Genomic DNA, 54839 nt, shown 5'->3' on the forward strand with positions numbered 1-54839 from the left:
ATAGTTTTGGAAAATTCTAAATTCTCCATCTTCCAGACTGGGGGCTTCCATACTTTGTGCCCCCTCAGATGTTTGGGTGCACGACGCCCCTGATGTGTAGTCTGCTATTGATATCTGTATTATTATTTTTTATTTTCATTTAACCTTTATTTAACTAGGCAAGTCAATGATGGCCTACCATACGGCCAAAGGCCTCCTGCGGAGACAGGGGCTGGGTTACATATATATATATATATATATATATTTTTTTTTTTAAATAACATAGGACAAAATACACATCACGACAAGAGAGACAACGCTACATAAATAGATACCTAAGACAACAACATAACAAGGCAGCAACACAGCATGGTAGCAACACAACATGGCAATGCACAAGACATGGAACAACACAACATGGCAATGCACAAGACATGGAACAAACATTATTGGACACAGACAACAGCACAAAGGGCAAGAAGGTAGAGATAACAATACATCACGCAAAGCAGCCACAACTGTTAGTAAGAGTGTCCATGATTGAGTCTTTGAATGAAGAGATTGAGATAAAACTGTCCAGTTTTACTGTTTGTTGCAGCTCGTTCCAGTCGCTAGCTGTAGCGAACTGAAAAGACGAGCGACCCAGGGGTGTGTGTGCTTAAGGGTTGACAGAATGTGACTGGCAGAACGGGTGTTGTATGGGGAGGATGAGGGCTGCAGTAGACATCTCAGATAGGAGGGAGTGAGGCCTAATAGGGTTTTTATAAATAATCAACAACCAGTGTGTCTTGCGACGGGTATACAGAGATGACCGGTTTACAGAGGAGTATAGAGTGCAGTGAAGCCTACTTTATTGTATTCTTAAAAAATTATAAACTTAGATGATATGAAATTATATCCGTCACTTTTCCAGACACTCTGCGGAGGCTGAGCTCGGTCAAATCATGATGTCAGTGATATTCAGATCGGAAAGAAAGAGGTCCGAGTTCCGGAGTTGGATGACTGTTTTGAACGCACTGAAGTCGGAGATTTCCGTGTTCCCAGTTGTTTTGAACGCGGCATTACTGGTTGTTGATGTCATGCTGGCAGTGACGAAAACGTCATGAGCGTCTTACTACCCAACATGGCGGATTTTGATACCATCTATGAGTTAGACGAGGAAGATGAACGTGTAGTGAGTGAAGAACATCTTGTTAAATATTGCCCAGAACCTGTGATTATGCGAGGGGCCGGGCACATCACCGTGTAAGCAATCCAAAGCGCAGTCATTATGATTCGTTATGTTGTTCTACCTCATCAGCTTGCTAGCTAGCTAGCCTGCCAACAACAATGCTATGAAATATAACTTACCACTAGGCCGTGGCAATAACAGTCAGTTGTCTGGTCTTATATTAGGACAAAACTGTTACATTTGACTTCATTGATGAGGCAAGGGTGATATATTGTGTAACGTTACCTGCTATTCCTGCTTTATAGTTGACTAGCTAACTTAGTTCGCGTAACTATAGTTGTGCGAACTAGGTAGCTAACGTTAGCTATCTACACTGGTTGCCTGCAAACTAGCCTAACATAGCATCTACTGTAACAAAAAATGACAAGCCAACATGACATCTACGGTAACTAGTGAATATTTTGACAGGGCTGGCTTATTCAAATTGTGGTGATGAACCAAGACTATTTCCAGCAAGCTTGCTAGCTACCATCCATAGATTTAACATTCTGTGTTAAGCTAACGTTACTCCCTGCAAAACTAGAATCCATTTTGGACTTGGCTATACATTTATGATATTAAGTTAGCTATGCCCATTGATTTTTGAAAAATATAACTTAAATACCTCATGAGTTTAGTTCAACTGTCCTATGCCATCAGAACGCAAAATAAGCATTGTTTTACTCCAATGTTTGTAAACAATGTAGATAAATGTTAAACACTGTATAACTGCAATACATGGTTAAAACTGTAATTTTGATATCATGGATGGTCAGTCCTTGCATCCATAGCTCTGTCTATGCGTTTGCGAGTGCTTACATTTCCCCAGGCCCATTCTTTAGCTTTTTATCAAAATAGGCAAGTATACTTCCTCTAGTCTCCACAACTGCGTTATGCATATGGTGTATCCTTGTCATCATATTGAATTGTATCAACAGGGGAAGCTATTCACATAATGAAACAAATTACAGGTTATTCAGGAAATGCATTTTTGTTTTGTTTTGCTGTCTGTACATTGTAAAGTGTTAGGTACATTTGTATAGGTATTTATTTGTAGAGAGTACAGTGTCTGTTATTCCATCTCCATAAAAAACCATGCCAGGTTCCCCTTGTGACAGCCCACAGTCACAGTATAGTACTTTATACATGTCCAATGGAAAGTTTGTTTAATCTCTACCATTTTTGTATGTTTCTTTTTGACAGGTTTGGCTTGAGCAACAAATTTGACACAGAGTTTCCCTCCGTACTCACGGGAAAGGTACAGTAACCCAATTCATTAGTATCGTCTCATGCATTTCCCCAAAGCAATGTTTTGTGCTTGCCAAATGATTTGGACTGGGATGCGAATTAAGCAATTTAAGCTATTATGGTGGCGCCATTGTTCTATTTGCCCTTTGACAAATCAGACCATCCCTGAATTACCTCTGTCACGTTTCTTAAGTGCTTTTGATATGATGGAGCAACACACCACGGTGCATCCAAAGCTGAAGTGAAGCTCTGTCAATGAGTAAGCCGTCTTTGGAGCCCAGTTGGTCGGGGACACAGCTCCAGGTGATAAAAGAAGGAAATAAAGACTGTGCCATGCACAAGAAAGGGCAGCTTCCTGGGTCAGACACTCAAACACAAAAAGGCTAAAGGGATAAGAGCAGGCAGAGGGAAGTGCAGGGCAATAAAAAGTCTCTCCAGTATTGTGACCAATGGTGACATGATGGAAGAGGTCACAATTATGATGATTGAAGGGTGCAGATCAGCAGGCCCTTATTCCTATTCTGTTTGCAAAGAGACCTTTGCATCCTGTCATAAAAGATTACGACCCCAGTTTTATGGCGTACAGACCCAGAGAGGAATTAGCATCCATTCATGTTGTTTGGATGGCCGCTGCCACAGGCACTGAGCTTATCTCTCCCTTTAGTCCCTCTCTGCCGTGAATAGACAAGAGATTGGTTAGCAAGTTACAGGCGTACTAGTAAGAGATTTGATCTCTGGATAGCATCTCCAAATATCTAGGCCACCCATTTGTTTTCTAAGGCTCTTTGATCCTGTAGACTACAGTACAGGTTTTATTATAAAAATAAACATAAACATTTAAAGGAGTTTTTCATGGAAGTGGTTGCCTTTCTCCTACTTTCCCTTTCAGGTGCTTGTTTTTTATTCATATTGCTGAGCGATTAGTGCCTTTTGAGATAGTTTTGATTATTAAAAAATTATCACTGTTTTTGATTTCGGCTTTAAACATTAAATGCATTATGTGGGTTGAATGCTGTAACAACACAGAATAAAACAATTATGAAGACCCATGATGGTAGTGACTGGCCATTACTGCTTATCACTTATTAGCCATCATTTATTCACTTTAATAAAATATTTCAGTTGTATATATTACATTTTATTTTATTACATTCCAAGTCAACTCATCTCTAAAGAGCTGCTGCCTATGCTGGTGACAAAATCAAATACAAAAATTACATTTTGTACTTCTTCAAAGTATACTGAACAAAAATATAAATGCAACATGTAAAGTGTTGGTACCATGAGCTGAAATAAAAGAACACAAATGTTCCATACTCACAAAAAGCTTATTTTTCAAAAATGTTGTGCACAAATTTGTTTACATCCCTGTTAGTGAGTATTTTTCTTTTCCCAAGACAATCCATCCACCTGACAGGTGTGGCATATCAAGAAGCTGATTAAACAGCATGGCAGGTGCACCTTGTGCTGGGGACAATAAAAAGCCACTCTAAAATGTGCAGTTTTGTCACACAACACAATGCCACAGATGTCTCACGTTTTGAGGAAGCATGCAATTGGCATGTTGACTGCAGGAATGTCTACCAGAGCTGTTGCCAGAGAATTGAATGTTAATTTCTCTACCATAAGTTGTCACCAAAGTCATTTTAGAGATATGGCAGTACGTCCAACCAGCCTCACAACCGCAGACCACATGTAACCACGCCAGGCCAGGACCTCCACATCCGGCTTCTTCACCTGCGGGATCGTCTGAAACCAGCCTCCCAGACAGCTGATGAAACTTTGGGTTTGCATAACCAAAGAATTTCTGCACAAACTGTCAGAAACAGTCTCAATGAAGCTCATCTGTGTGCTCGTCGTCCTCACCAGGGTCGTGACAGTGGGCAAAATGCCCCATGGTGGTGGTGGGGTTATGGTATGTGCAGGCATAAGCTACGGACAATGAACACAATTGCATTTTATTGATGGTAATTAGAATGCACAGAGATACTATGACAGATCCCGAGGCCCATTGTCGTGCCATTCATTCGCCGCCATCATGTTTCAGCATGATAATACACGGCTCCATGTCGCATTGATTTGTACACAATTCCTGGAAGATGAAAATGTCCCAGTTCTTCCATGGCCTGCATACTCGGACACGTCACCCATTGAGCATGTTTTAGGATGTTCTGGATCGAAGTGTACGACAGCGTGTTCCAGTTCTCGCCAATATCCAGCAACTTCACACAGCCATTAAAGAGGAGAGGGACAACATTCCACAGGCTACAATCAACAGCCTGATCAACTCTATGCGAAGGAGATGTGTCGCGCTGCATGAAGCAAATAGTGGTCACACCAGATACTGACAGGTTTTCTGATCCCTGCCCCTACTTAAATTTAAAAAATAAATACATCTCTGACCAAATGATGCACATCTGTATTCGGAGTCATGTGAAATCCATAGATTAGGGCCTAATGAATTTATTACAATTGACTGATTTCCTTATATGAACTGTAACTCAGTAAAATCTTTGAAATTGCTGCATGCAGCGTTTTTATATTTTTCAGTGTAAATAAGGCATTATCAGTCATGTCTTTTCAGGTAGAGACCTCGCTAAGCAACTGCTCTCTATCCCTCTCAATTGCACAATCTTCTATCTCTTCTCTCCCCCTCCATGTCTGCCCCTCACTAACCTAATGTACAGTAGCCGGTGTAAAAGAAACACACAGACCAGGCACGCAATGGATTATGGTCATTGTCGTTAATTACCGCGGAACTATGAAGAATATTGGCCTGTTGGAAACTACAACTCCCTATTTCATTCCACAGTTCGGGCTTGGTCTGATTTAGCTCTGGAGAAACTGCGCATCGAGCTCACAGAAAAAACCTGAACCAAATAGAATTTAAAAAATGTAACCAATATCAGTCAATTAGTTGTTTAATAACTGACATTTTGGTAAATTGCTCAGCACTATTGCTTCAGATGAAAAACTATTTTAAGTTCAAATGATTGAAAACAATTATGAGCTGATTTGTCTCAAAGAGAGAATTACCAATAAGATAAAAACTATACCAATTACAACCACATTTCCTCTGTCTGACATTTCCTATCCACTTCTTCCTCCCTTCTCCTGCTTCTTCTCCAGGTGGCTCCAGAGGAGTTTAAAACCAGCATCAGCAGAGTGAACGCTTGCTTGAAGAAGAACTTGCCTGTCAATGTGAAGTGGCTTCTTTGCGGCTGCCTGTGCTGTTGCTGTACAGTGGGCTTCAGTCTGTGGCCCGTTATATGCCTCAACAAGAGAGTAAGTCTCAATCAGCCCTCGTGTGATGTCTGCTGCACAGTCCCACTCTACATAAGTCAGCAGGCCCACTCATTACTCATGGGCTAGTTTACAAATCCAGCCGTATTGGTCTTAAGCAGGCAATAACAACTTGTGTGTAAAAATGATACATTGCACCATTGAAGGCCTGTCCAGCTGAAGGGTACGCCACTGAAAGGTGGTGCCTCGACCCAGTGTTATTGTGAAGTGGAAATTACAAGCTGGTAAAAGGAGTTCAGTCCATAAATGTCTCTTTGTCATATAATACTGTGGTTGCTGTTGTCATTTGTAAAAGAGTGTGAAGTCAAGGTAATTACTCGAAAACATTTCAATGTTGTATGTGCTCCTTTACAAACAGGCGAGAAGATCTATTCAGAAGTTGTTAGAATGGGAAAACAACCGGTTATATCACAAGGTAAGAACAAATGGAATATTGTCTGTCTGTCTGTCTGAAAGACCATAACAGTTCCGTCAGTTGTGAAGCAATCGTTAATGGGGAAACAGCGATGTCCATTTGCGATAGAAGAGCACAATATGTACTACACACCTTTTGTTTTTTTTACCATGCTGGACGACGCTCCCTCAGCTTGGAAACAAAAACAACAACAGTGGGGTGGGGTGGCCAGTAGCGCTGTTTCCCCCTACTGCGCATTCCATCTTTAAGCGATGTTAAAGTAGCAGGTTTCTGATGGATAATGGTCGTTAACTCATGTAAACTTTAACCCTTAAAACAAATTTCCCTCTAAGCTATACATTTTCATACTTTTTTGTACTGGTCCCCCTGTGGGAATCGAACTCACAACCCTGGCGTTGCAAGCGCCATGATCTACCGACTGAGCCACCTGGGACCATTATATTATTTTATACAAATACAATTGCTCAAAGAAAGAGATTTTGTTTAGCAAGTAATTAAACATTGTTATCAATACTCCAGCACCCTCCCCTTGTGAGGATAACGACAGTCTTTTTCTAAAATGTTTTATGATATCTTGAGTATACATTGGGAGGGGTCTTAGACCATTCCTCCATACAGAATCTTTACAGATCCTTGAGATCCTTCGTCTGTGCTTATGGACTGCTCTCTTCAATTCAAACCACAGATTTTCTTTAATGTGGTGCAAGTTTGGAGACAGATGGCCATTGAAAAATGTTGATTTTGTGGTCAATGAACCATCAAAATCCACAAAGAAATGGTTCATTGACCACAAAATCAACATTTTTCAATGGCCATCTGTCTCCAAACTTGTACCCCATTGAAAATCGGTGGTTTGAATTGAAGAGGGCAGTTCATAAGCACTGATGAAGGATCTCAAGGCTCTGTAAAGATTCTGTATGGAGGAATGGTCTAAGACCCCTCCCATTGTGCTCTCCAATCTCATAAAATTTTTAGAAAAAGGCTCCGGGTCATTATCCTCGCAAGGGTATGGTGCTGAAGTACTGAAAACGTATGCCTATATTCTGACCCTTATCTTTTTTAGAATATGTGTATTACTTCTTAAACAAATCTATTTAATTGAGCATATTAGTATAAAATAATTGAATCTTCAAATGTTTTCAGCGTACAATTTTTTTAAACCTTTATTTAACTAGGCAAGTCAGTTAAGCACAAATTCTTATTTTCAATGACGGCCTAGGAACAGTGGGTTTGTTCAGGGGCAGAACGACAGATTTTTTACCTTGTCAGCTCGGGATTTGATCTTGCAAACTTTCGGTTACTAGTCCAATGCTCTAACCACTAGGCTACCTGCTAAGTATTTGTATTATTTATTTTATAAAGTATATTTTGCTAATCTTTGTCAAGGTTGCCAATATTTATGACCCACACTGTAGTTTTAAAGCCTTTCCTAAATTCCCCTCACACTAGGGGAGATCTCAGACAGATTAGCTACCCAGACAGTATGTGGGTGTCTGTGCGTGTGCGCTGTTATGTCTGTCCTTACTTTCACCTCTTCTCTTTAGCTGGGCCTGCACTGGAAACTCAGCAAAAGGAAATGTGAAAGCAGCAATATGATGGAATATGTAAGTATAACCCATTCATGTTCCCCTAAAACAGAATAGGATTTTTGCCAACATATGGAGTATTACAAGTCTCAGATCATAAGATGCAAAATATATGGTAATTTATGCAATGTACAGTAGAGCAGGGCCTACTGGAAAGATTCAATTCTGAAAGAAAAGTGTGAAATGAATAAATGTTTTCCTTCCACAGGTAATTCTTATAGAATTCTTACCCAAATATCCTATATTCCGACCGGACTGAGCTGAGGAGGCTGTTGGGAGACCTGCAGTGTGACCCTTGACTCCTATCCGTAGTGCCTTGTATATATGTTGAAATGAGGGTCTGCACCGGTGTAGAGATGTCCCTTACCATCTCCCAGTACCTTGTACAATAGAAATTGCAACACTGTCACTTTGCTTTAGAGCAGATTTTGTAGGGCAGATTTTGCACAGTTCCTTTCGAAGTAGAAAAATGCCCCCTTTTTGTTGTGTGTAATACAACTAGTGATTGAACAAAAATATACTGTTGAAAAGTGCATTTAGCCCAAAGAGCCATCATTAATCGAGGCCATGTATCGTATCGTATCAGTATTGGACACCTAGAGCATCATCGCCTTATGTAAAACAATAAAGGATGTTATATATATATATAAGACAGGAGGAGACCAGCATTTTGTAGCCCACCAAGTTCAAATTCTGGTTATTGGGTTTCATTTCCTCAAATCAATTCTTCTTTGAAACAAAAAGTAGATGTGATGCTTGAATTTGCCTAACATACTATTTAACAGCATTATGTTTTTTCTTTACTTTGGAAATGACCCCTCTGTACAGGAGAATTGAAACGAACCTGTAAATATGTTAGGATAAACTGTACAGTGGTACGCTGTTGTTTACGTTGTGATTTAGATCTTTGATTTGTTTTGTCAAGAAAGTGCTGTACCATAGTTTTGTTTATGAAAGATGTCTCTTACCAGTTTATATGGGCCTGTTTACCTAGTAAGCCATATAATTTACAATGTATGTGATGCCAGAGTTAGGACAGAAAATTGCACTTAAGCTCGTCAAAATGTCATGATTTCAGAGGATGGTCAAACTGAGGTTCTGAGTAATTTTACAATGACACTAGTGATGCATGTTATTTGTGTGGTTTTGCCAACTAAAGAAAAAAAGGTTAAAAAGTGTCATCCAGTTTAACGTGAGATGGCTACTTATCTTTATGATGTACTGCTGGAAACAAAGACTCCAACTTGGCACTTCCATGTCAAAATGTTTTTTTTGTCAATCTTTTTGTTGCAGCTTTGTCTTTGTTCATTTTATAGTTTTGTATTTTCCTATAATGTGTTTTGTCCTTGTTGTTTAAAAACACAAATACAGCCTAGAGAACATGACATATTGAAATAAATGTTTCCTTAGTTATTCATTTTGTCCAGCGTTAGTGCACTATTCAATCCGCATCGCTGAAGTTCAGCTTTACAGCGTGATTGACATTTCAAGGCAATGTTCCCGCTTTATTGAGGACAGCGTTCACGGTAAACGCTGTATATGTCAGCTCAATCGGATATGAGCTTTCTATCGCTGAATCTGTAAGACCTTAGTGTTGTGTCCTTCACTTGTAGCTGAGAGTTTTGCTGTGTTACAGTGCCACTGGAATGTTAGGTGAACCACAGTCAGGGAACTGGGTGTACTTGTTAAGGTTGACATGCTCACTTGTATTGGCCCTGTTACAGAGTACTTGTAAATGTTTGTCATGACAACTCAATCCCAATGGAAAGCTGAAATAAATAGTTGATTTAGAATTTTCTCCCAGAGTCTTGAACTTGGTCCAACTGAAAACCACATTGCTAACTGTTGACATGCTTCAGTATCATTTAAGTTATACAGATCATCTTATTTGTGGTAATGTACTTTACCCACAGCCTGCTACTGAAACCTGACAATTTGTCATGTTTAACAAGGTGCGGAATCATTAACTTAACAAGATGGCCTGTAATGACTTGACACATTTGGAATACTATTACCATAAATAGCTAGCACTTTCAGGGAATGGAACTGCGGCCCCTGAGTTTGTAGCCAAAATCTAATAGGTTACTATATCACTACCCCCATACATACACTGGAGTGGTGGGTTGTTTTATAGACCCTCTTTGTTCTTGGATTTATTGTTCACATTGTCCTGTTGAAGTTGGGATAAAGAAATCGGGTCTAGAGTGCTCAACTCTGGACCTCAAAGCCAGAACCACTGCATTTCTTTCATTGTTCCTCTCTAATCAGGGACTGATTTAGACCTGGGAAACCAGGTGAGTGCAATTAATTATCATGTAGAACAGAACCAGCAGGATCCGGACCTCACAGGGTAAGAGTTTAATACCCCTGGTCTACAGGATCATGGGAGGTTGTCTTTACTTTTCTATCACTACTGTATTAAGTACCCCTCCAATCTAATGGAGTACCACTTTGGGTTGTGTAAATTGTATTATCCTTTGCGAAAGCCTCATATTAATGTCAAAGATCATACACAATCAATTGAGGGGAGTTTAGACAGTAAGTAACCATGCGGAGAGGTGGATATGGGTGAATGGGCCTTTCTTTCCATGTCCTCCAGAGGGCAGACTGACACACCATGAGAGATGAGCTATGAGTGTGTAGTAGTGTACAGCGGATCTAACCATTTTGGATTCATGTAATTCTTGGTTCAATCTCTGTCACGTCTCAGCTAAATTGTCTCTTTGAATAAAACCAGACCCTTATATATTTCCAATTTTCCTTATCCCAGTATGAGACGAAGAAGTGTGGTCCAATATTCATCCACAAACACGAAAGTGCTTTTAAAGTATCACGCATTGAGTGTTGAAGTTAATTTCTTGTACTTTCAATCACATTATGTAACAAATGTATCACATTACTTGTGGGGAAAGAGATGGATTGATTTTGCTATGGTCCTGCAGCATCATCTAACCAAGAATGTTGGTCTCAGTTAAACTGAAATGCTTGCATTTTAGGTATTCAATGATTGAAAGCTAAGGGACTAACTATTTTTGCTGGTGTCCAAGTATGCCTACATAACAGCTGTTACTCAACATCCTCTGCAGGTGCCAGCAACCACCCATAACTCCTGCTTATGTTTTCATTAGGTTGCAGTAATGATAAGAAACAAGGGTATGTATAAGCTTTTTATTGATCAATATAGATACTAACATAACTGTTTCTAACCAACAATTTCATCCCTTATATCTTTCACTGAGCTGAAATTGAGGCCTTGACCCTTGCTGGAAAACCAGGGATGATTTGAAGCCGTCCTCTGCCGTCCTGATTTACATTCCTCCTAAAGCTCTCGTGGCGACACGCCTGGCCCACTTCCCCCTCCAGATGACTGATACCCCCCCAGCCACAGGACAGCCAGAGGCCAGGGTACCAAGAAAAAAGCAAGGCCCATCGAGAGGCACTAGGCCCCAGAGCCTGTGGACAAACAGCCATGGAGGAATATACTTGTTTTTTTAAGTGCTGGACTTTAAAAGCCATTCAATACAATCTGAGAAGCTTTAAGTGCTTTGTAAATATTATGTATAAAATACAAAAGACAGGTTTTAGAACATTATGAACCCCAGGGATGAGCCATTACACAGGATAAAATGCCTAGATTTCTCAAATATTAAACTATACTGAGGGCTTCCATCACATTCACAGGGTTTAATGAAAGGCCTGTAGTGTTTTATGACACCTTGAAAAGAACAGTGGAAGTCAATCTAAAGCTCCAACTAAGGCCAGCCGCTCTGATCTCCTCCTGGCTCTTCCTGTGAACATTTGAACTAAATAACAATGAACAGATCATCCCTTCACTTAGTCATTGGTAAGAAAATGAGGTGGGAGCTTTAAGAAAAAAACAATGATATTTGGTTGTGGCAATTAAGGCAAGTGTTTGAACTTCTGTCCTTCAACATGTACAAGGCACCCACATTAATCAAATACATTTTTGTGCATTGCCTCATACCGAATGTAAGAGATTTTTACAGTGCAGTTGTATAGGAAATAAATCATTCATAAATATCAGAAGCCACTATAACATCCTTATATATATATATATATATAAATGGATAAAACACAGTATCTGTTAAAATCTAAATGTACAAAAATAAAAAGGCAGGTGTTGGAGAGGATGGGTACATGTGACTTAGTCAACTGTCACCCTTTCCTAATTGATTAGGTATATTAAATACATCTTAATTAACTGTGGAATTATGAGGATATGTTTCATAGCCTAAAATATGCCATCCCCCCATGGAATTTGAAATCTACAAGTGTATCCCAGCATTGAATAATTCAAATCACCATTAACATATGGGGGGGGGGGGGTAAATGGGTATTGTGAACAGGTAAGCAAAACCTGCTAAAAACCAATGTTTAAAGTGTTCAAGACAGAGTAAAAACAATAATTCCAAAACAGTAAAGATCCTTCCAGTATACATTTAAAGATGGAATCCGCAGTAGGGGGAGACAGCGCCACTGGCCACCCTACCACCGCTGTTATTGTTGCCAAACTGAGGCACGTCGCACAGCATGTAAAAAAATATTGCAGTCCATACATATTGTGCGATTCTATCAAGCGTGTAATGATGTACCAGGGGGGGGGAAAAAAAAGTGTTCGTTGTTTTCAGAAACTTCTTAGTTGTAATATCGCAGATAAACCGACCTCTGTGTGTATATTAGGTACACCCATCTAGTACCAGGTCGGATCCCCCTTTGCCTCCAGAACAGCCTGAATTCTTTGGGTATTCTACAAGGTGTTGGAAAAATTCCACAGGGATGTTGGTACATGCTGACGCGATGGCATCATGCAGTTGCTGCAGATTGGACGGCGGTACATGCATGCTGCGAACAGGCCGTTCCATCTAATCCCAAAGATGATCTATTGGGTTGAGGTCTGGGGACTGTGCAGGCCACTCAAGTAAACTGAACTCGCTGTCATGTTGGAGTCTGTGGATAGACGAGTTGTGCATGCCGAGATGCTGTTCTGCGCCATTATTTTTGTCTGTTTGTGGCCCGCCTGTTAGCTTGCACGATTCTTGCCATTATCCTTCGACCTCTCATCAACGAGCTGTTTTCTCCCGCAGGACTGCCGCTGATTGGATGTTTTTTTGTTTGTCGCAACATTCTTGGTAAACCCTAGACATTGTCGTGCGTGAAAAGCCCAGGAGGGGGGCCTTTTCTGAGATACTGGATCTGGCGTGCCTGACACCAACGATCATACCACGCTCAAATGTCACTATTTTTGCCCATTCTAACGTTCATTCGAACAGTAACTGAATGCCTCAAAACCTGTTTGCCTGCTTTATATAGCACACCACAGCTACATGACTCACTGTCTGTAGGAGGGATCAATTTGTGAACGGGGTGTACCTAATAAACTGGCCGGTGAATGTGATATATATAAACAGATGTGGCTGTTTCCACCATTAAGGATTCCAATTTTTGATTGTCAATTCATCCTTCACCCTGATAAGCCCGATTTGTTCAGCCAGAGAATCAACTGCCCTTTTGAGTAACAACAAAAACAACCAAAGCAGTGAAACAACTAAAATATGAAATTCAGTCACACTAGTCAGCTAGGGCAATGTGCAAATTAAACTAGATTACAATCCACATCAGAAGAGATTACCTAGTGAAATTAATAAATCGGAAAAGTAACCATCTTTCCAAGAATGTCACCAATGAGATTCTAGGGTGGTATGTGCAGAGACAAGAGGCTCAGTGGAGACAGGAGCTGAGGAAGGCAGGGTGTGCGTCTGTATCTTCGTGTGCATACACATGCGTGTCTACACCAGGCTCCCCGGCCAGGACACCACAGTCAGTGTGACTTTATTCTTCTGCAGCTTGAGCATGGGGATGAGGGACGAGTTGTTCATGCCCACCGTGGTGGCTCCGTTCACAGCTACAATCTCATCACCACACCTAGAGACAACACAGAGGGACAGTCAGTAAACATGGGGCACATGAAATGCAACACAATGACCTACCCGCCACAATAATCAGTCTCCTAACAGCTGTGCATTAATTTCTAAATATGATGGACTTCTACAGGAGAATCACATCTAAATGAGCACTGGATACCAGGCTGGCTCCATCTCTGCTCTCAGTTGAATTAAAATGGTGAAACCAGGTATTTCTGTTCAATCCTGTCCTTGGGGAGGCAAGCCTGCACAAAAGGGAGTACATGCCTTATCAAAGTACAGGGCAGGCTTACCAAAACATAACTCCCTTCTCATTGCTCCTAAACTCCGTCACGCATCCAGATAGTAACATGTTTTTCCTCACTGAAGTTTATTAGAAGAAACTAGCACTGGCCGTGTGAAGCAACTCACTTGAGGCGTCCATCGAGGTAGGCGGGTGTACCAGGCACGATGGTCTTGATGAAGAACGGCTGCTGTCCGTGACTCTCCTCGAAGCCGCCCACAATGCTGAAGCCCCAGCTCTCCTGATTGGTCTTCAGCAACACAATGTCATGGCACCAGTGCATGTGACTAAGGAGAAGAGGAAGTGACGCTCAAAAAAAAAAGTGTCCGTGGGATTTCATAAGCGCAGAATTAAGACCTTCGTGTTTTAAATGGCCACCTGAAACAAGTGATAGGGTACTTTTCCGACGCAACAGACTGTCCAAGCATTATCACACTGTTCAGACTAATATTGCTTGCTAGTATTGTCCAACTACTGAAGTGTTGAGTACAAGCTGTACTCATGACACAGATTGGATTTGAAGAAATGCAAAGTTGAGGTCATGCAAACTTGAGGTAAGTTATTTTCCAACCAATGGTTAGTGTGTGTGCTTACCTGGGAAGCCCCAGCCAGCGGGTCCACAACGGGGCCCAGTTGACGTCATCCTCCCTTGGATTTTCCACAGACTCCATGGCCTCCTTGGCGGCCTCCCCCTCATCCTCTGGGTCTTCTGAGATGGTCTGGATGACCCTGAGGACCACCTGTGCCTGAGCTGTCTGGGCCTTCAGCACCGCCACCGCCTCATTGTAAGTGAGCTGGGTCAGATCCACGCCGTTGATGCTCAGCAAGACATCCCCTGGGCAACAGAAATCAGAAACATGTCAAGAAAATGTAGCCTCTGCATGCAAAGCTGGCCTTGACATTTAACGGGAAGACCTTTTGATGTAAGAGGTATGCATATTGTCTACCCCTTCACTAACAGAATATAAATCTGAACATTAGCCATGCTACGTGGGGTCAATGTATGGAATGAAAACTGTCATGTCCTATCAAACCATGACTGATAATGGTCACTGGTTTGGTAGTTATATGAAAGCATACGGTGCATTGAGAGAGTATTCAGACCCCTTGACCTTTTCCACATTTTTACATTACAGCCTTAGTTTAAAATTTATTAAATTGTATTTTTTTCCCTCAAACTATACACAAAACCCCATAATGACAAATGAAATTTGGCGCAAATGTATAAAAAGTTAAAAATAAACTGAAAATATCACATTTATTCAGTACTTTGGCAGCGATTACAGCCTAGAGTTGTCTTGGGTATGATGCTACAAGCTTGGCACACCTTTATTTGGAGAGTTTCTCCCATTCTTTTCTGCAGATTCTCTCAAGCTCTGTCAGGATGGATGGGGAGTGTCACTGCACAACCATTTTCAGGTCTCTCCAGAGATGTTCAAGTCAAGTCCGGACTCTAGCTGGGCCACTCAACGACTTGTCCCGAAGCCATTCCTGTGTTGTCTTGGCTGTGTGCTTAGGGTCGTTGTCCTGTTGCAAGGTGAACCTTCGCCCCAGTCTGATGTCCTGAGCACTCTGGAGCACGTTTTTATTAAGGATCTCTGTGTACTTTGCTCTGTTTATCTTTCCCTCGATCCTGACTAGTCTCCCAGTCCTGCCGCTGAAAATCATCCCCACAGCATGATGCTGCCACCACCATGCTTCATCTTAGGAATGATGCCAGGTTTCCTCCAAAGAGTTCAATCTTGGTTTCATCAGACTAGAGAATCTTGCTTCTCATGGTCTGAGAGTCCTTTAGGTTTCTATTGGCAAACTCCAAGAGGGCTGTCATGTGCCTTTTAAATGAGGAGTGGCTTCCGTTTGGCCACTCTACCATAAAAGGTCTGATTGTTGGAGTGCTGCAGAGATGGTTATCTTTCTGGAAGGTTCTCCCATCTCCACAGAGGAACTCTGGAGCTCTGTCAGAGTGACCATTGGGTTCTTGGTCACTTCCGGGCAGCCAGCTCTAGGACTCTTGGTGGTTCCAAACTTCTTCAATTTAAGAATGATGGTGGCCACTGTGTTCTTGGGGACCTTAAATGCTGCAGAAATGTTTTGGTACACTTCCCTAGATCTGTGCCGACACAATCCTGTCTCTGAGCTCCACAGACAATTCCTTCGACCTCATGGCTTGGTGTTTGGTCTGACATGCACTGTCAACTGTGGGACCTTAAATAGACAGATGTGTGCCTTTCCAAATCATGTCCAATCAATTGAATTTACCACAGGTGGACTCCAATCAAGTTGTAGAAACATCAAGGATGATCAATGGAAACAGGAAAGGGAAATACCTAGTCAGTTGTCCAACTGAATGTATTCACCTGAAATGTGTCTGCTGCATTTAACCCAACCCCTCTGAATCAGAGAGGTGCCAGGGGCTACCTTAAAATCAACATCCACATTTTCGGCGCCCGGGGAATTGGGTTAACTGCCTTGGTCAGGGGCAGAACGACAGATTTTTACCTTGTCAGCTTGGGGATTCGATCCAGCAACCTGGGTTACTGGCTCAAAACTCTAACCACTAGGCTACCTGCCACCAATGCACCTGAGCTCAATTTCAAGTCTCATAGTGAAGAGTCATAATGCTTTTGTAAATTAGGTACTTCTGTTTTTTATTTTGAATACATTTACAAACATCTCTAAAAACCTGTTTTCGCTTTGTCATTATTGGGTATTGTGTGTAGATTGATGAGAAACAAGTTAAGGGGTCTGAATACTTTCAGAATGCACTGTATATCCCAAGTGTACCTTTTTTGATAGTGCCGTCTCGGTGCAGGCAGCCGACAGGCTGGACACTGGTGATGTAGACGGGCAGTCGGCTGCGGCAGTCCCTCCCCCCAGCGATGGTGATGCCCAGGGAGAGTCTTGGCTCCTTCTTCAGACTCACCATCTTCTCCTGACTGCAGAAGCCCCCTGGTGGATCCTGGGAAACACCAGGAAGAACCATTCATTTGCTTTACATTGATGAGGAGCATGCAGTAGGCTATTTAGATTTGCTTCTTAAGATCAAAACAACTTCATAATAATTATTTCTGGTCATCATAGAAAAGACTGGCGTCAAAGAAAAGTAGCACAATATGCCTGACTCGGCAATCCTTCTGGGGTGTGCTGCTCATCATCTGCCCCTCTCCATTTCCTAGAACTGAGAAGGATCTTTTGACTTAATTGATTCCTTGTGAAACCGCTTGTCCAAAACAATGTAAGCAGCAACATCTCAGATGCAGCTGCGGACTCAAGAGGTAATGTGCAAGGATCGACACTCGGCTCCCGAGTGTACGTGTCGACATCCACAGCTCCTGCCAGCGTCCTTGTTGCTCTCTCTCTCTGGAGTCTGTTAACCTTCAGAGGGGGCTGGGGAGGAGAGACCTCCCTCTTCCTCCCCCCAGCAGGGAACCCTTCACCCCCAGCAAGCTAACCAGCAGCTTTGATCCTCTGCCACCCAAAGCAACAAACAAATAGAACATGGTGAGTCAGCACTCTGGACCTTTTGATCAGGAGTGAGCAGGCCCCAGAGAAGGGCTTTTGTCCCTGGAGCAGGGACACAGGGACACAGGTGTCGGTTTGCTCCCAAGGCCCCTTTCACCACTGCCTGAGTGAGGAGGGCTTCTGTGGATGTGCTAGGAAGCCTGTACTGGTGACAGAGGGCTGGGGTGTGACTGATCGACTGTGGTGCCATGATCACATTATGTAAACATGAGAAGCTTGTAGGATCATGTGTGTACATACCAACATACAGCAGTTTTTAGTACAGTGATTTGTAAGTTCTAAACATCCGGAGAGGAGATTGTTTACCTTCATGTAGGTGGAGGGGCGTCTGAAGTACTGGGGTTCTGGAGCCCTCCTACCCACTCGGCCCTGCCCCTCTCCCCCACTGCCCCCCTCCTCCTGGGCCTCCGGCTGCCTCATCACCACAAAGTTCACCCGCACCTCACTGGCCTGCAGACACACACAGTTCAGGCCTCAGATTCATTACACAGCTAGCAAATATATCCTGGGAACCTCTGCTAACATGAAAGTCTATGTTTTCGTAAGAGATCATAATAAATCCTATTTCCATAATGTCTCGTGCTTTGGTCTCCATGAAATAGCTGTGCTGTAACTTGTCTACTACAGAAGACCTACCTGTATGATCTGTGCTGCGTTCTCTGGGGTGCCGTGTCTCAGGTCCTGCCCGTTGATGGCCATCACCTTGTCATTGTTGCATAATTTCCCGTCCTTGGCCGCCAGCCCCCCTGCCAACAGGTCCAAAATGAAGACCCCCGTCTCGTCCGACTTGCGGATCAGCTTGATGCCCAGCGGCTCAGAGCGATCCCTCTTTACCAGCGTCACCTGGATCACCGTACCCTGGTTGTGGGCGGTGCCGTGGGAACTGTGAGAGGGAGGGGAGGCGGTGGCCATGATGGTGGTGGAGGGAGTGTGGTACTCGAGGCCAGGGCGTTGCGGGTGACGGGGGTTGAAGCCCTTCTCCTGCATGACGATGAGTCTGAGCAGAGGGCATGGCCGCCGCAGCACGGAGATGGCCCGGCCGTGTGGGATAGACGCCAGGCTGACGTCATTCACCTAGACACAACACGGACACTGATACAGCATCCCTCTGGAACACTGCAGGTGGACTAAATATACATAGAGTATCGACAGCTGAGCGAAGTGACTGGTCCCTGCGCTGATGGAGAGCCAAATTAAAATGCTTTCTGCTGATCACGGTAGAATTATGTAGAAGAATACATCCTAGGATAGAGGTGTAACTAGTTACTTCTAAACTGGTATTGTTTGTATGGTGAAAAACATTGTTTCAGGTTGGCCTTATGTCATTCAAAACTATTGACATCACCGTTTTTAACAATAAGAAAATCAATAGATGTAGACATACCACTTTAAAAATACGAAGAGCTGTGCCTCCATCTTTACAGCCAAAAACCACAGGTAACTCGACTCATATTGCTCGAGACATTGCATCGACCTTTGGTTGAGAAGGTGTATGAAATTATTGGACCCATTTTTGACCAATTCCAGCTTTACAAACCTCATCCGAGAGAAGCCCTTCTTAAAAATCAATACATCGACTCAGGGGGAAGCGAGGGATTCAATTTCAACAAATTAAGAACGCAATCTCCGCTCTGTCACACATCTCTCTTTACAGCCAATAGCTGTCCACAAAGGACCCCAAAAAGTGAGCGGTTATATTACTGCTACCAAGGCAGCTAGTAGGGGTGAGATGAGTTTTTATTCTAAATTTGTGATTGGTCAGCCCAGAGGAAGAGATGGGCACAGGCATTGTCATGTTCCCCTGCCAGACAGCCGGGGGGAGGAGAAATCTGAGGAAGAGAGAGGGAGCAGGCTTCTGGGAAGGATGCTGTATCTTTGTGAAACCCCCTTCAAAAGATATACCATCTCTGTACCCTAGTTCTACCCTCTGGGGAAACCAGATTTGAGTTTATTTAGATTTTTACAGGGACAGTACACAGACCATCTAGCGAGTGGTCTTATGTGTTGAGACAACCTCACCACTAGCATGTAATCTTCCTTAGCCTTTTGGTCCATTTACATACAACCAGGACCATAGCCTAAATGTCACTAGACTACGTGTCATAATCAGCCTTTTCTGACCAAGAAAAATAAAACATTGAAGAAAACCAGACAGAGCCTGTCTGCAATCAGGTGAACTTTGTTCTTTCCAGAAGATGGGGCTCGGCCTGAAAACAGCAATAGCTCAACAGTGAGTTTCAAAACCCTGTTTCATGGGTCTGCTTGCAGAACAGATCTCTGCCACGCATGTTACCATGAATCCAGAGACCCGTTCATCCTGAATATCTACTTCCCCACCAACAAATTCCCCCCCATTTACTGAGGATCATGGGAACCCAAGGGAATAGGGTTGTGTGGAATAATAGGTCAAAGCTTCTTATAAAGCACCATCTTCACAAAGTGCAGCCATTACCATTGTTAAGGTGGACATTTCAAAGTATACGGCTACGGCACTAAAGCTACATAAGATGATGGGAAGGAGGGGAGCGGCCTGAACATATTTTTCAGGTGACCTATCCCTCTATTATTTACAGTGAGGAACCCGTCTCACCTCCAGAATGTGATCCCCCGGGGCCAGCCTGCCATCGCGGGCCGCCAGTGAGTCACGGATGATCTCCTGGATGACTATGTTGCCCAGGGGCGTGTCCTTTCCTCCCACAATACGCAGGCCCAACTCCTGCTCCTCCCGAATCATCTCCACCACGTTGGCCTCGGCCACCAGGCTGGACCGCATGGAGGTCTCTGTGGGGGGAGAAGGGGGCAGACAAGGGCATGATGATTTGAGGTACACGTTTACATAAACAGAGACAAACAACCTGACAAACGCATGCACGGGCACACACACTCACCGAGATTCAAATATGCTCAAACACATATCAATGGTCCATGGTTGCCTTTCATTGTGTGCGCAATGCCAACACACCCTGGGGTTCTGAATCAAGTAGGGCAAGTGGCAACCTATTCCCCAAGAATCACACACAATGAGGTAATAATTTCTGCGATAATGATCGCCAGTGTTGCCAGGTAACTTTGTTTTGATGGACTTTGTTCCACAGTACTGGATTACAAATTCCCTGGAGGGGTTCTAAGTCTAGACCAGACAGAGGTTAGGTTGATACCAGAGGAGGCTGGTGGGGGGAGCGATAGGAGGACAGGCTCATTGTAATGGCTGGAATGGAATACATGGAACGGAGTCAAACACATGATTTCCATATGTTTGATACCGTTCCATTGATTCCATTCCAGCCATTACAAATGAGCCCATCCTCCTATAGCTCCTCCCACCAGCCTCCTCTGGTAAATACACCTTCTGAAGGTTCAGACGAGGATTTGGACGGAGTGTCTGAAATCCTAAGCCCCCAGCTAAATGATCAGCACTCGTCTTATCCAGGTCTGACAACTCTCTTGCCAGGAATGCTTTGGGCTTTGGGTTTTCCCTAAAGTCAACACAGCTGACAGACTGTTTCCTTTCCTTTCCTTTACCCGGGTGCATTCATAAAATCCTTACATATTTGTTTCCCCGATTGACACTGATATAGATTCGTCCATTCTTAGAAAGTATCCTATATTTTTTTTCCAGTGGGAGCTCACTGCTATTCACTTAGACTGACAGACTATCATTATCATACAACAATAATCAGACTTCAGACATAGTGACGTTAGTGTAACGTCTATCTGGTTTGTGTTGTGTGCAAATCAGGAAGTGAGTGACGTGTGACATCTTACCGTCCTCGCTCTCTTCGAAGGCAGGGTTGATGAGACCAGGCTCGGGCTGGGTGTCCCGGGTGGCGGTACGGGTCATCGTAGGGGTATGTTTGGTATCAGCGCCTGACTCCCCCTCCCCCCTGTTCCCCTTTAGCTCATTCCAGGGGGGTCTCTTCCTCCTCTCTGCCTCCTCCCTCAGCCTTCTGAAAACAGGACATCTTAGAGAGGGAGGAAGAAAGAGGAAGAGTGAGACAGTTAAGTCAACATTCATCAATCCTTCTTTTAATTAAACCTCATGACATTCATGCAAAACTGTCCGTGAAGGTAACCTAAAATACCCTGAGTGAGCACACGCCTCCTACATTTCTTTAGATACCGTGTGACCAGCAAAAAAGGGAGTACGATCAATGTTCATTCATTTGTTTCAATGAGGAGGAGGACAAGTCTAAAAAGCTAGAGGTGTGGGAAATGGGAATGAATAGATTTAGTGACTGGTGAGGGAGTCAGAGAGAGCAAAACTATGAGAAGAGGAGAAGAACTATGCAGATGAGGAGCCTTTTTTTTACTGCATTGCAGGGAGTCTGGGGGGGGGACAGGTCGAGTGTGATTAAGTCAGAGAGAGCTACTGCTGATGGTCCTGCTGTCTGAACTTTGCCTCCTGTCTGTTTGCACGGATGGTTGCAGGATGACCAGTTATCATAACATAACCTTTACCCACTACTGACTGTGTCATAGCTGCTTGCTAACCACTAAGACGATAAGCACCACACTGGCCAAGTGAGGAAAGGGAAGGCTAATCCACAAATTACAAAGATCTCAGGGATATGACATTTGAGACTGAACCTCTCCTTTGAGTCCAGGCACTATGTAATAAAAGCTTTGTCATGGGAGACTCTAAACCTGATTGGCTTATGTTATGTGAATCCATGTTAAGTTAATTTTGAGTTAATGGGTCAAATGTTAATTCCTAAATTCAGGCATGGGAAAATAAATAGACCAGCCAAATATAAACTACAGTAAACAGACAGGTACTATTTTGGCTTACTTACTCTGGTTGCAAAGCAGACAGTTTAAACTCAACTCTTAACTAAATACCTTTCCCCATCTCAAACTGCCTCTTCTCCGCCCCATGCCAATCATCACCCCTCCGCGGTGCCCCAGCCATAACCCTATTCACCTGTTGTGCAAGTGGGGCTGCAGCTCACAGCGCTGCATCTGCTGCTGGCACTCAGCTTGGTGTGGACAGAGCACGGTCAGCTTGTCCAGCAGGTTCCTGACCAGCAGGCTGGAGGGCCGGCAATGGTACAGCTGCAGCTGCTGGCGGTCCACGGGACAAAAGTCCTGCTCCTTCAGGAAGCTGCTGAGGCACTGGAAGCAGTAGGTGTGTCCGCACGGCGTGTCCATGGGCTGCAGCAGGGGCTGCAGACAGATGTGGCACACCAGCTCGTCATCTACCTCATCCTGGTACTCAAACAGGTGGTTCTCCTGGCCTCCCTCGTGCTGCTGGCCACACTCCTTGCACATCTTTGCCCATGTTAGGCCAGCACTGCTGCTGCTACTGGGGACCATAGGCTCCGTCATGGCCACAGGCTGGAGTACCTAGCTAGCAAGTCCAACTTCCAATGTTCCACTATCCTACTTCCTCTGTGCCTTCGTTTCCCTGAAAGGATATGCTTAGTTTATTTCATAAGGGGGGCAAACATCCCAAAGTGAAGGTGAGGTTTAAACCCTGATCCACCGCGTGTCATCTCCTCCTCACGTCTTCATCCTAGATTTCTGTTTAGGGAAGCACAAAAAGAGGTCTGCCGTTAGAGTTGGGATTTTCCTACTCATATTGACTGGCTCAACAGGAAATGACACAGAGCGGCAACAATATGGAGGCTGGAGCAGCTGTTTCCTCTCAGCCAGTTTCCTGAGAGACTAAAGGAATTCTCCTTTCGGCTACATGTCACTGTGCGCTTCATTAAAATAGCGGGGGGGGGGGGGGGGGGCGAGAAAGAACTAAAAGTTTTAAAAAACGTGCTAGAATGAATACTGAATGAACTGGGCAGAAATGAAATCCTCTAATGACCCCCTCAGCTCTCTCTATCCCTCTGTGAGGCTTCTAATCTCTCCACTAATTCCCTGTCTTTAGGTGAGGCTGATTAAAAATGCATTCTTCGCTTTTAGAAACTTACTCTACACATGTGCAAAGAAAAGAAGCCGATGTGTAAGCTTCAATCAACACTTGTCAAATGTATCGTATAACCAGCGAATTGCAGCACAAACAAACAAGCATACGAGTGTGGTGTGAATATCTCAAAGTACACTGAATAGGAGTACCTAACCAACAATACTGATGCAAATACTGAGCTGTTTACGTGCCACCTTTTCTCGTTCCACTTTGTCACATGATAAAAACCCAGCCAACAGCATTATGTACACATACCAGCTTCTCTGCATTCCCAGCACTCCTCTCTGACCCCCGTCGAGAGGTCAGCAAGGCAAAAGAGAAGACTGATTCTGTAGCTTGTTCGTCATTAGCTTGTTGCACCTACCTGAGAAGCTGATATCAGCGTTGCCAAGGGCCCCGGCCGGTCGGCAGCCACCGCATGCAAACAAGAAACTCAGACCCAACAGCTGTGCTGGCTGCCTGCAGCCTGACTGAAACCAGAGCTCTACATCCCCGGCACACAGTCAGAGGTTCTGTGTGTGTGCCCAGCACTGCACCAGCTGTGTGGCAAACTGAGGGGGAGTGGTGTGACTAGACTGAGGGAGGGGATGTAGAGGTGGAGGGAGGGGGGACTCAGACTGCTGATGTTGCACTAGCGCAGGCAAAACACTGAGGCCAAACCCAAGGCTGAGGAATTACACCAAGGCTGTAGTGTACACACACACGGAGGTCAAACAGGACGGCCCACTCGCTCACCGCCTTTCTCGTTACTCAAGTGATCCTTCGTCTTGTAATGGATAAGCGTCACGGATCCTGTGGCAAAGCAGAGGAAGCATAACCAAGGTTCTGCCCGACTTCTTTGGGAATTCACATAACCAGACTCAATGACTCCAAAAATACTCAATCTGACCTGAGATTACTTCAGAAGATGGATGATGAAGTCAAGTGTGTCCCATAATTGGAATTCTGTGTAAAATAAAACAAACGCCACCCACTTGACTGGAGTAGACGGAATGCCTCCTTATCAACACATGCATGTTTAGACTTGCCTGGTCGAAACAGAGATTAGCCTAAATACAATTCCTCCTAATCTTTGGTATGCATATTTGCCATAGCATAAAAAGCACACAGTCTATAAATGTTTAATAGGAGAGAGCTGAACAGAGAATGTAGCTTAGAGATAGGGAATGAAAGGGTCTATCGAGTTTCATTGAGGATGTAGCATGGGTGGTTATTAGAGGCCGTGGGCTGCTGAGGAGCCAGGCAGGCAGGGACCCTGAATGATTGTCCTTTTAGGAGATGAGCAGTTGAACAGACTTAATATAGTTATCCTCTGAAAGAAGGTACCTTCTTTCAGAGGATAACTTTATTAAGTATGTTCAACTACTCATCTCCTAAAAGGACACATTCTCATGTATAACCCATTTAAATGTTCCATTGTGCTTCAATGTTTAAATCATATTAATCAATGTTAAATATCATAATAAAAAATACATATATTTTAAAATCAATGGTTTCTAATGCCTGGAGGAAATAACTAGGGAGGAAACTGCTTGGGAAGAAATAACTCATGGTATATGTCTTCAGTCAAATCGTTATCCCGGGCTAAACATGCTTTGACAGCAGTGGTATGCAGTGCTATACATTGTAATATTGGCAACATTGCGATGTTAAGTACTGAACTGTTCATGTGTAGTTCTGGTATAAGGTGTGCTCTGAAGATGACAAGGTGACCTTAACCGGGTGGGGAATACCTCAACATCAATGTGTAATCATGTGACATTCAAAGCTTTCTAGGCTCAACATTTAAGATTAGCCTCCCATGTACGGGTGCCATTGGAACAGTCACTCATAGCCAGATGAGCTTTTAAGTCAAACAGGACTGCCAGCTGTTCAGTCACTGTGGTTATGACAGACAATAACCTCCCCTCACCAATGTTTCCATTGTCTCCACAACAGAGGTGAGTCACATTTTCCGCACACCCTCGTAAAAGTGAAATCCTGACTGATTTGACTGTCCGTTATGGTTGACAAAGTGAAAATACAGGGAACGCCCTGTATACTTTCCCCCTAAAGTTCACATTGCTTCATAATCTACCCACTCCCTTTCTACACCAGTATGATTACTAGCCACCCTGAAGCCTTGAGCATGGTACCCATTGGTGCCAGTCTCCACTACAGAACCCCATCCAGGCTAAAAAGTTACAGGTTGTAATTCTCCCACTGTTCACCAGCAGACCACTGTCTGAAAAGCACACAACACACTGGGTTCCAGAAACAAGACATCAACTTCTGACCAGGAATATCCATCCATGAATAGAGAGCTCCTTAGGTCTGCTACTCAATAGAGTGAATGAAAAAGAAAAGCATGAATTATCATCCATTACTCAAAAGGAACGTACCTCTTCCAAACCAATTACCCCTATAGCCTACATCTGGTTTTATAAAGATGTGAAGATGATGATGATTTGACACAAACAACCTCTTGATTTAGGCTCTTAGGAACATGACACTAGTTTCCCATGGAGAGGAGCTCACAACTAACAATAAAACAGTCATTGGCCAATAGCCACTACCACCTCAAGATCAAATAGGACTGTCTGAACTTGACATGCACATCCCATGCAATATACAGTTTATTAGGTACATCACCCTGTTCACGAAAATGGTTTGTTCCTACAGACAGCGAGTCACGTGGCTTGCTATATAGAGCAGGCAGACAGGCATTGAGTCATTCAGTTACTGTTTGATTGAATGTTAGAATGGGCAAAATTAGTGACCTAAGAGACTTTGAGCGTGGTGTGATCGTCGGTACTAGGCACGCTTGTTCCAGTATTTCAGAAACGGCCGGCCTCCTGGTGCGACAAACAAAAAACGTCCAGTCAGCGACAGTCCTGTGGGCGAAAACAGCTTGTTGATGGGAGGTCGAAAGAGAATAGCAAGAATCGTGCAAGTTAACAGGCGGGCCACAAACAGGCAAATAACGGCGCAGTATAACAGTGGTGTGCAGAACAGCATCTCGGAACGCACAACTTGTCGGTCCGTGTCACGGAAGGGCTATTGCAGCAGACGACCACACCAGGTTCCACTCCTATCAGCTAAAAACAAGAAGAAGCGGCTCTATTGGGCACGCAATCACCAACACTGGACAATTGAGGAGTGGAAAAACGTTGCCTGGTCTGACGAATCCCGGTTCCTGTTACGTCATGCTGATGGCAGAGCCAGGATTTGGCATAAGCAGCATGAGTCCATGACCCCATCCTGCCTGGTGTCAACAGTACAGGCTGGTGGCATAATGTTGTGGGGAATGTTTTCCTTGCACACGTTAGGTCCCTTGACACTAATTGAGTAACGTTTCAATGCCCGATGAATTCAGGCTGTTCTGGAGGCAAAGGGGGGTCCGACCTGGTACTAGATGGCTGTACCTAATAAACTGACCACTGAGCATATACTGGTTGTATGAGCAAATCTCCTGTTACCTCTCTATTCATATGCCTTAATTCAAATGATGTGCCATTGCAATACTCTATCATTTCAATATTCACTGTCAGTGACATAGCCTTAATAGTATAGAATAAAACCTAGTCATTCACCAGAAAGTGCCCACTTCTAACACCTGAAACACAGGCTTTAGCACTATTGTGTTACTGTAGAAGAGAGGCCATCGTTGAGGGCTGGTCTATTCCTTGGTCAGAAAACATAAATAATCCAATGTCCCCACTGACAGCTGATGTCAAGGTTAACAACCGAGCAAACTTCCCCCTTCATTCAAATTTGCGTTGCACACATGCGTGGTAAATCAATAAAGTGTCACTCCTCCTATACATTTTATGGCATATTACCTTTTTTACTCACGTCACTGGAAAATAATGCTGAGCATTCCGCACTCTAAAAACAAACTACTTGACCACATTACGTTCTCACCTTCAACAACACAGCCTGAGATATGTTAGACTACCTTTAACATTGGTTGGAATGTGTTAGACTAGACTAGGCTATATATATATATATATATATATATATATATATATATATATATATATATATATATATATATATATATATATATATTCATACATATATATATATATATATTCATACACGTATGTTAATGGTGGGCTGTATAACCTGTGTGAGAATACATTTAAAAAGTTGAGCAACGTCATGTTCGATGAGAGAATAGAACGTACGAGAACATAGACATAGCCGAGACCGAAACTCGTCTTCTACAATTTGTGAAGGGCTTTTTCCGGAATAACAAAACAAACACAGTCGGGAACTCGTGCTATGACTAAAGTAGCCTATATTATCGAGAAACGATTAATATAATCATATACGTTACATGTCTGGGTGAATAATACAGCTCATTTGTCCGAGGGCACCGACTCAGTTGTTAGAAGTACAGGTAATATCCCTAATTTCGAACAACAAAACAAGTATCCTAGGATCTGACGTCGCCACAGGAAGTCCATGCAGGTGATATTAAAATTAGGCAGGTTACTGTCCAACACCACACGTGAGTGACTCAATGCATAGATATTCTTTCATCCTTAAATATTGAACACCTTCCTCCTGTACGTGTCATCATCTGCATTTCACGATATTTTACAATGGGCAGTCCCTTCTTCACATAGTAGCAGCCTAGATTGTAGCCTATGAAGTAATAAACACATTTTGGGAAAGCTTCGATTTTAATTGGCAAAATTATCACGTAATGTTAAATTAAAAGTGATGACCATTTTGTGTTAAATTAAAAGTGAATACCATTTTTTTCTGCTAGTAGCCTACAATGTAATGATCAATTAAGTATGCATTGAGGATGAATGATCAATTGAGGATGCTTAAAGACTCCAGAGTTTGTATGCATAACAGTTTTATGAGAGAAAATTGTAACTGTGCATTTCAATTGTAATAACCTTATCAGTTTCTCTCAACTCACCTTGCGTTAGAGGGTGAGAAAAGTGACACACAATACAGTGTTTAAAAGCTATGTTTTCCCTTCAGTTTCTCCCTTCCCTGATTTATTGGTAAGACATTGAATACAAAGGAGCCGTCTGAATGGTGCCCAATGAAGTAATAATACTTGCTTTGGGACCCTACCAGTTAAAAGGCTTTTGACACATGAACAGTGTTAGCTTCATACCCCCTGCAGGATGGAAGGGAAGTCTCTGTGTCATAAAACCTCTCTGTTAGGGCCTGTTCCCCTGTGATTTATAGGCCTGCTAAGGAAAAGCTACAGCCAAAGACATACATTTGTTGACATGTTGTGCTCAATGGATGTGTAACAACACTTCTATCCAGAAAATGTCTAGTGTCCTACTTCTCACAAAACTTAATTCACTCATGTATTTCTGAACAGTTTTGTGATAACCTCACAGCCTTCTCAGAAAACATGTATAACTGTTATTAATTGTAACATAGACCAGTTTAAGTTTCTTACCACCAACAGATCCAATGGAAGAGATCTAAAGATTTAGATATTGACGTTATACGGTACAATTGCAATATCCGGGAGCAGGAGGTATTCAATTGTGAGTCATTGTGTAGACCACTGGAATTGAACAGAGGCATGAGGAGCCCCTTCTTAAGACTGTCGCATTGCTTGAAGCTAATGAGCTTTGATGAGTAAGAGTGACACCATGTGGTCAATTGTAGGATGACTAACACAAGTTAATGTGTTGCTGTTTCTCACTGAACCAAGTAAGGGTACCTCTTTAAATAATATTTAGAGAGGTACACTTATCTAAAGGATACATTTGGTGTATTTATCTGTCTTTTTGAAGGTGTTATACATTTTCACAAATTACTGCATGACTTCAAGGTGCATGACTTCAAGGTGTCTTATTTTGCTGTAATTAATTCATCTGTTTCGCTGCTATTAAAAAGCTATATGATGAACCACACCAGAACCCACGGCACAATTAATCTGGCATGGCAGCTGACGGGAAATGCTGGAAGTAAAAAGAAGGTGGCAAGGAGGGAAGAAAAAGAAAGAGACAAGATAAACACTAGCCTAACAATGCAACACATACTGTCTCTCTCTCTCTCTCTCTCTCTCACAGAAAGGACCCACGGCCCTCTGTTTGAGGTAGGGGGCCCACAAACAAGAATTAAGCTGTTTGTCTTTCCTGAGAGCGGTAAAACATCCTCAACACAAACACTTTCTTGGCCGCACCGCCAGCGAGAGAGGAGAAGCTCACACCGTCAGGTAAGGCAGCTGCAATCTCACTCCACCAGGGCCTTTGATGTCTTTAGGACAAAGCTGATCATTAAGGCCCCTTACATCTTAATCCTTTTATGTGGAGCTTGGCTGTTATAAATTGATACACCACGTCTGTAATGGGATACTGTATGTCTTTTAAACGGGCCAAATAGAGTACACAGAGCACAAGTCAATCTGGTTCTGTCAGTTACTGTTATATGGTGTTACATAAGGAGTTAAGGGAGATTTGCTGGCTGGCCTTAGTGGCCTATGAATTTGCCTTTAGATTAGGGCAGTAAAATGCAATGCTTTGTACTGTTATGTAATTTTCCTGTTAAAAATGTTTTATTCAGAAATGTACACTCCGAAGGAAAGAATATCATAGAAAGTGAGTGGTTACACATAAGAGGACGTCTGCACACACACACACACACACACACACACACACACACACACACACACACACACACACACACACACACACACACACACACACACACACACACACACACACACACACACACACACACACACACACACACACAGGCACGCACGCACACACACACACACACAGACAGAGACCTAGGCGCAGGTGCAGTGAATATCTCTCTATTGCTTAACTGTTGCTAGGGGGAAACTGAGGGCACATTAACTTCACATGCAGCCCCCTACCCCCGCTCCTCCTCCCCTACCCCTGGGCTAGACAGCAAGGCATCTGTTTCAGGCCACAGCTTGCACCTCCGACCCCAGGCTCTGTCTGGCCTCCACATGCAGGCCCTAAATCAGTGACCACAGAGAGACTACAGAGGTCACCTCCCCTCACCCCCCACATGGCCATATTGTGACATCCAAGTGTCGCTTCAACAGACTTGTGGTGTGTGGAGTCGGCTTCTGACCCGTGAGACAGAAATACTGCCTTCATTTCCTTTTTTCTTTAAAATGTTCAATGTCTGTATGTGTGTTTCTCCACCAGCTTTATGAAGACCTATAGAAAAGAAATGTAGTCAGTGTTCCTACAGAGAAGTTAACCTATACTGTGGAAAGTTGTGTGCATACCGTGTTAAGCATAGTCCTTTTGGTGCACAGAGCCCCTAAATCATTTGCTATTACAGTGTGTGCTACAGTGTGTTATGAGGAAGAGAGAGGGGGGGGGGGGTCCTGTGGGGTCTGTTTGTGTTAGTGAACAGAGCCCCATGACAGCAACACAATTAGTCCCAACCAAATCATGAGAAAACAAAAAGAACTAAAAACCAAAGAACTAGAATTCTATTTGGCACTAAACAGAGTACACAGTGGGACAATACCTGACCACTGTGACTAACCCAAAATGAAGGAAAGATTTGACTATGTACCAACTCAGTGAGCATAGCCTTGCTATTGAGAAAGGCCGCCATAGGCAGACCTGGCTCTCAAGAGAAGACAGGCTATGTGCACACTGCCCACAAAATGAGGTGGAAACTGAGCTGCACTTCCTAACCTCGTGCCAAATGTATGACCATATTAGAGACACGTTTCCCTGAGATTACACAGACCCACTAAGAATTTGAAAACAAATCCAATTTTGATAAACACCCATATCTATTCGGTGGAATACCTCAGTGTGCAATCACTGCAGCAAGATTTGTGACCTGTTGCAACAAGAAAAGGACAACCAGTGAAGAACAAACACCATTGTAAATACAACCCATATTTATTTGTTTTATCTTTTCTACTTTAACTATTTTCACATCGCTACGAAACTGTATATAGACATAATATGACATTTAAAATATCTTTATTCTTTTGGAACTTGTGTGATTGTAATATTTACTGTTTACGTTTATTGTCTATTTCACTTTTGTTTATCCATTTCACTTGCTTTGGCAATGTAAACATATGTTTCCCAGGCCAATAAAGCCCCTTGCGTTGACTTGAGAGAGAGAGTTGTGTAAAACCTCACTCTCCTTAACTTGACCAGTGACCCAGGAATATGCCCCATGTATTATTTGCTGTCCTCATAGCCCGCTGAGGGGCCCTTAGAGTGCTTGTTTGTACCTGTCATGTTGCTCTGCTCGTCTGCCCAGCATGTCATTCTGTAACCCCTCAGAGATTGTTATCAGTTCATTTTCCTCTCCTCCTCCCTGCTCAATGCAGACTCCCTCACAGCACTGTGTTGACCTTAACTGCCCACGCCGCTCCTGGGTGCACTTTGACCTTTTCCTCCTCTTATCAATATGAAGGGCTTGCCTGGATAAGGTAGGCAGTCCCTCATAAGGATAGAGTGAGGGTGCTGCTTTCTTTCCCTGCCCTCTCCCAGCCAAATAGACTCCTTCTCTGTATTTAATTGGACATTGAAGCTAAAACTTTTGACGTGGCTCTATACTCCAGCATTTTGGATTTAAGATCAAAGGTTTCATATGCTGTTGTTGTTGATCCATTTGCAGTTTGTTTTGGCTGTGTTTCGGATGATGTTGTGTCTAATAGAAATGAATGGTAAATAATGTCATAAGTGAGAAAGTTAGAGGCATAAATATCATACATTTCAAACATTTCATACATATCATACATTGTTTTGGGGGGGGGATGATCTTTGTGCCTCTGTAACTTTCTCACTCATTCATTCATCATTCATGATTATCTGTAATCATGGTAGCATCCCATAGTGTTGAGGAATATATTATATTCTTATTTACAATAAAAGTGACACCAAAATGACACAATATATTATGTACCATGCATTTTTATTGGACAGAACATAATCCGAAACACAACCGAAACAAACTGCTAATGCATCCAACACAGAGTCACAAGCTTGATGTAGTCATTGCGTGATAACAATATGGGACCAAATACTAAACTTTTGGCTACTTTAATACATTATAAGTGAATTTGTACAAATACTTATGTCACCTTCAAATGGGAGGACTAGATACATACATAAAGTGCTTTAATTTCCAAACGGTAAAACAGACATGTATGAAAATACCCTTAAATAAAAGATGTCATTATGTATGGTCACCACATATAAAATGTTTGATCTCAAATCCAAAATGAAGTAAGTAGCTTTAAGCCGGAAGAGCTCATAGGAGCAGGAGCCTATCTCCTGTTTCTTTAGCTTGAGGCAGCTTGATGTACAAGTACACACCCTGGACAGGAAGCTAGTCTATCGCAGGGCCTCACCTCAAATCTATCTCCTTAATAATGATGCATCTGGTCCCAGTTTTAGTCTTTGATATGACTCATGCCGGGATTCTAACTCCTATCCTTCCAACCTCTGGGCGGACACTCTAACCACCAGGCCAAATAAATACAGAGGGGAGAGTAGCTGGGCCTATTATTCATGTTAGCTGAGAGGCTATCTTAGACCAGTAAGTCTGGTTATGTATTTAAGTAATAAGGCCTGAGGGGGTGTGGTATATGACCAATATACTACGACTAAGGGCTGTTCTTATGCACGACACAACACAGAGTGTCTGGATACAGCCCTTAGCTGTGGTATGTTGGCCATGTATCACAAACCCCCGAGGTGCCTTATTGCTATAATTAACTGGTTACCAATGTAATTAGAGCAGTAAAAATAAATGTTTTGTCATACCCATGGTATACGGTCTGCTAAAGTACAGCTTTCAGCCAAATCAGCATTCAGGGCTCGAACCACCCAGTTTATAATTTACAATCTATAAGTACAATTAGAGCTTGTGACATGTCTCTTACTTTGACCATGCAGACTCAAGGAAGACCCAGACGTGATGTGCCCAACAATGCCTCTCTACCAGACGAACTCAATGCATTTTACACTTTGACAATAACAACACCTTGCCGTGCGCGAGGGCCCACACCGACCCAGAGGACTGTGTGATCTTGCTCTCCGAGGCCGATGTGAGTACGGTCTTTAATCAGGTCAACACTCACAAGGCTGCAGGGCCGGACGGTATATCAGGGCACGTTCTCAGAGCGTGAGCAGAACAGCTGGCAGGCATATTCACAGTCATTTTCAACCTTTCCTTGCCCCAGTCTGTAATCCCAACAATAGCTCTAAGGCTTCATGCCACAATGACTACCGCCTGTAGTACTCACATCCGTAATCATGAAGTGCTTTGAAAGGCTGGTTATGGCACACATCAACTCCATCATCCCAGACACTCTAAACCCATAGACGACGCAATCTCAGTTGCACTCCACACTGCCCTCCCCCACATAGATAAGAAGAATACCTATGTGAGAAAGCTGTTCTTTGACTACAGCTCAGCGTTCAACACCATTGTCCCCTCCAAGCTCGTCACCAAGCTTAGGACCCTGGGACTGAACACCTCCCTCTGCAACTGGATCCTGGACATCGTGACGGGCCACCCACAGGTGGTGAGGGTAGGCAACAACACATCCGCCACACTGACCCTCAACACGGGGTCCCCACAGAGGTGTGTACGTAGTCCCCTCCTGTACTCCCTGTTCACCCACGACTGTGTGGCCCGCACTACTCCAACACCATCATCAAGTTTGCAGATGGCATGACGATGGTAGGCCTGATCACCAGCGACAATGAGACAGTCTACAGGGAGAAAGTCAGTGACCTGGCAGTGTGGTGCCGGGACAACAACCTCTCCCTCAACGTCAATAAGTCCAAGGAGCTGATTGTGGACTACAGTAAATGGGGAGAACGAGCACGCCCCCATCCACATCGACAGGTCTGCAGTGGAGCGGGTCGAGAGCTTCAAGTTCTTCGGTGTCCACATCACTAAGGTCTTAAAATGGTCCACATACACACAGTCGTGAAGAAGGCATGACAGCGCATCTTCCCCCTTAGGAGGTTAAAATGGTTTGGAATGGGCCCTTAAATCCTCAAAAAGCTCTACAGCTGTACCATTGAGAGCATCTTGACTGGCTGCATCACTGCTTCGTATGGCAACAGCACGGCCACCGATCGCATGGCGCTACAGAGTGTGATGCGGACAGCTCAGAGCATCACTGGGGCCAGGTTCCCTGCTATCCAGGAGCTCTATATCAGGCGGTGTGAAAAGAAGGCCTGGAAAATCATTAGACTCCAGCCAACCAAGCCATAGACTGTTCTCTCTGCTTCCGCATCGCAAGCGGTACCGGTGCATCAAGTCTGACACTAACAGGCTCCCAAACCATAAGACTGCTAAATAGCTAACAAAATGTCTATATGAGATGACCCATATATATATATATATATATATATATATATATATATATATATATATATATATATATATATATATATATATATATATACTCACTCACTCCATTTGCTCTCACACACCTAACATGCACACATATTTATACTGACTCTACACACATGCACACAAACTCACATACAATCATCAAATAGGCTGCTTATACTCTGTTTATCATATATCCTGATGCCTAATCACCTTACCCTTATGTATACTGTGCATTCGGAAAGTATTTCGACCCCTTGACTTTTTCCAAATGTTGTTATGTTACAGCCTTACTCTAAAATGGATTTAAGTACTTCCCCCCCATTAATCTACACACAATACCCCATAATGACAAACGCTAAAATAGATTTTTTGACTTTTTTGCATATTTATATTTAAAAAAAAACAGAAACACCTAAATTACATAATTATTCAGACCCTTTGCTATGACACTCAAAATTAAGCTCAGGTGCATCCTGTTTTCATTGATTATCCTTGAGATGTTTCTACAACTTGATTGGAGTTCACCTGTGATAAATTCAATTGAATGGACATGATTTGGAAAGGCACACACCTGTCTATATGAGGTTGCACAGTTGACAGTGTGTGTCAGAGCAAAAACCAAGCCATGACGTTGAAGGAATTGTGTGTAGAGCTCAGAGACAGAATTGTGTCGAGGCACAGATCTGGGGAAGGGTGCCAAAAAATTTCTGCAGCATTGAAGGTCCCCAAGAACACAGTGGCCTCCATCATTCTTAAATGGAAGAAGTTTGGAACCACCAAGACTCTTCCTAGATCTGGCTGCCCGGCCAAATTGAGAAATCGGGGAGAAGGGCCATGGTCAGGGAGGTGACCAAGAACTCGATGGACAGAGCTCCGGAGTTCCTCTGTGGAGATACAGTGCCTTGCGAAAGTATTCGGCCCCCTTGAACTTTGCGACCTTTTGCCACATTTCAGGATTCAAACATAAAGATATAAAACTGTATTTTTTTGTGAAGAATCAACAACTAGAGCGGCATGATTGTGTCCCACTTGTTGTTGATTCTTCAAAAAAAAATACAGTTTTATATCTTTATGTTTGAAGCCTGAAATGTGGCAAAAGGTCGCAAAGTTCAAGGGGGCCGAATACTTTCGCAAGGCACTGTAGGAGAACCTTCCAGAAGGACAACCATCTCTGTAGCACTCCACCAATCAGGCCTTTATGGTAGAGTGGCCAGACAGAAGCCACGCCTCAGTAAAAGGCACATGACAGTCAGCTTGGAGTTTGCCAAAAGGCACTTAAAGGACTCTCAGACAATGAGAAACAAGATTATCTAGTCTGATGAAAGCAAGATTGAACTCTTTGGCCTTAATGCCAAGCGTCACGTCTGGAGGAAACCTGGCACCATTCCTACGGTGAAGCATGGTGGTGGTAACATCATGCTGTGGGGATGTTTTTCAGAGGCAGGGACTGGGAGACTAGTCACGATTGAGGGAAAGATGATCGAAGCGCAGCGAGATCCTTCATGAAAACCTGCTCCAGAGCACTCAGGACCTCAGACTTGGGCGAAGGTTCACCTTCCAACAGGACAATGACCCTAAGCACACAGCCAAGACAACGCAGAAGTGGCTTCGGGCAAGTCTCTGAATGTCCTTGAGCGGCACAGCCAGAGCCCGGACTTGAACCCTGTTGAACATCTCTGGAGAGACTTGAAATAGCTGTGCAGAGCTTGAGACGATCAGCAGAGAAGAATAGGAAAAGCTCCCCAAATATAGGTGTGCCAAGCTTGTAGCGTCATACCCAAGAAGACTCAAGGCTGTAATTGCTGCTGAAGGTGCTTCTATAAAGTACTGAGTAAAGGGTCTGAATACTTATGTAAATGTGATACATTACATTTTTTACTTTTAATACATTTACAAAAATGTCTAAACTTGTTTTTGCTTTGTCATTATTGGGAATTGTGTGTAGATTGATGAGGGGGGGGGAACGATTTAATCAAGTTTAATATAAGGTTGTAAAGTAACAAAATTTGGAAAAAGTCAAGGGGTCTGAATACTTTCAGAATGCACCGTATCTACCTCTATCACTCCAGTATCCCTGCACATTGATTTATGGTACTGGAACTGACTGACCCTGTATATAGCTTATTTACTTATTGTGTTCTTCTTATTTCTTATTTTTATTTCTTGTGTGTTTTTGTTCTACCTTGTGTATTTTTAGTCCTACATTGATATTAATTACTGCATTACTGGGTTTCAAGCATGCCAGAAATGCATTTCACTTTCCTTGTGCACGTGATATTAAAACTTGAACTGTGACACGGCTGGGACCTATTGATCCAAGAAGTATTCATCCATTCAATCAAGTCATAACCCACAGGTTTATTCAACTATTTTGGTCATGTTGTATGTGGATGACCTAAATGCTCTTAGAAAGACTTACAAGTTATCCATATGACTTGATCAGTACCTGTATGTGAAAAAAAATACATTTAATCAGGTTTTCAATCCTCTTCTCCTCAGCCTTACAAGGCACACAAGGGGTTAAATAGTTACCTTTTCCCAGTAAGGTCACAACAGTCCATCTGGCTACCGTTGTGTGTATTTATGGGTGTGCAGACAGCAAAGTCAGACAGGGAGGACTTGTGTTCAAAGTCACAACGTAGTCCTGACCTGGATGAAGGAAATGGTCCCATTGCTCAAGACAAAGCAGGTTGGGGAGAGAGTTTGAGGGGCTGGGCGGTCGAGTTCTAACAATGGGGGCTGTGCACTCAGTCTGTGGGCCACACAAAGGCCAGAGTAGCCCCCTCCTCCCCGCTCACACATTGCAATAGAGCTGTCATTTCACACTGGCCTGTGAACAGCCATTCAATCAAACTACTGTTTAACCTGACCTCTGGCCTACACAGAAATCAAGATGAGTCTGGTGGGATGCATTTCGGAAGGTGACCTCATTGATGACCCCCCTAGTCAGTTATACAACTGAATGCATTCAACTGAAATGTGTCTTCCGCATTTAACCCAATCCCTCTGAATCAGAGAGGTGCACCCTATACCCTCTCCACTATCGCCCCTAAATCAAGTCAAAGTTCAATGGTCATGTGCACAGGACACTGGTGTAAATGGTACAGTGAAATGCTTACTTGCTAACTCTTCTCAACAATGCGGTACACTATCAATATAAATCAAGGATTAAATGCCAAATAAAGTACAAGAATAACAAATTGTTCTCACGTCTGTTCCCACTCCTCCTCTCTGGCGCTTGAGGTCGCTCATCTTTACGCACAACTGTCACCATCGTTAGGCGCACCAACACTTCATTGGACTCACCTGGACTCCATCACGTCATTCATTACCTCCCCTATATTTGTCACTTCCTCAGTTTCATTCCCGTGTCTGCATTGATGTTGTTTTATTTATCCTGTCCAGGCTCTGTTCTTGTTTTGTTTCATGTCTATTTATTATTAAATCCACACCCTGTACTTGCTTCTCGTCTCCCAGTGTCTGTCGTTACAGAACCGTTACAGAATGCTGACTCCCCCAGCCTACGTCCAGAGTGCAGCTGCAACGTTTCCTGGGATTCGCCAACTTTTATCGCCGCTTTATCCGGGGTTACAACACCCTGGCTTCCCCCTGTCTGCACTCACCTCTCCCTGGGTTCCTTTCACGTGGTCCCCAGCTGCTGACTGAGCACTCCAGGATCTCAAACACCGTTTTACCAGAGCTAACATCTTGGTTCATCCTGACCCGTCCCGCCAGTTCGTGGTGGAGGCAGATGCTTCGGATGTCGGAGTGGGGGCTGTCCTGTCCCAGCATTCTGCCCTGGACCTCAAGTAACATGCCTGTGCCTTCTCCCATCGCCTCAACACCACGGAGAGGAACTACGATGTGGGGAATCATAAGCTTCTCGCGGTGAAGATTGCATTGGAGGAGTGGAGGCACTGGCTGGAGGGGCGGAACATCCGTTCATTGTGTGGGCGGACCACAGGAACCTGGAATATCTCCACACCTCCAAGCGTCTCAATTCCAGACAAGCTAGCTGGGCCCTGCTTTTCACCCGGTTCAACTTCTTCCTCTCATACCGATCGGGATCCAAGAATGTCAAGCCGCTATAGCCCCATGGCTACTACCCTGGAACCCTAGACCATCTTTCCCACCTCATGCCTGGCGACGGCACTCAGCTGGGGAATAGGGAAGCATGTTCGTGAGGCGCAGCGTTCCCAGCCAAACCCCGAGGGGGAAGGGGGAGTCAGATAACCAGATGTTTGTTCCTGACGCGGTCAGCTCCTTGGACCTGGAGTGCCTGTCACCCAGGCTCCCTTCGGACCCTGGCCTTTGTGCGACAATGCTTTTGGTGGCCTACCATGGTTCCTGACGTCTCCACGTTCATCGCCGCATGCACGATCTGTGCGCAGAACAAGACTCCTTGGCAAGCTCCGGCTGATCTCCTTCAACCTCTGCCTGTCCCAACCGTCCCTGGTCTCACATATTCCTGGACTTTGTCACGGGTCTCCGCCAGTCTGATGGCAACACCGCCAGTAGTGGACCGGGTTTCCAAAGCCGCCCACTTCATTCCTCTCCCCAAGCTACCCTCTGCCAAAGAGACGGCCCAACTCATGGTGCAGCATGTCTTCTGGACCCATGGACTCCAATGGACATGGTCTCCAACTGGGGTCATCAGTTCTCGTCCCGGTTCTGAAAGGCGTTCTACCTACTCATTGGGTCATCGGCCAGCCTGTCCTCCGGGTTCCACCCCCAGTCCAACGGCCAGTCGGAGCGAGCCAACGAAGACCTGGAGATGACTCTTCTCTGCCTGGTCTCCGACAACTCAATCCAGGCTGTATCACATCCAGCCGTGATTGGGAGTCCCATAGGGCAGCGCACATTTGGCCCAGCACCGTCTGAGTTTGGCAGGAGTAGGCCGTCATTGTAAATAAGAATTTGTTCTTAACTGACTTGCCGAGTTAAATAAAATGTTAAATTAAAAATCTATTAAAAAAACACCACCTGGAGCCAGCAACTAGTGTAGGTCGAATATGCCCGCAACACCCTTCCTTGCTCTGCCACAGGTCTTTTGCCCTTTGAGTGTTCCCTGGGTTATCAGCCCCCGCTCTTCTCTGAGCAAGAGTAATAGCTCGGCATACCTTCGGCCCAGATGTTCGTCCGCCGCTGTCGTTGTACCTGGAAGAGAGCCCGGTCGGCACTTCTCAAGACCACCTCCAGCTATCGACTACAAGTGTATCGCCACCGGACCTCGGCCCCCGGTATCGTCTCGGGCAGAAGGTATGGCTGTCCATCCGAGATCTGCCCCTCCAGGTGGAGTCCAAACTTTCCCCCCGGTTTATCGGCCCTTTCCCCATCTCCAAGGTCATTAGCCCCTCTGCTGTTTGTCTTCTGTTGCCCTGTACCCTCCGTATATATCCCACTTTTCATGTGTCTAGAATCAAACTAATTTCTCACAGCCCCTTGCTCCTGTCTGTTTCTAGTTTTCCCGGTTTTTACCATTCTGCCTACCCTGAGCCTGCCTGCCGTTCTGTACATTGTCACTTCACACTGAATTATTGACCTCTGCCTGCAATGACCCTGAGACTGCCTGCCGTTCTGTACCTTTTGGACTCTGATCTGGATTACCGACCTCTGCCTTTCCTTGACTTGTCGTTTTGCCTGCCCCCTGTTACTTCGACACTGTCTGCATCTGGGTCTTCCCTAAAATGTGATAATAGTAATAAAGAGTGGAAGGAAATAAAGGAAGAAAAACTAGTTATGAGAAGTATGTGCACAACAGGATATACACTCTGATTTATACACACTCTATGTCACATTAGGATGACTGTTATATACAAGTAGCTAAGCTTAAATAAATAACAATAATAAATTATAACAGCAGTGGCGACGATGGTGTGTGTGTGTGTGTGTGTGTGAGAGAGAGAGAGTGTCAGTGCAAATAGTCTCTTAAGGTGCAGGCGGGTAGACAGATAAGGTTTAGCCGTTCAACAGTCTGCTGGCCTGGTGGTAGAAGCTGTCTCGGAGCCTATTGGTCCGACATCCAATGTTTAAGACTGGAGTCCTTGACGATCCTCTGGGCTTTCCTCACACACCGGCTGGCATAAATGTCCTGGAGGGCAGGGAGCTCTTCCCCAGGAATGTATTGGACTGTCCGCATCACCCTCTGTAGAGCCTTGCGGTTGATCACGGTGCAGTTGCCATACCAGGCGGTGATACAGACATAATAATTAACCATTTGGGGGTGCTTGTATTTGTCTTGTACAAGGGTGTAATGATTTTTTTATTGCATATCCCAACTTGATATATGAAAAAAAAAATAAGGATACAAGACTGTGTAGTGTATATACCGGGGTTAGGAGGTTAAATTACTCATGGCATACAGCACTGAGGTCTTTGTTGTCCAGTCACAGAGCAGATGCAAGTCACATGATCTGTTGGCGAGCACATGATGCCATTTGATAGATGTCATATCGTCCAATCACGGGGCAGATACAAGTGGCGTGGCCCATTGGCACACACACATGTTCGCTCGAGCATCACGTGACTTGTATCTACCTTGTGATTGGATGACACAGACCGCAAGGCTCATGGTTAGTGTCGTTTTTTTCACCAGAAACTGAGAGTAAAAACATTACATCAATATATGAATTATGTCTCGCAATCTCGGGAGAAACTAAAATGTCAAAATTTACAGTAATATCGCTATCGCTAATATTTATTATCACAAAGGGTGATTGAATTGAGAATTGACATCCTGGAACCGCTTGTCAGTGCCCTATGGTGCACCTATAAAAGTGTAATGGTGGACTCAAAGAAGCCAGTTTTCATGGTGACTGAGTATAAGACATGCGAAGAGTGACGTACTGTACCATATTGAGTATAAAAGTATTGGCTGCTGAGTATTTAATGAGAGCTGTGGATAGCTCATCTGAATATGGCATCTACAGAGGCATGTACAGTATGTACTCAACAGGGCAGCCTTACATTGCTTGAGGTAAGTGTGAAGGGGCCAATTGCACGCTAGGGAATGAGAGGCACCGCCAGACCCCTCGTCTGGGTCAACTGCCCTTTGCCCAGAGCTGTGGAGAGACCACAAGCCCCCTTTCCTCTCAATGGACTGCTCCTCCCCTCTCTACCTGTCCACGGCATGGATCAAGGTGTGGGGATGAATATCAAACAAGCCTGAGCCTTTGATGTGGATGGAAACACAAACACTGATTTGACCTGAGTCGTAACAGCTTATTTGTCCCCTTAAGTCATTCATGTGCTTCTTGTTGAATGTCTATGCCTTCAAAGGGCTTTCTTCCATGGGCCGGTTGTACACTAGCCATGGTGGCTCTGAGAGGGCTCTGACCTGCTAGGTCATGGAGGTCTGGGGGAAGGCCATCTGGCTTCCTGTTCCTTAGATTTTATATTGATTTAATGATCGTACATGTGAAGATAGGAGGACATCAAAATGGCCACCTGGATTATTTACATTGACCCCCACCCCCTTTGTTTTTACACTGCTGCTACTCGCTGTTCATTATCTATGCATAGTTACTTTACAAATGACCTTGATTAACCTGTACCCCCGCACATTGACATGGTACTGGTATCCCCTGTATATAGCATTGTTATTGTTATGTAAATGTGTTACTTTTAAAAAAAAATTTATTTTAACTTTAGTTTATTTAGAAAAATATTTTATTAACTCTATTTCTTGAACTGCATTGTTGGTTAAGGGCCTGTAAGTAAGCATTTCATGGTATTCGGCGTATGTGACAAATAAAATTAGATTTGATCAGCTGCCAGGAGGAGCCCAGAGCTTTTAGTTCTACCCCTACCCAGCCTCCTCCTCACAGATAGACAATGGGCCTCTTCATCTGCATCCTTGAAGACAAAGACAAGTCTCAGAGTGTAGTGAGTTACACAGTAATACATAATATCTAGCATTTTTCAAAGCATGGATATTCATTATTTTGCCTAATATGCAAATAGAGGGGGGAAAAATGTTGGGCGTGTAATTTCTCCCTGAATATTACCTAAGCAAAAGAAAAGTCTGGAAAGTCAGTCAAGGTTTTATTTGATTTTGAAAAGCTATTAGACTGTGCTGGTCTGGTTGATGTAAAATGTCATATATCTGAAAGTGCAGTATGCAGTAATAAATATAAAGTACACTTTGTTCATCACTACTGAATTGCTGTGCTGTGTGGGACATTGCTAACGGTCAGTGGTAAGCTTTCACAGTTAACCCATTACTGAAACCATTCATTTAAAAGCAGGCTTCTGTGCATAACAACTCTATCCTCCCTGTGAAGTGGGTCAGAAAGTGTGTCCTGAGTCTCTCTACTGTAGGCCGGAGGTGTTGACACAGTGCCTGGATTCTGCTTATCCCTCATCTCTCCCACCATTTCACCCCTCACCCAACCACACCCCTCCATCCCCACCCTACCCTCCCTTTCCCCTCCTTCTCCATACTCCCCTCCCTTCCCAACACAGGTCTGTGATGTGGCTGTCCCAGATAATGAGGTGCGATTGTATTGCAGTAGTCTCTGGGACTGGCACCAGTCTGTGAGGGGGAGGGGGGAATCCCAGTCTGCCTGGTGCAAATCCCCAGCAACATCCCAAAGCCCAGTTACAGTTCCTCCAGCACTCCCACTTCAAAGTGGGAGATCAGGGGTAGATTTGCACATGACATGCCAGGGCATGACAATGCCCCACCTAGCCTTCTCCTGCTGCTATATGCCAGGCCCTGGGACATGGAGACGATGGACAAAAAGAGGCTGGTGGCTCCCGCGCCTAAGAGTGGAGGAAATACTTATTCATGGAGAGGGCTGGGCAAGCAGGAGGGCACTAGGTGTAGACATACAGGATAGAGCCAGTGCTCTATCCCTATCCCATACAAAGGACTGTGGGGGATGACATTGTGAGCGAGGGGGAAAGAATGGACACCAAATGACACTGCTGTCCAGGCAGTGGAGACCGTGTGGCAACACATACCCTGGGTGTCCTTTGAAATCGCTCAGGCACTAATTGATAAGATGCAGCACACACACTTCACACCACTTATCTTTCAAGAAAGCCAGCCCATTATCTTGTATTAGGAACCACATGCATATGACAGTGAGATCAAAGGGTTTTTTCCTAGCACTTTCAAAGGAAGTACTGGATCTTTTATTGCTCTTGGGACCAGGGAAAATTCTCATTCCCACTCTGACATTCTTCAGTTGGAGCAAGGTGACACAGTCAAGAGGAGAACCTCTGAAACCGAGCGCCTTCCCAGGCTGAGACGTCAGTTGAGTGCGAAACTATTTCAAGCATGACTCCTGTCGATCTCCAACAAAGGCACTTACTGCCTGTAGAAATTAAAATAGTTTATGTTGACTTCAAAAAGGCATTTGGTGACTTACTATCGGTTCCCTACTTAATGATATGAACCAATTATACACTACATGACCAAAAGTCTGTGGACACCTGCTCGTCAAAAGTCATTTCATTCCAAAATCATGGTCATTAATATGGAGTTGGTCCCCCCTTTGCTGCTATAACAGACTCCACTCTTCTGGAAGGCTTTCCACTAGATGTTAGAACATGGCTGCTGGGACTTAGTTCCATTCAGACACAAGACCATTAGTGAGGTCAGGACTGATGTTGGGCTATTAGGCCAGGCTCGCAGTCGGTGTTCCAATTCATCCCGAAGGTGTTCGATGGGGTTGAAGTCAGGGCTCTGTGCAGGCCAGTCAAGTTCTTCCACACCGATCTCGACAAACCACTTCTGTATGGACTTCGCTTTGTGCACGGGTTCATTGTCATGCTGAAACAGGAAAGGGCCTTCCCCAAACTGTTGCCACGAAGTTGGAAGCACAGAATGGTCTAGAATGTCATTGTATACTGTAGTGTTAAGATTTCCCTTCACTGGAGCTAAGGGCTTAGCTGGAACCATGAAAAACAGCCCCAGACCATTATTCCTCCTCCACCAAATGTATTGGGGTAGGTAGCGTTCTCCTGGCATCTGCCAAAACTTAGATTAATCTGTCGGACTGCCAGATGGTGAAGCGTGATTCATCACTCCAGAGAACGTGTTTGCACTGCTCCAAAGTCCAATATCGTCGAGCTTTACACAACTCCAGCCGATGCTTGGCTTTTGCGTATGGCGATCTTAGATTGTGTGTGGCTGCTCGGCCATGGAACCCATTTCATGAAGCTCCCGACGAACAGTTATTGTGCTGACGTTGCTTCCAGAGGCAGTTTGAAACTCTGTAGTGAGTGTTGCAACTGCAGACATCCTTCAAGCTTCAGCGGTCTCGCTCTATGAGCTTGTGTGGTCTACCACTTCGCTGCTAAGCCGTTGTTGCTCCTAGACGTTTCCACTTCACAATAACAGCACTTACAGATGACCAGGGCAGCTCTAGCAGGGCAGACATTTTACAAACTGACTTATTGGAAAGGTAGCATTCTATGACAGTGCCATGTTGAAAATCACTGAGCTCTTCAGTATTTATTTTACCTTTATTTAACAAGTCAGTTAAGAACAAATTCTTATTTACAATGACGGCCTAGGAACAGTGGGTTTAACTGGCTTGTTCAGGGGCAGAACTACAGATTTTTACCTTGTCAGCTCAGGGATTTGATCTGGAATCTTTCAGTTACTGGCCCAATGCTCTAACCACAAGTCTACCTTCCATTCTACTGTTAATATTTCTCTCTGGAGATTTCCTGGCTTTCTGCTCGATTTCATACACCTGTCAGCAACGGGTGTGGCTGAAATAGCCGAATCCACTCATTTGACGGGGTGTCCAAACACTTTTGTATATATAGTGTATTTGTCTATCTACAACATTTCCATATCAATATGAACGAGTGAACCATTTTACTTTAATTGATCATCCATAATCTAGGTTTATCCTCTTTGTCCCCATTTTCATCAAGATCAGTAGCTCAGCATTTAGTGGTAAACAGTATTCCCCCTCACCCACCCAACCACACCCTGCCTCACCCCCGGTGAAGACCCAGAGCAAGGAGGAGCAAGAGGGGGGAGAAACCTCTTTTGAACAGGCTGTCATTTCCTCTGGAGGGTTCTGTTATTCCAGTAGCCTTTGTGAATGAGCCAAGTGGCCCAGCCACCGACAGGAGGTGGGCTCTTCACAGGCAGCTGAGGTTGTCAGCCCAGCAGGGGACACAGGCAGAAAACAAACATGGGCCTTAACAGGAAAGGAACTACAAGACCCTGTTGGTAAATAGGAGAGAGAGAGATGAGGGAGAGTGGAGGTATATGTATGGCCAATGTATAGAGGGTTCAAACTAAATATGAACATGGGAATGTCTTGGACAATCATGAACTTTTCACCTTTAATTCAAAGCTTTCCTACCTAAACCCAAATAATAATTAATGTAGAAAGTAATCATATGACATTTCTATGACATGCATGATCAATACACAAGGGGAGGATTATTCAAAAAACTACCAGCAAAATTGTTACTAGTCAACTATACTGTACTAGATTGTATTAATGCATACCATACTCAGAATATATGAGAGTAAACTGTTAATAACCTCGTGGATTTTCTGGAGTTTTGGGAATGGCCTCCTGGCACCAGAAAAAGGTCTTATTATATAGGATTGTGTGCTCTGAGTGCGCCATCTTGTGACAAAAACAAAGAACAGGGTACTGTGCTTTTGGGACAGGGGATAGAACCATGAAACCTGTAATCTGATGCAAGTGACTGGCTGCATAGAGTTCCACTGCATACGGTTACTGGGCTTAGACCACCCCCTAGTGGTCTTTTAAATAAGTATATTAATTGATCATAAGTGGAAGCTGAACTCTTTCCACTAGTTACCACAGCCACAGAAATTGGCTATATCTTAAAAATGATTGAAAACAAAAATGTGTTATTGTTATTGACATGCTGACAGCAGGAATGTCCACCAGAGTGGTTGCCAGAGAATTTAATGTTAATTTCTCTACCATAAACTGCCTCCAATGTCGTTTTAGAGCATTTGTATGCCCAACCAGTATGCCCAACCGCAGATCATGTGTAACCACGCCAGCCCAGGACGCTCACATCCGGCTTCTTTACCTGTGGGATTGTCTGAGCGGGGTGGGGGTATTTCTGTCTGTAATAAAGCACTTTTGTGTGAAAAAAATCATTCTAATGGGCTGGGCCTGGCTGCCATGTGGGTGGGCCTATGCCCTCCAAGGCCCCTGCCCAGTCTGTAATTTCTAAACGGTTCACCCGATATGGAATTAAATACCCTCAAATTAAAGCTAACAGTCTGCACTTTAACCTCATCGTAATTGTGTCATTTGCAAAGTGCTGGAGTGCAGAGCCAAAGCAACAAAAAATGTGTCCCTGTCCCAATACTTTTGTAGCTCACTGTATACCTTTCCAGGATACATACATCTCTGTGCCAAAGTTGGTGCTTTTATCACAAAGTTGACTATTGATTCTGCATTTTTAGCACATTTTCCTACTAGCACGCACAACTAGATATTATATGTAATTCCTCCATTTGAACACTGAAATCATGATACATGTTTTGGGTTTGGTAACTAGTTGCTTGACAAAGTCCTAAAACTTCAGAAGGATAAAAAAAACGGTTTTGAAATTGTGCTTTTCGGTTTAAATCATTCTTAAATTATTATTAAGAAATTAAATATATGAACCTCTTGGCTTGTCAGATCTTATGGCCATACTACAGGCAGCTAACTTTGACCTACTACCACGTGCTCATGTTTTCATGAATTTTTAAATCATACAAGATAGTAAAGTTGCCAACAATAGGCGAGATGTTAGTGATGCGGGTTGACTCATAACGCGCATAGCAGCAGGTTTAGGGTCATTAAATATTGTGTGGGTGAAGGGCGGTTGGTCATTCTATCGATTTATGACATTATTCTGGTGAGCAAGGGTTTATGTAGTATTCTAGGGCAAGATATAATGACAGAAGATACGCTGCATGTAACTAGGATATAGACAAGTTGACTAACAAATAGGGTACAAAAATGTCGGAAATTATATGCGTAAACATATCTACAGTAAATCAGGCAACAAAATAAAAACGCACCACTGTCAAAAAATGGTTCCGCCGTCTCTGACTGTAGCCTACATAGCATTTAATAAATTAGAGGGTTAGGGTCGGGTGCAGGCCTCAGATTTTTACTTTATCATAGTCAGGCGGTTGCGGATTGGTTAGCAAATGCGGGTGAACAAACAGCTGACCCGCGCACCACTAGTAACGTTAGCCTACATATATACATTAATAGCCACCAGGGGCCAAACATTTTCCTGGAAAGAGAACCGTAGACGTCCCCATGCCCAGTACCTCCTCCCCTCAGAGCAACGTGACAGGAATCAGGACACCGGATGATAAACAATATGTGCTGCTGGTCCTACATACAATATAGACCTACAGATGAGGTAGCAGCATCGGCTGAGGAAAATTGGTTATTCAGATATTCACATATTCACATATTCAGAGTAATAATGGCAACAGTTAAACCAGATGACAGACTGACAAGTTCTCAGGGCTTCATGTGCGTTGGTTTTGCGGGAGTTTTCAGTAAAACTGTCACGTCGCCCCTGGAGGTGGTGAAAATCAAGAGTCAAGTGGGCACATTTCACTGTAAAAAAGGCTTTCTCCACAGCTTTCTTGTAGTCTACCAGAAAGAAGGCATACGAGGATTTTGGAAGGGGAACCTCGTCTCCTGTCTCCGCCTGTTTCCTTACAGCGCCGTCCATTTGTCAACATACAAACAGTGAGTGAATAAGCAATTTGGTGTGTTGTTTCTGAGTTATGAAAACGTTAATCTTAGACAAGTAGCTAGGTTGCAACTATCTAGCTAGAACGTTACAGCTAGCTAGCAGTATAGTTAATTTAATTATCATGCTAGTTGGCTATATTCAACCAGGCTGATACTGTCTTTTGTCCCAAACATGCCCTACGTCTTTATACTGGGTTGACATATTTGCAAATACATAATGATTACTTAGACGTCGTCTGCGGAACTGGTATAGCTAACGTTAGTGCCACACATTTCCATCCAATTCACTTCCGTTGTGTTTAAGATTCTTGTGAGACACGCCTTCTATCATTGTCCAATCAGACTGCTCTTAAAACTCATCCGAGTATGGTGTCACTTCATATCCAAACAAACGCAGAGGTAGTCATGTCTAACTTCTTGACGTTTATGGTTGTTGTACTCCCATTCGACCATGCCATGGTAACTGAGGATATATGGTACATGTTTTTTTCTAATTCTAGCGCTGACAGTAAGACCTCACGCGTCAGTGCATGGGCACATGTAAACTCGAATCCTGCCCCGCTCGCCAGGGAAATGTTATGTACATCGTGTCCACGCAGGGGTTCCAAGAAGAGGGCAGCTCCTCTCCTTTCTTGACTCTAAGTGAATATTTATTAAGTCAAGTTTGCCAGACTTTATGGCTGTTTATTAAATATCAGATGAGATTTACTGCGGCTCTACATCGACACCCATCTTAATTTTCGGACGTATGGTAGTGGGTTCTCAATGGAGAACATCATGTTTACTTTGCATGGTATGTTTACTCTATGAAACATACATTTTAACGGTTCTTGAATTAGATGCTCAGTCTGTTACAGTTATATAACATACAGTTAATTACTACTAGAATTTCTGGCAGAATCTTGAAAAACCTGAAGCCATAATAATGCATATATTCACTGGCTGTACCTGCCTCATGAATAACGTATGCAACGATGAAAGTAAATATATTTTCAGATAGGCTCCTTTATAAAGATAATTAAGAACCAAAACATTGACCTCTGTGTTCTTGATTTTCCAGGATCATCCACCTCCATATGGATGAATTGGGCTACGTCTCTCAGTGGAGGGCCATTTTTGCTGGTGGGCTAGCTGGTATAAGTGCAGCGCTGGCCACGTACCCTCTGGAGGTGGCAGAGACTCGCCTCATAGCTCAGAACTGCAGAGAGCCTACCTACAGGGGGGTGGTCCACACACTTTCCAATATATACCAGACCGAAGGCCTTCGAGCACTCTACAGGGGCTTCTCTCTCACAATCCTCGGTACGCAACTATCTCTGTATACTACAGAAATGTGGAGAAAGATATTCCTAAGAAAAGCCAAACAATGATTTAGTATAACTTGTTGTATCACTCTACATAAAGTTTGTCTAGTCTGCTTACTTGTGAAACACATTTCTTACAGATTATAGAGCTTTCATTGTTGTTTGAAATTTGGAACAGCCAAACAGAGAATATTTATATCATGATGATACGTTTTTCTATGGGGCAGTGTTGACATAGCTAGTAACTGTGGATCTATTCTGCAACAGGTGCATTTCCCTTCTCTATTGGTTGCTATGCAGTCTACATCAACTTGGACAAGCTGTGGCGGAAGCCCCAATTCCGGTTCACTGCCCTACAGAACTTCATCAATGGCTGCATAGCCGCAGGAGTGGCCCAAACCCTCTCCTACCCCTTTGAAACTGTGAAAAGGAAAATGCAGGTAAGTGCGCTCAACTCATTGGGCAATTATATGAGACACACTCAGTTTGGTAATACCACATCTGTCCATATGGTGGTGCATTTGTACACATTTTTACCGGTACCTCTGACAAGTACATGCAGGTAGTAAAAAACTTGTCCTTACACAGCAAAACACTTGCCCTTGATAAAGTAGCCTACCAGTGGATGCGTTTTTTTCTACTTTCTAAACAAAATGCAACATACAAGCTTAGAAAATAGCCAAAAAAGATAGTTTAAACTTTCAAAGCGTTACTAAGACTAATAATTCATCTTCATAGACTTTAAACTACAATAACTGACCATAGTTATTGGCACATACCATACATTGGGCTGATGTATGAGTTCATGTCTCCCCTCACATGTCCTTCTCTGTATGTATGAGAGGACACAGGGTTCAATAGGACTTCTATGAAGGACAGAATACTACATCCGTTTTTATCAATTTATTATTAGTGACCACAAGGTGCTGTGGCAGCTGAGAATGTGAATGCTGTTCAGGGTCTGCCTGCGCTATAGAGAATCTCTCTAAATATAGCTGACAGCTATCACACAGTGGACAAAGCACAGTCTCGCTCCATAAGACAAACTGCACCTCTTTAATTCCCTCTGTCTAGTTTCAGACACACAGAATTAAGAAATATATTTTGTTCATGTTTTGTATAGAAGTATATCAGATTTTTGGGGGGGCCTAAACAAGAAGTTCAATTAGAAACGGATGACACAACCCACAAGCAAATATTTTTAAGGAAGCTTAAAGCATGGGTGCAGTTCTTGTTTCTTCAGCCAGCCAGTAACATAGCATTTCCTTAACAAACTCAGCCTGTCGTGACTGGAAGTGTGTTGTCTTTGGGGGATGGTTATTCTCATGGATTAAAGTGCCCTCCAAGGTGGAGTGGTTCATGCTTGACAAAAGGAAATTACAGTGTGTTTTGGAACTTGTAAGATACCGATGTCCTGTCTGTAAGAGTACTGAGATCACACCCACATTTGTTCAGTTCATTTGGTTTCACTTATATTCCATTGAGTGAAGAGTCATTGTAATGAATTACTTCTGTGCTGCAGTCAGGATATAGCTAGTCATGTGACATCCAAGTTACAAATGTCCCGTAAGCACAGATCCCCGGTTTGAGCAATTATCGTACATGTCAGGAATTTCCATTCATAAAATCATTCCATTCATTCCATAGTCTCTCTCCCCACATAAAAAATACTACAGTTTACTATAGAACACTATATTACTTACTATGGAATTCTATAGTACATTATTTTTTAAATTGAACTAGGCAAGTCGGTTAAGAACATTCTTATTTACAATGACAGCCAAACCTGGACGACGCTGGGCCAATTGTACGCCACCCTATGGTCGGGTGTGATACATCATGGTCGGGTGTGATACAGCCTGGAATCGAACCAGGGACTGTAGTGACGCCTCTTGCACTGAGATGCAGTGCCTTAGACCGCTGCGCCAGTACACTGTAGAATACTACACTACACCCTTGTATCCCTCATCATGTAGTGCTTTCGTTTTAATTTTTACATCGATTGGACTGCTAGATAGCTTTGTCGATGCAGAAATTAGATCAAAACGGATTTAAGTTTTCCTGCATTAAAATCACCGGCCACTAGGAGTGCTCCCTTTGGATGAGCTTTTTCTTGTTGACTTACAGCCATATATACCGTTGAAATCAGAGGTTTACATACACCTTAGCCAAATACATTTAAACTCAGTTTTTCACAATTCCTGACATTTAATCCTAGAAAAAAGTCCATGTTTTAGGCCAGTTAGGATCACCACTTTATTTTAAGAATGTGAAATGTCAGAATAATAGTAGAGTGATTTCTTTCAGCTTTTATTTCTTTCATCACATTCCCAGTGGGTCAGAAATGTACATACACTCAAATAGTATTTGGTAGCATTGCCTTTAAATTGTTTAACATGGGTCAAATGTTTCGGGTAGCCTTCCACAAGCTTCCCCTTTTCCTCCAAACATAACGATGGTCATTATGGCCAAACAATTCTAATTTTATTTCATCAAACCAGAGGACATTTCTCTAAAAAGTACAATCTTTTACACCCATGTGGAGTTGCAAACTGTACTGGCTTTTTTATGGTGGTTTTGGAGCAGTGGCTTCCTCCTTGCTGAATGGCCTTTCAGGTAATGTCGATATAGGACTCGTTTTACTGTGGATATAGATACTTTTGTACCTGTTTTCTCCAGCATCTTCACAAGGTCCTTTGCTGTTGTTATGGGATTGATTTGCACTTTTCGCACCAAAGTACGTTCATCTCTAGGAGACAGAACAAGTCTCCTTCCTGAGCAGTATGACGGCTGCGTGGTCCCATGGTCACTACTTGGATCACATGCTTATGAGTTTGTCCCAAATATCTGTCATTCATTTATCCTAAATGCATGTATTTTATACTGGTGCACTCTAGGGTCACTTTCCTAGTAACTGGAAATCTTTCACGACATAATGGAGTGTCATAACTCATCTATTCAGGAATGTTTGTCCTCTCTTTCTCTCGCCAGGCCCAGAACCCTCGGCTCCCCCATTATGGCGGCGCTGATATCCACTTCACTGGAATGTTGGACTGCTTCAGGCAGGTGATCAGAAACAAGGGCATCCTGACACTGTGGAGTGGCATCACAGCCAACATGGTCAAGGTAGGACCACCTAAGTCATGTTCCCATTTTATTTGATTTTTTTAGCCTATTACTGTAATGATTTTTTGCGCTCTACCCCTGACCCTCTACCAGTCCTCCTCAGTCTTGTCTGCTGTAGATATAATGCAGTAATAGATATAGTAATATACAGCCAATGCACATTTATCAAACAATGCCATTTTTATATCAGAGTGAAACAGTAGAATGGCCCAGAACTTGGGAGATGGACCTTGAGAGAGATGTGCTTTGTGGGTCATTTATAACAGGGTTATTACAAGCTGGCAGATGTGGGTCGGATCCTAGAACAGTATGCAGTGCTCTCATCTATCATCTCCAAATGGCTTTTCATGATGGCAATGGAGTTGTTTCTTTTACTGGTCTAAAATCTCCTCTCATAATCAGTCTACCAATTAAATTGTGTACTTTGTGGACAAGAAGATCATAACCAGGTCCTACTACCAGGGCAGATTTTAACCTAGCTCTTCACATTTTATAGAGCCCCTTCAAAAGCAATTTATCTGTTTGTCCTCCTCAGATTGTTCCATACTTTGGCCTTCTCTTCAGCTGCTTTGAGATGTGCAAGCAGGTCTGTCTGTACCGCAACGGGTACATTGTGTCTCCGTTGAGCTATAAGTTGGCACCAGGCGTGGACCAGAGCATGGGCCCTACTGAGGTGGAAGAGGTGAAACAGTACCTGAAGAATAGGAAGTTTCAGTCACAGCAAGGAAGTCGCTGGTGAAACTGGTGTAACAAAACCTACAGAAGGGGATGATGACCATTGGTAAAGGAAAGTGTCTGAACTGTCAAAAAGAGTCAGGAATATTTGTTGGAATGCAATACTTTGAAGATGACAATTTGGTTGATGCCAGGTCTTTTACAGCTTTTTGTTTGTGAATTAGTAACCATTTCAGAATCGGAGGTAGATCCATTGATAGACAATCATGCTGTATTGTTTTTTAAAGTTGCAATGCAATCATAGGAATTGTACTTTTATAACTCAAACACATGGATTTTTTTTACTGTTTTGTTCAGAGCAAGGTTATGGTATTTTCTAACGTTGTTATACAGTTTGACAGTATTTGATACTATTGCACTCATTCCGCTCCAGCCATTACCAGGAGCTCCTCTTCCCCAATGCAGGTGCCACAAACCTCCTGTGTAATATGGTCGGCCTTACGTAAAGGTCATGAAGAGGAACACAAAGCACAAACCTGTTATAAGATGGAATTAGCTTACTAATGACAATTAATGTTTTTCATTATGTACATTAGGTTGTAATGACTATTTTAACAGACTTGGGTATATCATATTTATATGCCTTAAAGTTTCCATATTTATTATAAGTCTTATTTCACTGAATGTTTTAATTATGCGTGGTAGTTATTCACCCAAAGGATCTGATTGTGTCCTAGCCACTAATCAGTCACTAACTTTCATAGCACATACTGTATGTATCATTGTGTTGTGAATCTAGCAATAAGATTGTAACTGAAGCACACCAATGTCAAGGTTACGTATACGGTATGTAATACATTGGATTGATGAAACAATGCAAATCTCTGTTTTAGATTGAGATGATTCAGAATCATTGAAGTGAAATGTACTTGAACAGTCATTGTAATGGCTCATATTTGTACTGTACATCAAAGCACAATTAGAGAAGTGAAAGAGGTGGCCTGAGAGGGGCTGATGTGCAGGCACCCTGACAAAACTACACTAGATATACAAAGGTATGTGGACACCCCTTCAAATGAGTGGATTCGGCTGTTTCCGCCACACCTGACAGGTGTATAAAATTGAGCACACAGCCATACAGTCTCAATAGACAAACATTGGCAGTAGAATGGCCTTACTGAAGAGCTCAGTGACTGTTAACGTTGCACCGTCATAGGACGGTTCATCAAATTTCTGCCCAGGTCAACTGTAAGTGC

General features: G+C 43.4%; 3 protein-coding genes across 7 annotated transcripts; 2 read left to right on the top strand and 1 right to left on the bottom strand.

The window, feature by feature from the left end:
* Positions 1-362: 362 nt before the first annotated feature.
* LOC109864744 (cysteine-rich hydrophobic domain-containing protein 2) lies at positions 363-9539 on the top strand. 2 transcript variants are annotated; one of them, XM_031798071.1, is made up of 6 exons: positions 363-461; positions 2393-2447; positions 5567-5722; positions 6099-6155; positions 7700-7759; positions 7950-9539. In XM_031798071.1, exons 1-6 carry the CDS (start codon positions 382-384, stop codon positions 7998-8000), a joined length of 459 nt encoding a protein of 152 aa, XP_031653931.1. In that variant the 5' UTR covers positions 363-381; the 3' UTR covers positions 8001-9539. The 2 variants fall into 2 exon arrangements, with proteins under 2 accessions (XP_031653931.1, XP_020308251.1); XM_020452662.2 differs by lacking the exon at positions 363-461 and adding an exon at positions 1026-1224.
* A 1356-nt stretch (positions 9540-10895) lies between these two features.
* Positions 10896-27894, bottom strand: LOC109864745 (ligand of Numb protein X 2-like). 2 transcript variants are annotated; one of them, XM_020452663.2, is made up of 10 exons: positions 27727-27894; positions 22410-23008; positions 21254-21450; positions 20079-20269; positions 18125-18562; positions 17795-17938; positions 16751-16925; positions 14561-14801; positions 14095-14253; positions 10896-13684 (listed from the first exon to the last, which is right to left on the bottom strand). In XM_020452663.2, the coding sequence occupies exons 2-10, from the start codon at positions 22811-22813 to the stop codon at positions 13549-13551; spliced, it is 2085 nt and encodes a 694-aa protein (XP_020308252.1). In that variant the 5' UTR covers positions 22814-23008; positions 27727-27894; the 3' UTR covers positions 10896-13548. The 2 variants fall into 2 exon arrangements, with proteins under 2 accessions (XP_020308252.1, XP_031653587.1); XM_031797727.1 differs by lacking the exon at positions 27727-27894 and adding an exon at positions 23770-24749.
* A 20004-nt stretch (positions 27895-47898) lies between these two features.
* On the top strand, positions 47899-54519 carry LOC109910048 (solute carrier family 25 member 43-like). Of its 3 annotated transcripts, none has more exons than XM_020509196.2 (5): positions 47899-48472; positions 49539-49780; positions 50050-50222; positions 52774-52908; positions 53444-54519. In XM_020509196.2, the coding sequence occupies exons 1-5, from the start codon at positions 48081-48083 to the stop codon at positions 53645-53647; spliced, it is 1146 nt and encodes a 381-aa protein (XP_020364785.1). In that variant the 5' UTR covers positions 47899-48080; the 3' UTR covers positions 53648-54519. The 3 variants fall into 3 exon arrangements, with proteins under 3 accessions (XP_020364785.1, XP_020364786.1, XP_020364787.1); XM_020509197.2 differs by lacking the exon at positions 47899-48472 and adding an exon at positions 48848-48954; XM_020509198.2 differs by lacking the exon at positions 47899-48472 and adding an exon at positions 48869-49271.
* The last annotated feature ends 320 nt before the right edge of the window (positions 54520-54839 follow it).

Source organism: Oncorhynchus kisutch, linkage group LG19 (assembly GCF_002021735.2).
Source record: "Oncorhynchus kisutch isolate 150728-3 linkage group LG19, Okis_V2, whole genome shotgun sequence".
Taxonomy (NCBI): domain Eukaryota; kingdom Metazoa; phylum Chordata; class Actinopteri; order Salmoniformes; family Salmonidae; genus Oncorhynchus; species Oncorhynchus kisutch.

Excerpts from the sequence above, each read along its gene's own strand:
- LOC109864744 (XM_020452662.2), top strand. The coding sequence starts at position 1,082 with ATGAGCGTCTTACTACCCAACATGGCGGATTTTGATACCATCTATGAG. Across the intron at positions 1,225-2,392 it reads GGGGCCGGGCACATCACCGT|GTTTGGCTTGAGCAACAAAT; the intron begins GTAAGCAATCCA and ends TCTTTTTGACAG. Across the intron at positions 5,723-6,098 it reads TTATATGCCTCAACAAGAGA|GCGAGAAGATCTATTCAGAA; the intron begins GTAAGTCTCAAT and ends CTTTACAAACAG.
- LOC109864745 (XM_020452663.2), bottom strand. The coding sequence starts at position 22,813 with ATGACGGAGCCTATGGTCCCCAGTAGCAGCAGCAGTGCTGGCCTAACA. Across the intron at positions 16,926-17,794 it reads GCCCCTCCACCTACATGAAG|GATCCACCAGGGGGCTTCTG; the intron begins GTAAACAATCTC and ends GGTGTTTCCCAG. Across the intron at positions 14,802-16,750 it reads AGACGGCACTATCAAAAAAG|GGGATGTCTTGCTGAGCATC; the intron begins GTACACTTGGGA and ends TCTGTTGCCCAG.
- LOC109910048 (XM_020509196.2), top strand. The coding sequence starts at position 48,081 with ATGATAAACAATATGTGCTGCTGGTCCTACATACAATATAGACCTACA. Across the intron at positions 50,223-52,773 it reads CTGTGAAAAGGAAAATGCAG|GCCCAGAACCCTCGGCTCCC; the intron begins GTAAGTGCGCTC and ends TTCTCTCGCCAG. Across the intron at positions 52,909-53,443 it reads TCACAGCCAACATGGTCAAG|ATTGTTCCATACTTTGGCCT; the intron begins GTAGGACCACCT and ends TGTCCTCCTCAG.